Genomic DNA, 69,591 nt, shown 5'->3' with positions numbered 1-69,591 from the left:
CCCGCACACACGCTCCGGTAATGGCGCCTTAGCTCCGCCAGGGGCGCTCTGGGGGCGGCACCGGGGCCGGGCTTCTCCCCGCTCTGCCCAATCAGCGCGGCAGAACGAGGAGTGACGGCACAATCGGCCAATCGCAGCGAGGGGCAGGCTCTGCGCACGGCCCAGCCCCGGCCCGCGCTCTCAGGGCCCCCCGGGCTGTGTGAGGGGAAAAGCCGGAGATGAGGAACAGCCCTGGAACGGGCCCGGGCCTGGGCCCGAGTCGGGATTTGTCTGAAAACACCAACAAAGTTCTCCGGAGCTCCCGGCACGCCTTTCCCAGCTCTGAGTGTTGGGAGGCTCCGGCTCAGCGGGAAGCCCTGGAGCCTCACATCTGCTACCACAATTTAGGAGCATCAGTGCATGGCTTTGATTCCCCCCCAAAGGGAAAACTGCCCCAAATCCTTGTGGATGAAAGGGGAAGGGGAGAGATTTCTGGCAGCAAACTCCAAAAACTCAGGGCCGGATAATGGGAAATAAATTAAGACCCTTAAAAGCAGCTTTCCTCCACCCCTCCCTCCTTCCAGCTGCACCTCCTACCCCAGCAGTGTAGGGAGGCAGGGAATGGTGCCATGGTCAGCTCATCCCCAGTGGCTTCTCCCCCTACTCAGGGACAGGAGTCGTTTCCCTGCTGCACCCTGGAGTCTGTCCCACAGGAGACTTCTTCTAGAACTTCTCCAGCCTGAGTCCATCCCATGGGCACCAGCCCTGCTCAAACAGCTACAGCAGCGGCCACTCTGTCTATGGGGTCACAGCCTCCTCTCAGACATCCCTGTGCTCCAGCATGGCTCCTCCAGGGCCTACAGGAGCATCTCTGCATCTGGCACCTCCATCTTTGGAGGTGCCAGGAATAGGCTGAGCTCTGCCTGAATGAATCTCTTCTTACAGTGTCCACACTCCTTAGGCCAACTCCCAGTGTGGATGTTCCGATGATTTTTCAGCTTGAAGCTCCACCTGAAGCACTTCCCACATTCCAAGGACCCGTGGGGCTTCTCCCTGGCCTGAGGCTTCTCCTCCTGTTCCAAGATCTGTCCAGTTCTCTGGCCACCTTACTGGCACAGGGGGTCTTTCCTCCTCACAGCTCCCTGGGCTGGGTTCGCAGCCCCTCCTCATGTGGGATCTCTGGGACTTTTCCTCCCCGTTGGATTTCTGCGCTGTGTAGCTGCTCAAAGCGGCCTCTTCCTTGAAGTTCTGTGGCAGGAATTTGTTCTCCCTGGTCTCTGTCTGCAGCAAACCCAGCCCAGGGGGCTGCGAGGAGCAAAGACCCTCCCTGTGCTGGGAAGGCTGACGGAGATGCAGCCAGAGCTCAGAGCTGGTAGAGAAGCCTCATGGAGGGGAGAACCCCCACAAGTGCCTGGAATGTGGGAAGGGTTTCAGCTACAGCTCAAGGCTGATCCAGCATCAGGTGATTCATACTGGGGAGAAGTCCTATGAGTGTGGGAAATGTGGGTAGGGGTTCAGAGAAAGCTCTGGCCTGATCCAGCACCAGGTGATCCACACTGGAGGATGGCCCTACATGTGCTTGGAATGCGCGAGAGCTTTGGGTGGAGCTCTGACCTGAGAAAACACGGGCACATCCACACCAGGAAGAGGCCCTACGAGTGTCCTGAGTGTGGGAAGAGCTTCTCACAGAGCTGTCATATGACCCAACACAAACGGAGGCACCACTAAGGAAAGCCTTGGGAGTGGTCTGCTCCAGCTCCATCCCCCATGGGAGGATCGGCATTGGATGATCTCCTGTGCCCCGTTGGGCCCCGTTGATCCTGGTGATCCACACTGGGTGGGAGGAAGACGTTTGAGAGATTTCTCTCCTTTCTTGTGCTGCTGTGATTTGGTTGGTAATAAATTCCCTCCCTGTGCCCAGGCTGGGTCTGTTGTTCCGTGCAGGTGCTCGGGCGCGATCTCTTCTGCTCCTTCTCTCAACTCCCGGGCCTCTCCTCAGCCAATCAGAGAATGCGATGGAGAATATGCAGCCAATCAGAGAGAGCAGGTCTGATGACTCCGCGGTTGCCGGGCAGACCCGCAGCACCCAGTGTTCCCCACCTGGACCCCGCCCTTACGCCCAATCTCGATCCCCCGCGGGGTCCCCCCAAGTCCCTCCCCAGACCCCCCCCCAACAAAAAATGGGACCGGGGTGAACTGGGAAGCTTTATTGGGAACACTGGGAGCAGCCGCCGGGCGTGGGCACACTGACAGCAGGGTTGCGAGGGAAACACGACCCCCCCAAAATCATCGTGGGAATGGAGCGGGGTTTCCCGACTGGGCCTGAGGCCACGGGGAGGGGCTGCAGCCACTCAGAAGCTCTGTGGGCAGAGAAAATGGGGTGACACCAGGCTTGGGGCCCCAGGAGGAGCACACACTCTGGGACCACCCCGTCACCTTCTTGCACACGTAAAGCTGAGCCCCAGCACTAGGAAGACGGAGCCCAACACGGAGCCCCCGATCCCCATCAGCACCTTGCTGTGGGCCGTGTCTGGCAGCATCTTTGGAGGTCCACAGGAGTCGGGATCCCCCAAAACCTCTCACAGACATCCCAAGCCCCTGTAAGCACCTCCCCAATCGTCTCCTGCCCACTCAGGACCCCTTAAAACTTCCTCCCAGTCTCTTCCCTGCCTCCCCAGGACCCACCAAAGCCTCTCCTGTCCCTCTCTGGATCTCACAGAACCCTCTCCGTTTCCCCCCACAGTCCCAGGACACCCAAACCCTCTCCCATTCCCTTCTCAGCCCCACCAGGACTCACCAAGACCCTTCCAGTCTCTTCCTAGCACAAACAACCTCATTCCAACCCCTGCTTTCCAATCCCTGATGTTTTTCCAGCCCCTCCAGGCTCACTCATCCCTCCCAGTTACACCCAGCACTCCCAAACTCCCTCCCAATGCCCACCAGGACCCCTGGAACCCTATTTCATCCTCCCCAGCATCCTTCAAACCTCTTCTCAGCTCCTCCAGACCTCTGAGCCCTACTCCCAGTTTAAACCAGCCTATGTCAAACTCCCTCCCAGTTACTCCCAGCACACCCCAATCCCTCTCCTGGACCCTCCGGGGCCTCAGCACTTCCCCCGCACTGTGGGGTCCGGGCTGTGCCCCAGTGCCGGCTCGGAGTGCTCCAGGCTGACGTGCTCCACCTGTCAGCTGGAGGTGACCCCGCGCCAGGGGGCAGTTTCCAGCTGCAGCAGGAGCTGGTAGGTCTAGTCCCCACTGGGGACCAGGTCGGTGGCCACCACATGCCCTGAGCGCTCCTGCTGGCTCTGGAACCACCTCAGCTGGATCTCGCAGGGTAGAAATCCATCATGGAGCAGAGCAGGCAGCCGGGGCTGGGAGATGGAGGGCAGCAGCGAGATAGATACACGGGGAGGCACTTGGAGAGCAGGGACACTGTGGTGAACTGGGAGAGACACTGAGGGAGTCGGGGAAGGGCTGGTGTGGCATAGAGAGGGATTCAGAACAGACTGGGGGGAATGGAGGGGCACTGGAAGAGAGGGAAGTGTTTTGGGGTGAGCTGGGAGCGATGGTGGAGGTCTGGGAGTGGCGTTAAAAGGACCGGGAAGGATTGGAAATGGTGTGGCTGCGGACTGTGAGGGATTGGGAGGGACTCTGGGGACACTGAGAGTGACTGTGAGGACACTTGGAGGAACTGGGAATGAAGTACGCAGCACTGGGACACCAAATCCACCGCAGGGTACTCGGCGCTGAGGATCAGCCTGGCAACCGATGAGTCATCAGAGAGCCGCGCTCTGATTGGCTGATAGGCGGCAGCTGCACGCGCGGCCGAGACGGACAGGCGGGGGGTACTGGGAGAGACTGGGACGGACTGGGAGAGCTACGGGAGCCACAGGGACGGAGAAGTGACCCCGGAGATGGGAAAAAGCAGGGCAGAGGGCTCTGAGATTCCCAGGGAGATTTTGAGGGGATGCGGCCGGGCCCCTGCCTGTGCCCTGGGAGCAGAAAAGTCCAGAAGCAGGAGGAGGTATTTCTCAAGATTTATTTTAATCCTCATTATCCTGTTCTGATTTGCTCAGTCCTAAATTCAATTCATTTTCCCATGTTGGTGCTGTTGTGCCCGTGATGGTGACCCCAGACTGACCTCTCCCTGCCCTTCTCCCAAACCACGAGAACTTGGATTTGTTTCAGTTCAGTGGAATTCATGGTGATTTTGGGGGAGCTGGAGCAAAGGAGCTGGAGCAAAGAAGATGGAAACCACAGTAGGCTTGACAGGGACTAAACCAGGGCAGGAGTTGGGACTATCTTGAATGAGGTCTCACAACGTGAACCTTCGTGGGTTCTTTCTAAGGGAATTTTGTTGAATTTTTATATTCATTATTAAAAAGCAGAGTCACAAGTGGAGCTCTGCTTTCAGCTTCAAATGAGGGAATCCAATGTAGGCACTGAGACTTCCATAACCTCAAGGTATTACCTGGTACTCGACACTTCAGTTTTGGCAATATGAAGCCCTTCAGCAGCAATGTCTGTCCCACCCAGGGGTGGGGGTTTCTGGCTCAGACCCAGCTAGGAACTTGGACAAGGTCTGGGCTTTGTCCTGTTGAGTTTCAGGAACCTCCCAGAAGCATCACCACTACCCGGCCCACCCTTGTTAGGACTTTTTCTTTTCTCTGTACTGACAAATTTATCCTAAAAACTGCTGTGGAAACGTCGTATTCAAGCACATCCTCCAGCACTGATCTTTCCCCCTATGAAATCGTTGTGCAGGGAATGTGTCTGTGCTTTTCCCTGCTCTGTTTACTGACAAACAAACCTGACCCTATGTGACTTTCAGAGCTCATTAATGGAATGAAATACCGTTGTTTTTGTCAGGGCATGTTCCCGGGGAGGAGGACCCAGAAACTTCTGAAATTGGCTCCATGGCCAGCCCTCAGCAGAGCTGGGAGTTGGCAGCCATGGGTGCCTCCAGCCCTTGGCTCCTCCAGGTCCAGACGGGGCTCAGCCCTTTCCTCCCCTTCCTGGTGTGTTGGTTCCCCTGGGGCTTCTTTGCGGCCCCTTTTGGCTACCAAGTGAAAGGTCTTGGAGGCAAAACTGTCTCAATGCCAGATGTTTTCCAGCCTCCCCTGTCCCTTTTCTGCTCCTTTCCTGCTTGGTGCAAGCCCAGATCTCTCCTTAGAGGCTACCAAACCCATGCAATGTTCTCCAAAGCTTGGATATCTCAACAGGAGCATGGAGAAGCAAAGAGGTCCCAAAAGTAACTGCCCCAAAAGTCTGGACCACTGGCCTGGTCCTGCTCCCACTGGGAAGGACCAAGAGCCAGGTTTTCCTGCAGCCTGCTAAGGAAACAAACTGAATTTGATTTAGGTTTATTTTACTTAATTTTGACTTTCTTCCTCCTTCTCCTTCCCACTGTGTCCTTTTCCAGCCCCCACCCCCCACCAAACACACATTTTCCCCAGACGTGGGACACTTGGACCATTTCATGAAACAAACACCAATTCCCAACCTTTTCATCTCCCTGTTCTCCAATTTTTTGGGTATTACCCCCAGATTTTGACCAGTTCTGGGCCTGCACAGCAACACCTTTTTATAGAAGTGGGCTGGGGTTTTTCCTCACACTTAAAAAACAGCAAGAAAAAAAAGCAGGAATTTGCCACAACTTCTGCTGCCAGCAGGAAATGGGGTGAAAGTGTGTTATCAAGGTAAAATAAAAAACCTCCTTACACCAATGTAGCCTTAAGAAGCAGGCATTCTTTAGTCAGCTGGATGCTCAGGGGGTAGCTTCTCCCAAAGCTGTGCACACTGATTACAGGGAAGTTTCTGTTTATATACTGTATTTTATGTATATATTCATTGATTGTCCTGAATTAAACACATATATGATAGTCAGTTCCCCGAAGTCATTAACATATCTCCCCTCCCCTTGACACATGCATTCTCCTGTCCTGAGCGGGTCTGTCTGGTGGTCTCTGGTGGTCATGGACCCCACTGTTCCAGCGGGCCTGGCTGAGCTGGCAAAGCATTGGGGCTGATGAACTTCCAGTTGTCCTTCTTACACAATGTGCTTTGTGCAGTTCCATAAGCCGGTGGTTCTGTCAGGACAAGCACTGTGTGAGCTCACCAGGTGTAGACAATTTATCATCTGGTAATGGACAGGTGAGGATCAGTTCCTCGCTGTTGAGCCCTGCTCAGTTCCTGCCTGGCTGCAGCCCGGCTGCCGGGCCCCCTGGGAGCGGCTGTGCCGGGCCCTTCACCGCCGGGCCCTTCACCCCCGGCCCCGAGGTCAGAGAGTTCCCAGCCCCTCGCTGGCTCCCGACGCTCAAGGTCGGCCCTGCCCCAGCCCGGGGCCGTGTTGGAGGAGTAGGATCAGGGCAGGGCTGGGCCGGCATCGCCTCCTGGTGTCCTGCAAAGCCGAGCCCAGCTCTGGCCTCTCCTGTGCTCTGAGTTCTGCCCTGACTGGGGAGAAACTGTGCCCGAGGTGGGGCGGAAAGATGCTTCAGGGGGAGGATTTGATGCATCGGGTGCCTCCCTGCTCGGCTTAGCACGAGCAGGGACACACTCTGTATTTATGTGTCTGGCATTTTATTGACTGATTCACGATGTTCTCTGGATCTTTTAATGATATTTTATTGAGTCTCATATTTCAGAGACCAGGATAACTTTCAGGTGATCTTTTATTTTCACTGTTTTGGGGCGAGAGAGGGTTTTTTTCCCCTTGAAGTAGCTCTTGCTGCAGCTCCTTGTCCTTTCCCCCGTGGGGAGCAGCTTTGTATCTTGGTTTTCCTTCCTCTGGATACAAAGCCCCCCACTGTCAGACGTGCTCCAGGTAATTCATCAAACCCTCAGCCATGGTCGCTTCACATTCCCAGCGCCTCCTGGTGATCTCAGCAGCACTGTCGGCAGCCACGAATCTCACGGATTCCAGGTCAAAGGAGATGAAATCCCGCCCATCGTAGCCATTCCTGTAGGATCCACGCACGCCCCCGTCAGACAGGAGGTCACAGCCGGAAACTCACAACCTTGTGTGGAGACCTGGGGGGATTGTAGCCACAGAGACCCATGGAAATGTGAACCAGCCCCACAGAGCCCTTATGGAACCCCAGAGTGATGGAGACCCACAGAACCTCATCCCAGCCCTATCCCAACCCCACAGATCCCAGCCTGGTGCCACAGATCTGCCCCTCACCCTGGCTCCCCCCACTCACCCTTGCTCTGGCTGTACCGGTCTTGCATCCATGTCCTGGTTCCCCTCCATGGTCTGGGTCATCCTATCCCAATATCCCAGCTCGGCTCCATCCTTTATCCACTGTATCAGCAGCTCCAGCCGGCCCCGCTTGCTGTCGTAACGTGTGAAGGGGATCCCAGCCAGGTACCCAATCGACATGAACTGGGGGACCCCCGAGCTGGGCTCCTACAATGCCACATGCAGGTAACGCAGGGAGTGGAGAACTGGAGGGCAATGGAGATTTGAGGGTAGGGAGAAGGTAATAGATTAATGAAAGGGGAAACTGAGAGAACTGGGAATGTGTTTGGAGATCCTAGGGACAAGGAAAGGGTGTGCAGGGGTGGGAGAGGTGGGATGGGGTTTTCAGCAGGTCCCTGTGCCCAGGAAAGGGGGGTCAAGGGGTCCCCAGTGCCAAGGAAAGAGGTTTCACAAGATGAGGAGACCTGGAATAGCTGGAATGGGGGAGTTGGGGGTCCTGGATGCAGAGGAAAGGGGGGGGGCTGGGAGCTGGGAAATATAGGAATGAGGGTCCAGAGGACCTCAGAGTCAAAGAAAAGAGGGAACTAGGAAAGGTGGGATGGCCAGGACAGAGGTATCAGGTGGGGATTAGTGCCAGGTAACAGAGTGCAAGGGGGTCCCAATGCAAAGCATTGGAAGTCTGGGGGGAGGGGTCCTGGTGTACAAGAATTGCAGTTCAAGGGGTTCAGGGCTCCCAAGTTCAAAGCAAAAAGGGAATCCAAGGTTTGGGATGTCCAGGAAAGGGATTGCAGGGGTGTCCCAGTGCCCAGGAATTGGGTTTCAGTAGGGTCCAGGTGCCCAGGAATTGGAAAGCCAGGAGGTCCTGATGCTGGGGGCAGTCTCCTGTCCCCAGACAGATCCCAGTGGCGCAGGTTGGTAAATGTGAAAGGGGCCGAGGGAGCCAAGGGGAGGGGGAGGGGCTGGGGGAAATCCCGGGAATTCCCCTGGATCTGCCTGCGGCAACCCAGGGAGGCTCCCCGGGACCCCCCGCTGCAGAACATACATGGGGTGAAGAACTGGGGGGACGCAAAGATTGGAGGGTTCTGGGGCATCCAAGAGTCAGGAGGCAGAACTGGGAGAGCAGAGAAGGGTCTAAGGTTCAAGGAAGGGACTGGGAGAGAAGGGATGGGGGATGCAGGGGATCTCTGTGCCCAGGAAAGGGGGTCCAGGGGTCCCTGGTGTTGACAAAAAGGGGGTCTGGGAGCTAGGAAAGGTGGGAATGGGGGGGTCGGGGGGCCCTGGGTCACAGAAAAGTAGGGTCTGGGGCTGGAAGAGGCTGGTGGATCCCAGAGGCACCGCCTGGGAGACGGGAAAGAGACCGAGGGAGTGCAGTGGGCAAGGGGATGGGGGAAAGGGGGAATTCCAGGGAGTTAATCTGGATCCCATTGGATCCTCGCTGCGATCCCCCTGAAACCCCTGGGACCCTCTGGGACTTCATTTCGGGAAGCGGCGGGAGCAGTGGAAAACGGGGGAGACACGGAAATCTGGGAGGTCTAGGGGGTCCAAAGATCAAGGAAAAAGGTGGGTCTGGGAAAAGCGGGATGCCAGAAAAGGAAGTGCAGGGGGGTCCCAGAGCACTGACGGGGGGCAGGGGATCCAAGTCCCAGATAAGGGGGTGCAGGGGGGTCCCAGTGTCCAGAAATGGAGATTCATGGATGCACCAGTGCCCAGGAATGGGGGTTCAGGGAAGGTCTCGTGCTGGGGAATGCAGGTTCAGGGTGTTTCCTTCCCGAAATTCGGGGTTCCGGGGGGTCCCAGTGCCAGATGATGGGGCACACAGGGATCCCAGTGCTGGGGAAAGGAACGGATGGGGGTCACAGTACCACAAATGGGGGTTCAGAGGGTTCCCGTGCCCAGGAATGGAGGTTTAGGGGTATTCTGGTGCCTGGGAATTGTGGTTCGGGTGGTCCCAGTGCCCAGGGTCCCAGTCACCTTTCGTCACAGCCCCTGGGACTCCCAGGGCCCTCAGGAGACCCAAGAGCAGCCCCGGGCAGATCCCCGTCCTGCGGGTTGAGGTGGGGAAGTGAAAGGGACCAAGGGAGCACGGCGGGAGGGCGGGGGGGGGGGGGGGGGGGGGGTGGAAGACGGAATGGGTCAGGGGAATTCCAGAGAATTCTTCTGGATCCCACTGGATCCCTGCTGCAACCCCCTTGGAGCCCTCTGGGAACTACCTGGGACTCCCCTGGAACCCTCCAAGGCCCCCATTAGGAAAGCTCTGGGAATGGAGAACTGGGGGGACATGGAAATTTGGGAGGCCTGGGGCATCCAAAACCCAAGGACAAAGGTGGGTCTGGGTAGAGCGGAATCCCCGAGAGGGGGTGCAGGGGAGTTCCCATGTCCATGAATGAAAGTCCAGGGGGTTTCAGGGTCATGGAAAGGGGGATGAGGACACTGGGGGAGGAAGGATAAGGGGTCCAGGGGGTCCCTGTACCCAGGAAACTGGGGTCCAGGGATTGTCGATGTTGAGGAAAGTGGGGTCTGGGTGCTGGGAAAGGCAGGAACGGGGGTCCAGCAGGTCCCTGGGTCACTTGAAAGGGGGTGCTGAGGCTGGGAGAGGTGGGCAGATCTCAGGGGTGCAGTTTGGAAGATGAGAAAGTGACTGAGGGAGTGCAAGGGGACGGGGGGAAGGGGAATTTCCAGGGTCTTAACCTGGATCCCCTCCTCGGACCCCCCTGGATGTCCCTGGGCCACCCTGGGGTCCTCCATAGCCACAGGACTGCCCTAGGATGCTCCTGCCGGACCCCTGGGCTAGGCTGTGCTGTGCTCGGCTCCTGGGCCCTGCACTCAAACTCTGCCTGGAACCCGCTAGGTTCGTCCCAAACTGGGGGAAGCACCGGGAGCAGCAAATCCAATTTTTCCTGTGGGTGTGGGTGCCATCCCCAGCAGAGCAGGATGGGATGCTGTGGCCCCAGTCCCCAATTCCAAATCTCCTTCTTGCTCTCTCTCTGTTCTCTCCCTTTCCTTTGGGTAATCATAAATCCTAGAGGGGCTGGAGAGCCCCGTGCCCAGTTCAGGTTTCCCAGGAAAGGGAGGCCTGGGGGTGAGGTGATGCAGGATGGCCGGGAATGGGGATCCAGGGGTCTCCGGAGTCACGGAAACAGGAGATCCAGGGGCTGGCAGAGGAGGATACTTGGGAAAGGCAGTGCAGGGGGTTATTTGTGCAGGACAAGGAGGTGTGGGAGCAACCTAGAGCTGGGGATGGAAATTCGGGAGGGCCCCAGTTCCTAGGAATGGGGCAGGGGGCAGGAGCTGAGACATGGGTGGCAGAAAGGGACTGGGACAGAGAGGGATGGGCTGAGACAGACTGGGACACTGGGATACACCAGGACTGGGACAAGAACCCCCTGGAAGCAGAACTGGGGCAACAGGGATCATACTGGGATATACTGGGACCACACTGAGGGCTACTGGGAGCAAATGGGAACATCCTGGAGACAACTGAGAGCAGCTGAGTTATTGGGAGCATTCTGGGGACAACTGAGATGTACTGGGAAAGACTGGGAGTGGTTTGGATCATCCTGGAACTGACTGGAATCTTATTGGGAATGACCAGATCCATAGTGGGAGTTAATAGGAGAAACTGGAACAATGCAGGGGGCAACTGGGATCATACTGGGACCTGCTGGGGTCATGCTGGGGTCATATGTCATACTAGGACTGACACGTTCCTATTTGGTGTGATTGGAATAATACTGGGAGTGTCTGGCATCATACTGCGGGTGACAAGGATCAAACTGGACTCATACTGGGTGTGTCTGCAGGTTACTGGGATCATACTGGGAGTGACTGGACTTACACTGTGAGCAATTGGGACCACAGTGGGGGAAAATGGCATCATAGAAGGTGTGACTGGGCTCATACTGAAATCTTGCTGAGAGTGACTGAGAGTGAAAAAAAACATAGATGGGATGACTGGGAGCCACTGGGACGTTGTTGGGAGCAACTGGGATCCTACCGGGAGCGATTTGGCACAAACTGGGAATGACCAGGATCATATAGGGGGTGACTGGGAACCACCGGTGAGGCGGCGGCGGCGGAGCTCGGAGGCGGCCCCAGCGCAGGTGGGAGCCGCGCTCGGTTCTGCGGGGGCTCGGGGCTCGCTGCGGGCGGAGGGGGCGGCGGGGGGCTCTGTCGGGTTCGTTGTCCCGTGCCCGGCCCGTGTTGCCCCTGGGCTGGGGGCGCTGGGGGAGCGGCTGCCCGCGGTCTCCTTCCCGCTGGGAGCTCGGCCGGAGCCGGTGCCGGAGCAGCGCCGGCTCGTCCCGGTTCCTGTGGGCAGGACACAGGTGGCTGCCCTGTCCCCGGGACCCTGCGCTGGGGCCGCCTCACCGAGCTCCGGCCGCCGCTGAACAACAGTCCACGTCAATTAGTGCCATTTTCTGGAAGTGATCATCTCTTATCTACAAGTCCCTGACCCTGTTTCCTCGCATTGCTCGGGGCAGCTGAGTCACAGGGGGAGAAGGAAGGAACACAAGGGTGTTGAGGTTTTAAGAGACTTTTTATTCCAAAACCTGCCATAACAAACAGGCTCTCCTAACGACCCTAACTAACTAGCAGTCCTAACTACCCTACCTAACTAGACCTAACTACTGTCACAAAAAGCTGTTCTCAGATGTTTCATCTCCTCTGCTGCACCCGCCGTTGCTTTGCTGCAGTGATCAGAGGGGTCAGGCTGGAGAGAGGCTTGGCTGATGATAAAAATGGGTGCTGTCCAAAGGATAAAAAAGAAAGAAATGAGCCATTACTTTCTAGAGTCAAGTTCCTGGATGAAGGGGAATGGTTTGAAACTCAAGAGAGGGAAGCAGGCTCAGATTGGGTCGAAGGAAGAATTCTTTTACCAGGAGACTGGGGAAACACTGACAGAGGGTGCCTGGAGATGTGGGAGGTGCCTCCTTCCTGGAAGCATCCAAACTCAGGTCAGACAGGGCTCTGAGCCACCTGAGCCACTTGAAGATGTCCCTGCTCTGTGGGTTAGCAGGTGCAGATGACCTCGAAAGGACCCTGCCAGCCCAAAGCAGGCGAGGGCTCTGTTTGCTTTGCTCGTGAAAAGCAGCGAGACTGGAGATTGGCGGAGGGGGGGCCCCCCAAGAAAACCCCTCCCTCCCTGCCTCCCTCCCTCCCTCGTGCTGCTGTTTCCCCTGCAGCCGCTTCGCATTCACCTGCAGCAGCTCCTGGGCAGAGAAGCGCCGCTCCTCGTCCGGCTCCAGGCTGCACTCGAGGAAGTCCCGCAGCAGAGCCGACAGGCGCCTGGGCTCCTGCAGCTGCGGGGTCCCGTTCTGCCGGATCAGAGTGCGAGCCTGCAGGAAAAGCAAACCCAGGGCTCTGCCGGCTTCCTTCACACCCACGAGTGCTCACATCGACCCTGGCTCCTCAGCCCCAGCTCCGGGGGCAGTTTCCTCCCTGGCAGAGGCACTGCTCATGGCTCATTTTTCTATGCCAGCCAAAACCCCCAAACCCTGGTGCAGCCGCAGCCATTGCAACATCCAAATGATCTTGCCCTGAGAGCCAGTTTCGTTGGCTGACGTTATTAGTAGGAACCTGCATCAGAAATAGCACATTTTTGCTTCTCCAAATACCAGCTTTACGGGCCATTTCCAAGAGCCAGTGTGGCCCGCATGTGTTATATCAAAGGATTCTTACATCAAACACATGTCTGCAGTGCCACTGACACTGAAGTAAATGCATTCCTGATGCCCCATCCTGGAAACTGCCAGGCAAGGAACAGGAGGTTTGGGTTGCTGAAAGCTCAGGCTTGATGACAGAGAAAGCAGCTCAGACCAGGAAGGAAATATGTTGGACTAGGGGTGTGGTAAGCAATGCTCTTCATGTTTTAGACAAGTTTCCCAGTGAGAAAAATCAGGGCGGAGTTGATCTGGCTCTTTTAGAAACTCCTTCAGAAAACTTGTAGGGTTTGGGGGTGGATTTTGGGGTTGGTTTGGGGTTTTTTTGCAAGATAACATTAGAGCTGATACACTGGCTTTGCGTTTTCAGGTCATCCTCACAGACGGAAGAGCTGCAACAACTTAAAACCCAAAGCAAATTGTTGCTGGAGACTGCCGAATGTTCATCTGTGCTCAGGCTCGAGTCCTCTGGGAGTTCCCTTCCCAATGTGCAGAAACCTCCAGCTGCTCCTCCCAGTGCAGGGCGACCCTGTGCTCACAGGCCTCTGCAAACACTGGAGAATTTGCCTCTTACCATAGCCCCTGTTTGCTTGAAGTAAGGAGGTTCTCCTTCCACCATCTCGATGGTCACAATACCAAAAGACCAGATGTCCACCTTGGGGCCATAAGGAGAACTGGTCACAACTTCTGGGGCCATCCAGTGAGCAGTGCCCACCATGGAGCTGCACTGGTCCTGCTCAGGGCCGAGCTGAGCGCAGAGGCCAAAATCAGCTGAGGACAGAAACAAACACTGTCAAAGACAGCTGGAATGAGGAAACCAAGCACAAAGATTCCCCACTCTCAGTCTGAGAATGCAGTACTGAAGTCAGCTGGAAAAGTCCTCAGGGCTGTGGCCAAGGAATGATGGAACTGGACCCTTAAAGAAACCCTCAGCTTTCATGCAGTGGCTTTTACTGATTCCCTTGAAGTTTAGATTCCAACTCCCGTCCCTCTGGAAGGGCCACACCTAGAGCAAAGCCACTCCTGACACCCTGCTCCTCTCCTGAGCTCTCTGTGCGGGGCAGTTGCTCTCAGCTGGCAGCAGCAGCCGGGCAGTGCCACCAGCAGCACTTGTGGGGCTCTGGTTGTCACTGGGAAACAGCCTCAGACTCACACCCTGGGAGCACCGTGCCTGGCCAGGAGCACCCACCCAGTTTGACAGAGCCGTCCATTCCCAGAAGGATGTTGGAGCTCTTCAGATCTCTGTGGATCACCCGGTTGGAATGGAGGAAATCCAGGCCCTGCAGACACTGAGAGAGAACAAGAAACACAAGGGTAAAAATCAATGGCCAGAATACATCACACAAGAAAGGGCAGTTTGGAATTCTCCCGGCAGCAACTTTGCTGCGACAGGCCAGGAGACAGTGCAGACAAGCTCCAAGCAAATGGTTCAAGGCAAAGCTGAGAACAGCAAATCAACTAAAAAAAAAGACAGAGAGAGTACCACAACAGCAGGAAAGGGGACAAGAACAGAGTAGAAGTGTAGTGAGACTGGCAGGTCGTTCACTTCAGAGGCTCTTTCTTCTCCAGTTCATAAAAGCAACATGGAAACAAAGCCCTGAGCATGGAGCCACTCCTGTTCTCACACCCTGTTTGGAAGGACCATGGTGTCCAAGCCACGGGAAGCACAAGCAGGATCCCTCACCTCCCGACTGACAGCTGCCATCTCTCCTTCAGCCATGTGTGTCTGTGTGACAATGTCCTGCAAAGTTCCTCCATCCATGTATTCCATCACCAGCCAGAGATCTTCATCAACAAGGAAGCTGGGAGAGGAAAACAGTGGCATGGAGGTGAATGTGCACTGCACAATCCCCCATGGAAAAGCCTCAAGTGGAGTTGTGTTTCCAGGTCACTTGTCAATGAGAGTAGAATCAGACAGAGAGACATTCCTGCCAGCCTGCACAGGCCTTGGAATCTACACAGTCTGAAGGAGAAGGAGACACCTGTGAGAAAGGAGATGCCTTAGATGGCAAGCAAGTGAAAAATGCAGTTTAGCAACAGCCCAGATCAATGTGGAACCACAAGACTTGCCCCCAGCTGGTTCAGCGTCTGAACTCATCAGTTCCACCATTCCCTCCAGAACAAGGCAACACAACTTCCAGAGTTATCCAGGAAAGGAGGCTGTACAGCACTTGGGACAAAAGTTATCAACTGTTTGGAAAACCTTGCACAAAGTGCCTTCACAAACTGGCAAGGCCATTGAAAAATGGGCAAATGAGGCACTTCTGGAAACCTGGGCTTCCTGGCATCTGCAGCAATGGAAACAAGTTGGAAAGAAGAAGCCAAGGGAAATAATTTCTGCCATGGTTTATCAGCACTTGTCATAAGACACAGCAAAGGGGGTCACCTTGAAGAAAAAAACAAACAAAAGCATGGAGGGAGTGAACTGCCAGGCTATTGTTTTGGGAAGATATGGCTGGGTCAGGCTTTTTCAGAACAGGCTACAGACTACAGATGAAAGATGAACGCAGGGTCCTTGCATGGCATAAGACCTGAAGCACTCACCTGTCCAACGAGTTGACAATGTTGGGGTTCTTCTTGCCTTGCAGGACCAGGATCTCATTCACAGCTCGTTCCCTGTTCTGCTCTCCGAGACTCATTTTCTTTATGGCCACCTGAAGCGACATTGCAGACCTTTAACTGGAGGGGTCTGTGGCAGGAGACCACAGCAAACACGGAGCAAATATTTCTGGAGCAGCGGAGCCTGGCTGTGCCAAACTGCCTTGGGATGGGACACCAGAGCTCAGCAAGTGCCGTTCCCACAGCCCATTTCTCTGCTCACTGTGGGCTGCTTACAGGACACGTGGCCAGAGACATTTGGCCTTGTAAGCTCTGCAGAAATGGTCCCTCAGCTGTCAGCCTCAAAGCTCTAACAACATTTTCTGCACCTACAGTCTTCTCAAATGGCCTTAGTTTACCACCACTCTGAAGATGATGATGACGATCATCAACATCATTATTATTATTAAACACATTTTGCAAGCAGGAGGTCATTCTGGTCCTGTGAAACAGAGCAAAACAGCCCAGAACCCTTTAGCAATTCTATGGGATTTGGTCATGATTTCAAATGCCACTGCTCTGTTTGGGGTTGCACAAGAAAGCAAACACGCACATCCATTGCTCACATGAATCCTGTCACAGGCTGTCACTGACACCAGACCCAAACACAACTGCAGGGTTTAGGAGAGAGCTTTGCTCTGGGCATTCATCTTCTCATTTCCTCTCCCTCTCTCTCTGTGAGCAGCTGCAGTAGGACTAGAACCCCAAACTGAGCCCAAGCAGGATCTCTCCCTAATTAGGCCATGAGGTATCCTTTGAAGATGAAAAGCAGGATGGAAAAACTGCTAAATAGCGTTCCTGTCCAAGGCTGGGATGCAGAGAAATTGGGCCTCAGTCTCCACCAGTTGACGCATTCACGGTTTTAGACTTGAAGACCAAGCCAGCGTGTCCTGCTCTGACAGACACCACTGCCCTCCTTGCATTCCTTTGGGCACTTCAGAAGGACCAAGTCTGTCCCAGCTGTGTTCTCAAGGCTGACACTGCTCTGCCTTCAGAGGAGCAGCCTGAGCAGGAAAGCTCTGCTGGGCCCCCAAAGCTCCAGCCATAGCTCCGAGCAGATGGGAGAGCCCTTGAGAGCTGCCAGACGTGCTGGACATGTTGGCACTGACCTCTCCTCCAGTGGCCCTGTCGAGTCCTTTATAAACAGTTCCGAAAGCCCTGGAGACAAAACAGCAGAGAAGAAAGAAGCAGTGCTTTAGGCCCTGGGAGTGAAAGCCAGCCCACACAGGAGATCTCTGCTGCCTGTAGCATTCACAAAACACCTGGGTGCATCTACCCTTCAAACACCAGAGCAGCAGCTGCCATGCAAGCTGTGCAAGAGAAAACTGAGGCCAACATGAAGGAAAAGGGATGGAGCAAATCCCAAATGTCCACACTGAATTCCTTTAGTTCAAAACCTGAGGTGGGGGGTGGGTGTCTAAAAACCTGGAAAATAATGTATTACATTCTTTTGCATTTCCTGCCTAAGACTTGCAGGATCCACAGGGGCCCTGCCATCAGGCAGGTGATGCATTTTCCTCTCGAGTGCAGCAGCTCTGTGTCTGTTACTGAATGTATGGGGTTTACTACCTGTGCTGGGAAAAGCACTTCCTAGTTTTTCTTGAGAACTGTTTTCTAAGAGTCTGACTGGTGACCAGGTCACCACGTGAGCTGCTCTTTAAGGCAATCAAATTCCAGGCACTGAAGATCTTCCAGGTCCTGCTCCTTCCTTCAGGCGGGACACTGCCAGCCTCAGAGGCCTTTGACAGTGCCTTCTGACCACAGTTACCAATTTGGATTAGGACTGAGAGACAGCAGGATCATACCCCAGTGTCTGAAGGTCTCTCCTGACTTCTCACTTGATCCTGCACCAGCAAAATACCTGGCCCTGCTTGTGTATAAGTAACTGCCATGCACTTACCCTTGGCCAATCTGCCCCAGTTCCAGGTATTTCTCAGCAGGCTCCCCCACGCTCACCATGTTCCCTGAAAGAAACCACACGGAAGATGCTCCCTCCCAGATGGAGACCCTGCCCTGCAGCAGAGCCAGAATGCAGCCCCACTCCCTGGGGCCATGAGCCCCTTGGTCTCAGCTGGGGAAGGACAGTAAATGACTCCGTGACATTCAGCTGCAGAGCAGCACGAGGTGCAGCTCATGCAGAGACACACGCACAGCACCCTGCTCTGGCACACAGGAACAGAACAGACGTACTCAGCTGCATCAGGCACCACTCCCCTCTCCCCTCTGGCTGCGAGGCTGTGCTGCTGTCAGAATGTTCAGCCCAGGATCCCACAGCAGAGGGAGGTTCAGTGTCCTCTTCCCAAGCAGAGGCAGGTTCTCCGTCCTCTTCCCAAAGAGCTGCAGGTTCTCCATCCTCTTCCCAAAATGCTGCAGGTTGGCCATCATCCCACGCTGTGGGAGCTTTTCTATCCTCATCCCATTCCAGGGGACATCCACCATCCTCGTCGCACGCCGGGAGATGTCCGCTGTCCTTGTCCCACACTGCGGGAGCCTCACCGTTGTATTCCCAAACCACGGGGTGTTCACCCTCATCCCCCAGAATAGCAGGAAGCTCACTGCTGTCTTCTTCCTCTCTGGAAGCAGAGGGAGCCAGAGGAGGTGCTGGTGCAGCTTTTCCGCCCTGTGGACAGGCAGTAGTGTGAGGGACAGGAAGTTCTATCTCAGTTATCACCTTATTTATCCTCAGCTACTCATCCAGCTGCGCTATGCAGAAACAAAGTTCAGAGTTGTTTAAACTAACAATGGGCTAAAGTTGACATTGCCACTTATTGTTGGGAATTTGATATTTCACCGTGACTAAGGCCAGTCTTCTACCTGCAAAATCAGACCTGCAGCTCTTCTAAAACTCTTCAGCAGAAAAGGAGAAAACTGCCAGGGATCCCTTTGCTGTTACTGCTGCAAAGACCCTGACAGGAGCTTTCCTTCAGCCTCCCAGGATGGCACTCAGCTGCCACACACAGAGCTCACAACTTGCTGCACAATTCTGAACACCAAAGGTTTCTTCCCACTCACCGAAGGAGGAGCTGCTTGGGATCCACGCATGAGGTGCCCTGCAGTGGGAGAGGGAACATGAACCAGATGCTGGTAGGAAAAAAAACTGCCTGTGGTGGGAAGTGCCACAGAGCAAGGCAACCCCAAGAGAGCATTTTGCTTTCACAGCATCCCTCCAGGAGCCACAGTCCCTTCACAGAGCAAGCAAAAGAGCAGCACAAAATACTGGGCTGTGTCGGTTCTTGGCTGGACCAGCAAATGGAGGGAGTTCTAGGCTCCACTGCCACAGACGCCCTGCTTGAGGGAACAGAACCCGTGCGGGCCTCATTGCAAACGCCTCGCTGGCTGTAGACACCCCCTTCTTCAGCTGCAGCTGCTGGCAGGAGCTCTGCCAATCTAATGGTGTCTTCATGGCAATTTGGTTACAAAGTCAACTGGGGTCCAGAGGAAGAACAGAAAGCACACAGCAAGCCCAACGCCACAGATGCTGCAGCCAGGGAAAAAGTCAACTTACTTGCCAAGTGGGTTAAAAAATACCCTGAATAAGCCACAGAGTACAGAGTGCAAACTGCAGCAACCACTGGCTGGATCATTCTGGCTGTGCTGCACACGTCTGCAGACTGTAGCCCTGCAAGCACAGAAGGACACACGTCAGGGGCTGAGCTGAGAATGCCTCAGGCCGGAGGATCCTCCGGCAATCAGCAGGCACCCAGCGCTGCTCCGGGCACTGAGGCCTCTGTCCCACAGCAATGGGAACACCACTGGGATGTGGCAACGTTCCTGTGACATCACAGCAGCAGCTCACGCAAAAACCACTTGGAAGGTTCTCCTATGTCACAAAGGAGCACAAAGAATCCTCCCAGGGCACAGCCTACTGCCCAAAGGATCCAAGAGGAACTCTGCAAATGCAGCAAACAAGGACACCCCATAATCCAGTCTGAACGCTGAGGAGGAGCAAGGACGGGACAAAACCAAAGGAAACATGACCTTTAGTCACTGATGCTTCTGACTAAAACCAGCAAGGCTTGTTCCATCTGGGATCTTTGTTCTAGTTCTAAAAACAAGCAAGGTTCTCCACTCTAAATATACAGAATGCAGAAACTGGGGAGGAGGTGGGATTAGGAAGGAGGAGGAGCAGGAGAAGGGAGATAGGAAAAGGAGGAGCAGTAAGGAGAGGAGCAGGAGGAGACAGAGAAGGAGAAACAGGAGGTTCCAGTGCTCCCTGTGGCCGCAGCCCCCGGGACCATCAGCCCCACCGCATCCTGCAGGTCAGCAGGGAGGGAAAGCTCATCCCAATCCTATCGGGGGGTCCTTGAGAGGGTTTTTTTTAATTGGGGTGTGTTTGGAGCTCGCATATTGCGGAATTGAACCCCAAATATCATCTGGTATCCCTGGGAGGTTTTTTCCTGTGTGTGTGTGTTTGCATCTTGCAGGACCCCAAAGATGAGCCTCTTGGGGGGATATTTGGGGGTCCACGTGGCCATTGTCCAGTATTGGCAGGGGGTCCAGTATTGGTCCTGGGAACCCCTGGGAGAGCAGAGGAGAGGAACCCCTGAGACCTCTAGAGTAGGGAGAGCAGAGAGGGGTGATCCCGGAGCTGGGGGGTCCCTGGCAGCCTGGAATGGGGGGGAGGGACCTCTGGGATCCCAGGGATCTCAAAGTGAGGCATCAGTGAAGAAGGGACCCCATGGACCCCCCAAAAACCCTTGGATCATCCCTAAGCAGGACCCTGGAGAAGGGGCAACCCCTGGAGCCATTGGACTCCCATCATCCAAAGGAAGGGAAACCTCTGGGACCCCAGAGTGGAGAGATCAGAGATAGGGAACACCTTGGAGGGTTTTTTGGGTTGAATCTTGATATTTTGGAGAATTTCATGGATGCAAGACACCTCCTACATTCTAGAGATGGATTTGGGCAGGAGGAGCCCTCAGCCCAAGGAGCTCCTAACTTGTTTTTCCCCTCAAACCAGGATTTGTCATTCCCAAGCCACGGCTGGATGGAGGAAGAAGAAAAGCCCCACAAGCTCTTGGAATGTGAGAAGAGCTTCTGCTACAGCTCCCACCTGAGGGAACACCAGAACATCCACACTGGGGAATGGCTCTGTGGGTATGGGAAATGTGGGAAGAGTTTCAGTTGAAGCTCCAACCTCACCAAGGACCACAAGATCCACACTGGGGAATGGCCTGGAACGTGGGAAGACCTTCAGGTGGAATTCTGAGCTCGTCACCCATCAGCACATCCACTCCAAGGAGAGGCCCGATGGAGTGATAGAGACACGAAGGGACCTGGAGCTCTCACTTTTACTGACACCAGCAGAGGCACCACCAAGGGAAGCCCTGCGACTTCCCCGAGTGCGGGGCAAGCTTTGTGCTCTGCTGCAGCTCCATCCCCCATGGGAGGATCGGTGCTGGATGATCCCCAGCGACCCCCGTTGGGCAGAGCCCTGGTGATCCGTGGTCCTGGTGATCCCTGTTGGGTCGGGGGAAGGTGTTGGAGAGATTTCTTTCCCTTCTCCTTGTGCTGCTGTGATTTGGTTGGTAATAAATTCACTCACTGCGCCCAGGCTGGGTCTGTTGTGCCTGTGCCGGAGTTTGCTGAGGGATCTCTTCTGGTCCTTATCCGCAGCCAGGAACCCTCGGTTCCATTTTCTGTCCTGGCGGCTGCCGGGGGCAGGGACAGAGTGGCTTTGGTGGGAGCCTGGCATCGGGCTAGCCCTCGCCATGGGCACCCCTGAGATCTCGCTTACCTGGGGACACATTTCTGGGCGCACCTGAGCTCCCACCTGCCCAGCATGCCAAGGTTCCCCCTCCGGAAAGAACCTCACCGCCCCCCCCCCCCCCCCCCCGGACTGCAATCAGAAAGCAGCTGGAGCGCACTGCAGCCAATCAGAGTGCGAATAGTTGATGACTCATCAGTTGCCAGGGGCAGCCTCAGAAGAACAGGTGCCCAAAGTGCTCTCAGCCAATCAGAGCGCGCGGCGCTCATGGCCCGAGCCCGCTCCGGTCTGGTGCTCCCAGTGCAGCGCGGCTGCTTTGGGGCTGGCGGCACCTGCCCGGCGCGGGCCCTGGGGCGTGTGGCGGCAGCTGGGGCCGTGCTGGTGGTGCTGGGAGCCAGCCCCGGCTGCGGAGCTGTCGGGTGAGCGGGGGAGGTGGGACACGATGGGTTAACGGCGGGAAAAGGGGGTGATGAGACCTCTAACCTGGGTGGTGGGAGGAGCGGGACCTCCAGAGGAAGCGTGGGAGGGGATTGAGGATTGGGAGAAGATAAGGAAGGAGTCTACCGGGTGGGGAAGTGGGCAGAAGGGGAGAGTGGGTCTCTAAAACTGAGCGGTAGGGGGCTGGGAATGGGGGGCTTGTGGGAAAAAGGGGACGAAAGGGCAAAAAGAAGGAACACCAAGAGCGAACTGGGGAGCAGCTGACGATAACGGAGGGGGACGATGAGAAAGAAAGGAAGAGGGAGAAGGGTGGACACCCCCTATGGGGAGATGAATGTGAGGTGCTTGATCAGCAACCTGGAATGGCTGGAGTACATGTGGGCTCTGGGGAGCACTCGGTGCCAGCACTACGAATTGTCCGGCCCGTTCCTCATGGAGCAGAGAGGTGAGCGTGCAGCAGAGCATGTCCTGACAGGCCCTTCCCTGGGAATGACCCTGGAGCCCCTCAAAACCTCCTTGGGAATCACCCTAGAGCCCTCAGCACAAAGAGTGGCCCAGGTTTTCTGGGATGAGGTGATGGGCTTCAAACTCCAAGAAAGACATCGAGGGTCTGGAGCACGTCCAGAGTCCTATGAGTGGAGCTGGGAAAGGGTCTGGAGAACTCAGGAGGAGCAGCTAAGCGGGCTCTGTCTGGAGAAAGGGGAGCTCAGAAGGGACTTTCTCGCTTCAATTAGTGGAACGGGGCTTGGAGCCAGGTGGAGTTTGGCGCCCAACACCAGCATCCCCAAAACTCTGCCGTCTCGGAGCTGCCGAGCGGGCACCCGGCCCTTGGTCCCGAGCAGAGAGCTCTGCCCGGGGGCTCCTGGGGAACCGCGGTGGTGCTCGGCAGCGGCCCCAGCCAGCGGCAGTTCCCCCGCATCGGGATAATATCCCGATGAACGCCCGCTTGCGGTTCCTCCACGCCCCAAAGATCCCTGGAGCTGCCCCGCGGCCGCAGGAGTGGCTTTGGAGCAGAGAGGCTCTGCGGGCCCTCCCGGCCTCCTCCCAGGCCGTGCCCGCCCCGGTGCTGATATTTGACCCAGGCTCTCTTGCTATTCCCAGCTCCTTCAGAGTCCCGGCGTACCCGGGCACCGACCACTCCTGTTCAGCAAAGGGTCAGTGTCCATTGCCGGCCCCTTGCCGGGGGCTCCGGACATTCCTTACTCCTGGCACAACCTGCAGCTCCCACCGCAGCTCCCTGGAGCCGAGCACTGCGGGTTCCTGTTGGGAGTTTGTTCTTTCCCTTTTCCCTCTGTGGAATTTTCCCCATTGTCATGCTAAGATACCTGTTGACTGGGCCCTGGTGACAAGGGAGAGGAGAAAGAGGGACACCCCGCGAGATTCAAACATCCAGAAGAGGAAGTGGAAGGCTGGGCCTCGGCCCATTTTCCCCATGGAGTTCGGATGAGAAGGACGATCGCCGCCTCAGTTCCATTCCTGCCATCCCATCGCCGGGAGTCATCCTCACTGCTGTCGGACCCTGCACTGCAGCCTTCTTGCTTTAACCTGCCACCATCCAGCACTCTGCTGAGCCTCAGGACCAACACAGTAAGCCAAGGGCTCTCTCCATCTCTCTCTCCCCCTGGGACAGCGCTGCCATCACCCCCAGCCCTCCTGCAGCTCTGCGGGACCCGCCTGCCCCCAGCACCGGGAACTGCAGCTCAGGGAAGAGGTGCCTGCAGCCAAAAAACACTGGGATTGAGTTACTGTTCTGTTTGTGGGTAATTTCATAGCTGTTGTTGTTCTTGTTTGTCTTGTTAGATATGCTAGTAAAGAACTGTTATTCCTATCCCCATATCTTTGCCTGAGAGCTCCCTTAATTTCAGAATCATAATAATCTGTAGGAAGGAAGGATTATTTCCTTAGCAAACACCTGTCTTTCAAACCAGGACCGTTCCACAACAAGGCACAATATTCACTTAATGCAATCTTTGTTATCTCTGCTTAGATGTGCAAAACCAACTACTGCGGAGACAATACTAGCTCAGATTGAAGGGTTCCCACCCAAAATGCTGCAGTCAGTTCTGACACACCATTAAGAAATCCAAGAGCAAAACAGACAACTGATTACAGAATCTTGCAAAATCACATCCAAGAACATTTCATTATAAAATCACAAGTATTAGCAGAAACTGAGAGTCATCAACATTAGAAAACGAGCTTCTAACACTGGGACTAGAAGAGCTCAGGCAATACATTTGATTGGAATGAGCCCTCTCTGACATGTAAGCAATGCCATCGAATTTCCCAAAACAGGGAAATGGGGAGCACTGGCAGCAACAGCTTCACACACAGCAGTGGCACAGAACAGGGCAGGGACAGCAGCTGCCAAAATTATAAATTCTACTTGCAGTTAAGAACTTTGGTTTCAAGTTCTACTATAGCCACTGTTAATACAGAGTCAAAAGAATAACATTAGTAATAATATTAATTGCAACATTAATAGCAACAATAGTGACAATAGCAATAATAAGAATTAATAACAATAATAAAAACCCTACCATACTTATACTAGTCTTGCATAGTCAGGTTTTGGTACGGGGGTGTCTCTAGGAGCGCCTCCTGTGAGAGGCTGCTGGAAGCACCTGCTCCTCCATGTCCTGCAGAGTCAACGCCAGCCGGCTCCAGGACGGACCGGCCGCTGGCCAAGGCTGGGCCAGGTAGAAATGGTGGGAACACCTTTCAGGTAAGAGATTGAAGAAAATCAGTTATCCTGCCGTTGTAACTGTGGCCAGGGAAGAGCAGGGCGAGAACATGAGAGGAACAACTGTGCACACAGCCAGGGCAGGGCAGGAGGAGGGGCAGGAGCTGCTGCAGGTGCTGGAGCTGATTGCCCTGAGATTCTGTGGTGCAGTCCCTGGTGAGGCAGCTGGGCCCCTGCAGCCCATGGAGGGCACAGAGTGCAGAGGTGCACCTGCAGCGCCTGGAGGGGCCCGTGCCAGAGCAGGGGGACGCCTGAGTGGAGGCTGTGACCCCATGAGAAACCCGTGCTGGAGCAGGGACCTGGCAGGGACCAGCAACCCGTGGAGAGAGGCTCCCACGCTGGAGCAGGGTCCTGGTAGGACTTGAGAGCCCATGGGAGCGTGACCCACATTGCTGCAGTTTGTGAAGGACTGCTGTCCCTGAGATGAACTCACCTTGGAGAAGTTCATGGAGAAGCGTCTCAGGGAGGGACCCCATGGTGCAGCAGGGGAACGGCTCCTCTCCCCGAGCAGCAGCAGGAGAAACATGTGATGAACTGACCAGAACCCCCATTCCCCATCTCCCTGCACCCACTGGGGGAGGAGGCAGAGCTGGGAAGGAGGGAGGGATGGGAAGAAGGGGTTTTTAAAGTTTTATTTTACTTCTCACTATCCTGATCTGATTTTGATAGCAATAAATTCAATTCATATCTGTAATTTCAAACCTGTTTTTCCATGATGTCATTTGGTGAGTGATCTGTCCCACTCTTTGCCTCAACCCATGAAGCATTAATTCTATTTTCTCTCTCCTGTCCATCTCTGAAGGGGAGTGAGAGAGCAGTTTTGGTGAGTGTTGGGCATCCAGTCAGGGTCATCTGACAACACTTCCTTTCTCTCAGTCTCTCTTTCTTTCCACAGGTCACTGTGAAGAGGTTCAGTGGGGCTTTGATGGAGGGAGTGAAGGTGGCAGGGAGCAGCAGGGACAGGAGCCACAGGGATGTGGCACAGGCATCAGAAGGGCCCAGGCAGCTGGCAGGGGCTCTCCCCCTGGCCCAGCAGCAGCCCCGTGCTGTGCCCAAGGTGCTCCCACCAGGGGCTGGGCCCAGAGGCAGGGGGAGACTCCAGTCCCGGGGGCGGCGTCTCTGCCCCGATCCCCGTCCAGCCCAGCCTCCCCCGAGTGCGCAGTGACCGCTGGCATGGCTGCACTGGACAGAGTGACCTGTGGGGACATTGAGAGCTGCCCCCACTGTGACACTGCCCTTGGGATTTCACAGGCACCAAACAAATCACAGCCAGCCCTGCTCCTTGTGATGTCACAGGGACCAGAGCACATCACAGCACTACTCCTTGAGATGTCACAGGCACTACAGCACATCTCAGTCCTGCCCCTTGTGAAGCCAGAGTCACCAGAGCACATCACAGCCCCTCTACTGGTGATGTCACATGCACCAGAGCAGATCAAAGCCCCTCTCTTTGTGATGTCACAGGCACCAGAGCACATCACAGCCCTGTTCCTTGTGATGTCAAAGGCACCAGAGCATATCAAATTCCCCCTTCTTGTGATGTCACAAGCATCAGAGCATATCACAGTCTTTGTGCAGGACTATCCTTGTGATGTCACAGGTACCTGAACACATCAAAATCCTACCCCCTTGTGATGCCAGAGTCACCAGAGCATATCACAGCCCCTCTCTTTTTGACGTCTCAGGCACCAGACTACGTCACACCCCTACCCCTTGTGCTGTCACAGGCACCAGAGCACTGCACAGCCGTGCCCCTTGTGATGTCACAGGAACCAGAGCCCATCACACCCCTGCCCCTTGTGATGCCACAGGCACCAGAGCACGTTACAGCCCTGGTCGTCACAGGCACCAGACCACGTCACAGCCCCTCTCCTCTTGATGTCTCAGGCACCAGAGCGCCTAACAGCCCTGCCCCTTGTGATACCAAAGGCATCAGATAACATCAGAGTCCACCCTCTTCTGATGTCACAGGCACCAGAGATCATCAAAGCCCCTCTCCTTGTGATGTCACCTGACCAGGGAAAGACTCCCGCCCACCAATCAGTGCTCGCGATCTCTTCTGTATCTGCATAACCCCGCCCTCCAGTTAGCCCCGCCCACTATCGGCTGCTCCCGTGTCCGGGCGCCGTTTTCTCCCTGTTCCCTCCCCGTGGTCCCACTGAGAGCAGTACTGGGAGGGAAAGCACTCCCAATTCCTTCCCGGTTTTATAAATGAGAAACAAAGTCTCGATATTTAACAAAATTTAGATTACTTTATTTGAGATAGACGGAGCAAGCAGCGCTGGGGAACGTGAGGAGTCACCGCCCACTCCATGCTCCGTCGAACCTTGGTTTGCAGCTCCTTTTTATAGGATGGTTTTCCTTGTAGTCTCCGGACAGTTTGTCAAGCAGCCATGTGGTCTTGGTAGATAAGGAACAGTAGACGTGGGGGGTCTGGTCTTAACAGATAGGTTGGGATTGATTACACTAAGGCAGGAAATCTGGTATCGCAAAATCTTTCAGGTTGCAATTGATTATACAAAGGCAGGAAATCTGATTTTGCAATATTTTTCAGGCCGTGGGAAACCCCCATTTTACAAACTGGTATCAAATACAATTTACTGAAAAAAAACAATATTCATAACAGGGGATTTAAACAGAATGATTTCATCATATATGTTTTATCTAATGTCCATGCTTCATTTCAGACCTTAGTATTCTGGTTTATACAAACCCCAATACTTTTATGATTAACACGAATCTTTTATCAGTTATCACACAGGTGGTCTCAGGATGGCCCTCGGTGCTCTCAGTATCGCTCCCAGCGCTGCGCGGGGTGGGGCTGCTTTTTGGGTGTCGGCACCTGCCCGGGATGGGCTGGGAGCGGAGGAGGAGCGGGAGGAAGAGGAGAGACAGAGGGGGAAAAGGAAAAGGAAAAAAAAGGAAAAGGAAAAGGCAGGAACGTGAGGTAGAAAGGAGGGGGAGCAGCAGAATGAGGAGAAGAAAGAGCAGGATCTGGAGGGAGAGAAGGAGAGGAAGGGAGGAGGAGGAAGTGGAGGGGAACGAGAGGAAGAGGAGGAACAGGAAAAGGACAGAGGGAGGAGGGGGAGGAAGAGGAGGAGCGGAAGGAACAGGAGTAGGAGCTGCAGAAAACCACGCGGTTTCTCCGACCGCCCGCCTGCTCAGGCCGCGGCTCCCCCGGCTCCGGCAGCATCGCCTACCCGGGACCCGCAGGTGAGGGGGGAGGGGGAGCTCGCCCCAAATCCACTGGGGGTGGTGGGGGGAGGAGAGAGAGGGTCTCCGGGAGGGTCTTTTTTTTGCGGTCAGGGGATATTTGGATCTTGCAGGACCCCAAGCCGAGCCGTAAATGCCACTTTGGGGGTTCTTGGGGGATCCACGTGGCGATCGCCTGGTACCAGCGGGGGCGATATCGGTTTTGTGGCTCCCCAAAAGAGCTGGGGGTGGAACGCGGGAGCCCCGGAGTTGGGAGAATGCACAGGGGCGATCCTGGAGCCAGGGGACCCCCGGCAGCCTGGAGGGGTAGGGAAAGCTGGCGAAGAGCGGGGGCGGGGCCCCGAGGCTGAAAGGGGCAGTGACTTTTCGAGCTGGACTTGGGCACTGGGACCATCAAACCCAATGCACTTACCCCTTCTTTTGCCCCAAACCAGGATTTCCCATTTCCCAACCTTGGCCGGATGGAGGAGGAGCAGGAGGCTGCAAGGAAGAGGAGGATGCCCCTGGAGCCCCAGGCAGGTGAGGAGGAAGTCACTGTTGTTTTCCCTCTCTGTCCTGCTCCATCTCCCAGCCCAGCATCATCCCTAGCTGCAGGACAGCCCGGCTACCAACACTGTCCTGACAGGGACAGACTGGGGGGTTCTCCTTCCTTCTCACACGGAGGCAAATCTCATCCTCTTCTTGTCCTTCCTTCCCCAGCCAATGAACTGAAGACAGAGACCAGGGACGACAAATCCCTGACACACTAACTTGTGGAAGAGGCCACTTAGAGCAGCTCCACGACACAGGAATCCAACGTGGAGGAAAAACCCCAGAGATCCCGCATGAGGAGGGACTGCAAACACAGACCACAGAGATCTGAGGAGGACAGACCCATCCTGGCCCAGAAAGGTGGCTGGAGATGCAGCCAGAGCTCAGAGCTGGGTGTCCATGAGCAGCTTCACGATGGGGAGAAGCCTCACAAGTGCTCAAAATGTGGGAAGGGCTTCAGTAAGAGATCGTACCTGACCCGCCACTGGAATATCCACACTGGGGAAAGACCCTACAAGTGCGGGAAGTGTGGGAAGAGCTTCAGAGACAGTTCCGGCCTGTTTGTCCACCACAGGATCCATACAGGGGAACGGCCATATGAGTGTGGGGCATGTGGGAAGAGTTTCAGAGACAGCTCTGATCTGATCCGGCACCAGAGGAGACACAAGGGAGAACGACCCCATGAGTGTGAGGAGTGTGGGAAGAGCTTCAGCCAGAGCTCCCACCTGATCAGCCACCAAAGGATTCACAGCGGGGAACGGCCCTACAAGTGTGGGAAGTGTAGGAAGAACTTCAGAGACGACTCCAACCTAATCTACTACCAGAGGATCCACACTGAGGAAAAGCTGTACAAGTGTGGGGAATGTGGGAAGAGCTTCAGAGGGAGCTCTGACCTGATCCATCACCAGAAGATCCACATTGGAGAACGGCCCTACGAATGTGGGGAGTGTGGGCAGACCTTCATCCACAGCAGCAACCTGATCTGGCACCAGAGGAGCCACACAGGGCAGAGGCCCTATGACTGTGATGAATGCGGGAAGAGGTTTCTGACCACCTACCGTCTCCTCAGGCATCAGCGGACACACACAGAAGAGACCCCCTATGAGCATCCCAAGTGTGGGAAGTGGTTTCAGACTGGCTCCAATCTCAAGCATGAGCAGATTCACACGGATGAGAGACCCTTCCACTGCCTCGACTGCGGGAAGGGCTTCAGGTGCAACTCCAACCTCATCAGGCACCAGCTCATCCACACTGGGGAGAGTCCCTACGAGTGTCCTGAATGCAGGAAGCGGTTTCAGACCAGCTCAGATCTCCTCAAGCATGAACAGATCCACATGGATGAGAGGCTCTTCCGCTGCCTCAGCTGTGGGAAAGGCTTCAGGTACAACTCCAACCTCATCAGGCACCAGTGCATCCACACTGGGGAGACGCCCTATGAGTGTCCTGAGTGTGGGAAGTGCTTCTCCAGGAGCTCTCATTTGACCCGACACCAACAAAGGTACCACTAAGGAAATCCCTGTGGGTGCTGTGAGTGTGGGAAGAGCTTCATGCTCTGCTCCAGCTTCATCCCCCATGGGAGGATCAGTGCTGGATGATCCCCTGTGACCCTCATTGGGCAGAGCCCTGGTGATCCATGTTCTCATTGATCCATGTTGGGAAGACACCTGGCTGGGGGGCTCCACATCCTCCTGGCTTCCCGTGGGCACATACACAGACCAACATCAGGAATCTGTTGTGGAGAGTGGATTTGTCGAGTTCCAACCCCAGAAAAATCTCATCTTTTGCATCTTCTGATGGCATCAAGCAACACTGGATGGCTTTGGAGGTCTTCTCCAACATTAATCCATTGTTTTAATTCTCTCTGGCCCACAGGCATCTTCCACAGTTAAATGTGGATGGACTGGGGCAAAACCCACTTTTCCTAAAAAGGTTCTTCCCACACGCCTAAGCACATGGATGCTTTGCTGGCACAGACACGTGAATCCTTTTGTTTCAGCCTTGTTTTTTGTTTGTTTTTTTTTTTTTTGTTTTGTTTTTTGTTTTGTTCATCCCTTTGAAACCCCTGAAACTGGGGTAGAAATAAAGGCATTGAACTAGGGCATGGATGGGGACATGTGGGGGACATGGAAATGGATGGGTACATGGCCATGAGGGGGACAAGGACATGGGGTGGGGTCACGAACTGGGACAGCATCAGCACTACCACAGTGCCACCAGCACCTTTATCTTGACCATGGCAAAGCACTGCCTGATGCAGTTCCTGCCACCATGTTGCCACTGTCACCACCTTGGTGTCCCAGCTGAATGTCACCACCCACCAGGGCAGGATAGAGAACTTGTTCAGCTGGTGACAAGTGGCCTGGAAGCAGGTGACATCTACCAGGATATCCCAGAGCCACCTCACTCAGGAGACTCCAACAGCCCCCGGGAACAGGCTGGGGACAGGACAAGGATCAGTGTTCCCTGGGAGGTCACATGGCCTGGTGACAGTGTCCCCTGACATATCCTGCTTGGCTTCATGCACTGACATATCATGGTGGCAGCGTCCCCACAGGTATGGTGGCCTTGTCCTTGATGTGTGTCCTGGTGGCATTGTGTGCCCTCCTCCCTGTGTGTCCCTGTCCCTTTCCGTGTCTTCCTGTCCCCATCCCTGTGTTCCTGTCCCTCCCCCGTGTGTCCCTGTTCCCCGCCCCTGGTGGGGCCAAAGTCCCTGAGGTCCTGGGTCCGTGTCCTGCAGGGTATCCCCGTGTCCCTCAAGGTGTCGCAGTGTCCCTCAGGATGTTCCCGTGGCTGCTCCTGGCACTGAGTATCTGCTCCTGCCCTGGCACAGGTAGGGACATGCCATGACACCCCATTAAATCCCAGGACACCATTTGTCTTCTGATTTTGGGTCCTTCCCCTCTCTTTTGGGTCCATTCCCCCCTATTGTGGGTCATACCCCCCATGGTTTGGGTCCTTTCTCCCTGTTTTGTTTCCTTTCCCCCTTATTTTGGGTCTTTTCCCCCTATTTTGGTTGCTTTTCCTCTTATTTTGGGTCCTTTCCTCCTCTTTTGAGTGCCCTTCCCTTGCTTTTGGCACATTTTTGTGCCTCCTCCCACCCCCATCCCACCCCCTTAACGCTCTCTGTTCCCCCAGGCATGTCCCCAGCTGTCCCCCCACGCCGCATGGACTCGGTGCTCGACATCCTGGACGCCCTCGAGTCCCCGGCCCGAGGCGGCTCCCCCGGCACTGCCGTAGCCTTGGGGAGGGGGCTGGGGGTCTGCAGCACCCCAGGGTGCCAGGCGGTGCTGGGCGAGCCCCCCAGTACCCCCAAACGCCCCTCGGCTCTCACCCCGGGCCAGTGGCAGCTCCTGACCGAGCTCCTCCGCCGCGACCCAGCGACACCAGAGCTGGGGGCGGTGCTTGCCCCCGACGGCTCCACGGTAGCTCTCGGTCCCCTCCTGGCCGGCATCGAGGTAGGGCTGAGATCCGGTGGCTTTGGGCCACCCCTCCCCACCCTCGACCCGCCGGCCGACCCCCTCTTGGCTGTCACCATTGCCGAAGCTTTGGGGACATCGTTCCTGCTGGCTCGGGGGGGTGACAACAACGCCACCACGCTGGGACCCAGCGGCTGCTGGGACAACGTGGAGAACCCCCAAAATTACACCTTGAGGGGTCCCCCGTCTCCTGTCCCTGACCATGTGGCCATCGGGGCCATGGATGGGGTAGTCCTGGGGGTGCAGCTGGCGCAGGGACCTCTCCCGGTGGCTGAACTGCTCCGGGGCTACTACGGGGTTGGGAATGGCTCAGAAGTGGGGAGACCCCCCAGCAGTTACCGGCGCCGGGATTTTGGGATGCTGGTGGAACAGGGACGGCTGGAGAAGGAGGTGGCAGCGGTTTTGGGGATGCTGAAGACACTGTCGCCCAGCCTGGAGCTCCTGAGGGACATGGGGACACAAGAGGTGGTGGCCGTGGCTCGTCAGGCAGCGCAGGAATTCAGCGAGCGCTACGTGGGTACGGGCAGGGTGACACCTCCCAAACTGGGGTTGTCACCTCCCAGATAGTGGTTGTCACCCCCTAAACAAGGATTTCCTCTGCAGAAATGGGCGTTGTCACCCCCTAGGTGGAATTGTGACCACCTAAATACAGATTGTCACAGGTCAAATGGGTGTTGTCAACCCCAAATGGAGTTGTCACCCCCTAAACAGTAGTTGTCACCTTCCAGACAGGGATTGTCACCCCCTAAATGTGCTTTTCACCTCTAGACAGGGATTATCACCCCTTATGTCTCCACATGGCTTCTGCCTTGTTCCCAAATGGCTCAGGGGATGTATCCAGCCCCTTGTCCCCACATGGATACCACCACATCCCCAAGGAGCCCTTTGTACCCTGGTGGACTCTACTGTGTCCGCATCAAGCCCCATGTCTCCACAAGGCCTTTACCGTGTCCCCAAGATCTCAGGGGACACCTCCACCCTGTTGTCCCCACAGAGTGCCCAGCCATCGTGCCTCGCTGCCTGTGGGGTGCCCGTCCCTACCGGGGTACCCCAGCCCTGCTGCGGCCCCCGCTGGGCTCAGTGTTCCTGCACCACACCCTGGAGCCGGCACAGCCCTGCTGGACCTTCAGTGCCTGCACCCGTGCCATGAGGGACATGCAGCGCTTCCACCAGGACACTCGTGGCTGGGATGACATTGGCTACAGGTCACTGTCACCTCCCCGGGGTGATGGCACCCACCACAGGCCCTGGCATCCCTTGTGGGGATGGTCATTGTACCCTGTGGGCACTGTCACCCCCACCGGTTCTTGTCACCCCCCCATGGGCCCTCCCATTGTACCCCTGTGAGTACTGTTGCCCCCACTGGTTCCTGTCACCCCCCCCATGGGGCCAGTCATTGTCTCCCATGGTCCCTGTCAAGCCCCATGATCACTGTCATCCCCTGTGGTCCCTATCACTGTCCCACTGTGGTCCCTGTTCAATGTCCCCTTGCAGTCCGTGTCATTATCCCCTCACAGACCCTGCCACTGTCCTCTCACAGTCCCTGTCACTGTTCCCCCATGGCCCCCATCACTGTCCCCCTGCAGTCCTATCACTGTCTCTTCGTGGCCCGCATAACTGCCCCTCCATGGTCCTCACTACTGTCCCCCTCCAGTCTTAATCACTGTCCTCTCACAGTCCCTATCACTGTCTCCCTACAGTCCCCACCACTGTCCCTTCATGGTCCCTTCACAGTCCCCATCCCTGTCCCCACACTGTCCTCCTAAGCACCCACAGTCCCTCTCCATGTCCCTTTCCAGTCCCCACCACTGTCCCTTTACGGGACAAATCCAAAACCTCACATCCACCCCTGTCCCACCAGTCCCCATCCCCATTTCTCCTTTTGTTCCCATAAGCCCCCATAATATCCACCACTGTCCCTGCATTGTCCCCACCACTCTCCCTGCATTATCCCCATCCCTGTCCCTTTGCAGTCCCCACCACTGTCCCCTCACTGTCCCCATCATGTCCCCGCAGCTTCGTGGTGGGCTCAGATGGGTACCTGTATGAGGGCCGGGGCTGGCAGTGGGTCGGTGCCCACACCAAGGGCTACAACACCCAAGGCTTTGGTGTTGGCATTGTCGGTGACTTCACGGCCACCCTGCCGGACCCTGACACGCTGGCCCTGGTGCGGGATGAGCTCCTGCCCTGTGCCATCCGCTCTGGCCACATCCGGCCGGACTTCACCCTGCGAGGCCACCGCCAGCTTGGGCGCACCAACTGCCCTGGCAACGCCCTCTTCCAGGAGATCCAGAGCTGGCCCGGCTTCCAGGGGACACCAGTGCCACCAGGGCTTGGGGTGAGTAGCCTGGTGGAGTTGGTGGGAGGGGGTTTGGGGTCATTGGGAAAGACCATGGGTCTTGTCCACTCTGCAGTGAGGAGCAGCCCTGGCCAGGGAGCCTGGGATGGATGGGGACAGGAGAGGTTGGACACTGGTCTGGATGGACATCGGTCTGGATGGGCACCAAAGCCATGAATCCCACTCTGGATGGACACCAGACCCATGGATGCCAGCTGCACTCTGGTCTGCGGCCCTCCAGCCTGGCCAGCCCCCAGCCCTGATGACCACCAGCCCAGCCACACCCTGTCCCACTCCATTGGCCCACCAGCCCATCCCAGTAGCCCCAACCCCAAAACGCCCCACAATAAATCCAACTCTAAGACATTAGCTACGGGTAGTCCCTGCAGAGCAAGGGGGATACTGAGGCACGGGCTGGGGGCATGACTTTGCAATGATGGGAGGGGACTTTTGGACCCACCCTGGACACCCCAACCTACCCCTCAAAGGAGCACCCACCCCCTAAATTGACACCGGCAGCATCCCGAGCCCCCCAGCTGTCTTTTCGGAGGGATTCCAGGAGCCACCCTTAGAGGGGTGACCCGCTGTGTTCCCCTCGGTGTCGCCGGCGCGTCCCCAGCGGAAGCAGTGTCATCACCTCCCGCGGCAGAGGCGAAGAAGAAGGAGAAGGAGGCGGTGAGCGTGTGACTGAAACTCCTGCCCGGTCACACGGGGAAGCCGCGACAGGAACCGGGCGCATCAGCAGAAGCACCGCGGGGACGAGGGGGGGACACGGAGACAGTCCCCATAGTCCCCTCGGGGGGATTCTGCGGCCGGGGCAGTGCGGGGTCGCGCAGCATCCTCGGGGTGGGGGGGTGTGGAGGAGGTGGAAGTGGTGGGGGACCCCAAAAATGCTGACATCAGCCCTTGTAGGATGTGGGGCCCCCCCAGCTTTGGGGCGCTGGTGGCAAATTGGCGGGTGGTGGTGACAAAAAGCATAGGTGCCACCTCGGGGATGTCACAGGTCCTGCGGTGCCACCGTGCTCCCCGTGCTGAGGGTCACCCCAGGGTGACAAAGAGGGGATCAGGGGGTCCCCAGGGTGTGTGTGTGTGTGGGGGGGGGGGGGGGGGAGGGCGGTGGGACGGGACAGGGAAAGCGGGGCCGGGGCGCGACGGTCCCGCCTGCGCCCGGGGGCACGGGCGTGGCAGTGCACCTAGCATCCTGTCCCCGGCAGGGGTGGGGGCTGCGAGGGGCTAGGGTGGGCACACACTGAGTGGTCATCTCCTGGGTGGGCAGGGGTATCCCAGGGACGTGGGACTCCACAAATTGGGGACCCCTCGTTGAGCAGGAGAACCCAAAAAATTTGGACCCTTGGGTGGGCAGGGACGTCTCAGGGATGTGGAACCCCACAAAACTGGGACCTTTGGGATGCGCACCAAGAAAATTGGGACCCTAGGATGGGCAAGGGCACCCCGGGGATTTGGGACCCCGAGAATTGGGGACCCCCTCAAGGTGGGGATGCCAGGTTGGGGATGCCTTCCCCACCACGCCCAAGTCCAGCCCCTGGACTCCCCAGACTGCCTCCCACCCAGGGATTCCTAAAATGCCTCCCCCCCACCCCACAACCCCAAATCTAGCCCCAAAAATTATTCTCCCCATCCCACCAACCCCAAATTCATCTCATGCATCCCCCTAAGTGACTCCCCCCATCTCACCACACCCACATCTACCCCGTGGACCCCCAAAAATGCCTCTCCCTGTTCCACCACCCATAAATCCACCCCTGAACCCCCCAAACTCTACTTCCACCAACAGATGGAAGTGGAAGCCCTCCTGGCCACCCCCCAACCTCCCACCCTAATGAAGACCTACACATGGCTCACCATGACTACTGTCACCCTCAGGGGGGGACCCAGAAAGGGTCGGGGGGTCCTCGGGGAGCCAGTGCTGGGTGTGGCTGCAGGGCTGGAAACGGTCCTACAGTCACACCGACGGTGACAGGGGTGTCCCCAAGCCCAGCGCGTCCCAGTCGCTGTTCCAGAGGGTGTTCTCCACTCCCTCCAAGGCACCCAAGAATCCACGGGGACTTGAGGGGACTCGAGGGGACAAAGCCACCCCTGCAGCTGTACCTGCGCTCCGTGGGCAGGAGGAGGGGACACAGCGGCACCAGGGCAGAGCTGAGGGAGCAGGATGGGGCAAGTGAGGGGGGTACAGGGGGTGGGCGAATGGGAGAGAGAAGTGGGGGGAATTTTGGGGTGGTAGGTGGGGGGTGATAACTTCTCGGGTGATTGTGATGGGTGGGAGATGATGGGAATGGTTTGGGTGTCTTGGTTTAGGGGAGGTGATGACTTTTGGGGTGTGAGGTGGGAGGTGCTGGCTTGGCACAACCCCCTGGGGTGCCCTGTCTCCCCTGTCCCCAGGGGTTGTTCCGGCCCCACGTGCCCCTGTCCCCACATGTCCCTGTGCCAGGGCTGGAACTGTCGGTGACACCAGGTACTGGCACCAGGACCCAGCCAAACCGGTTCAGCTCCAGAGAGGCCACCCACAGGGCGGGCACAGAGTCACCCTGGCCTGGCCTCACACCTGGCCTGTCACTGTCACACTGCCACACCCACTGGCATTGCCACCCCATGGCCACATGTCCCCTGGTGGCATCTCCATGAGCATCCCGGGGCCTTTGGTGGCACCTCCAAGGCCACATATCCCTCGATGTCATCATATCCACGGTGGCATCTCCATGGCAGCCTGTGCCCTGGTATCACTACCTCCATGGCCATGTGTCCTCTGGTGTTACCACACCTGTGGTGGCATCTCCATGGTCACCTGTCTCTCATCCTGGCAACTGTGGTGGCATGGCCAGGCCACATGTCCCCCATCATTCCCATACTCCTCATGGGTGACAGGGGCACTGGGGGCACCCACACCCTGTTCTGTTCCCTCCCATGGCAGAGGCACACCAAGGCCCCTGGCAAGCTGCCCTGTAAATGGCCTTCTTTACAAGCAGCCAGTAAGGAAGGGCAGGGAATTGTTGCCATGACACTTAATTATTTCTTTCGTTCATCCAAAGAAGTTGAGGAATATTGTAGGTGCCGTACTTAGGAGGAGTAGAATGTCTGAGTTCACCAGGTTGGAACAGCTTTATTTTGGAGTGAAAGCTGAGTGCTGGATGCTGAAGTAATTTCAGAGAAGTTCAGAATGTGCTGATTTGGAAGGGACCCATCAGGATCATTGAGTCCAACTCCTGCCCTGCACAGGATGCCACAACAATTCCACCATGGGCCTGAGAGCACTGTCCAAATGCTTCTGCATAGGTCCAGTGTGTATGTGTGTGTGAGTGCGTGTGTGTGAAGTTTGCAGGATGCAAAGCAAAGCAAACTGTCACTTGATTGAAGGGTGAATGGATGTTTTTGAACATAAGCGGCCGTTTCCTAGCTGGCACATCTGTCTGTGCAAGATGTAGCCAGAAACTTCTTGGTTTAGATTCAGACTGCAAGTAGGACACAGAACATGACGGTGTGAATAGCTGAGCAGGAAAGCACCTAGCATCGGCATGTTTAGACAGAAGCAGTTTGTCTGTGTAAGATGGAGATGGACATGTGGGACTCTGGCAATATGACACTACACTCAGCTGAGAAACAAAGTGCATAGGTTAAGTGTGTGCTCTGAAAATGAAAGGCTGCAAGGAAAAGGCAAGGGGGCAGGTCAGCGAAAGCTTTCTGTCCTGGCCCATTGAGCTGTTTGAAGTGGAACCACTGCGCGGTTTCGCTAAGGACTCTGTGACACTGAGAGGATGTGGTCTTCTGTGTAGCTGAGAAGGAAAGTAAGAATCACCTGTCTGTCTGGCAGAGTCTGTAGGCTGCAAGGGGCAGGTGAAGGCCAGGCCTGGCTTTTAGCTGTGGGACTTGTTACAAGAAAGCAGCTGCTGGATGTTCTAAGCTTTTTGGGATCTGGAAGTGTGAAACTAGTAGACCCTGGATTTTCTTAGAATTGACTGCCCATCTACCATGCCACAGTAATTCAATAATCGAGTTCTTGTTGCACCTGTTCCATATACAGTCCCTGTATGAGAACATCATTAATATTTTGCACAGTCTGTACTTCAGCTGGTGCAGTATGTTGTGCTGAAGTGCAGAGTTTTGCTTGGTTACAAAAAGTAGTATTTTTATAGCCCAGGGGAAGACATGTAAAGGTGTATTTGTTTCTTCCCCAAGTAAATGCAAACTGATCTTGAGCAATACAGGGAGGAGGAATCATGAAAAACACATTAGCTACATCAACTACAGCATACCATGCTCCTGGCTGTGCCTGAATTTGGTGTACTAGTGTAGCATTCAGGAGCAGCAGCACTTATGGGGGATGTTTTTCTTGTTCACTGCCCTATAATTGCAGTTATTTGCCAGCTGCCATCTGGCTTTTTTACAGGCCAAACAGGACTATTAAAAGGAAAATGTATGCAACAAAAAACACCTGCTTGTAGCAAATCATTAGCAGTTGCTTGAATTTCTGCATCTCCTTGTGGAAATTTATAGTGCTTTATATTTACAATTTCTGTGGCTCTGGGGATTTCTGCTTCTTGTTGTACAAGTCCCACAGTGATAACTCTGGCATGTAGCCACTGCATGGTGCCAAAAACCCAATATGTACTGTTAATTTCTAATGTAGCACCCTGCAAAATATCCATTCCTAAAATGTATTGACCAACTGAAGCAACCATAACAGGATGTATATGAGGGTCCCAATCTCCAATTTGCAATTTCAACTTAGTAACCTTCCCTGCTACAGGTTGCTCATCTAATCCCCACATGGGAGCAGTAGTTTCCTGTATTCTTTCTGGGTTGCCATGAATGATAGTGACCTATGCCACTATATCAACTAAAACACATACTCCTTGTTTATTTGTTTTTGACCACCAAATAATACTTTGGGTAAAGTGACAAGTGTCTTGTTGCAACACATGGCAGTCCAGTATGAGGGTTTGGTATATTCCCTATTCATTAGTCACTTGTCCCACTGCCTAAGCTCCAGCTTCCTTCATGTCTGTACACAGATAAACCAGTGCAGACAGATCAAATGATGACCTTCTGTCTTCCCCAACTCCGGGTACTCCACCTTCCATCCTTTCTTGCTCTGGGAATTCTATGCCATACAACATAAGACTTGTACTGGTCGTCCATCTTTTTTGTCTGTGCTTGGTTGAGGAGTAAACGAAGGGGATCCATTCACTCAGGTCCCTTTGTCATAATTCCCCTGTTGATTCTCCTTTTCTGCTTTCCCCTGATCTTGGGCTGATTTTCTCTGACTCTAAACCTGGTAAATCCCCTAACTTACTTAATTTTTCCATCATGTGTTCAGTCCGGTTCCCTTGCTCTGATAAAATTAAGGGTGTTGATGATTGAGAGAGAGATGGGGACTACTGACTCGTGATCAGAATCTGAATTTACTGTGAGCTACGTATGCTTATATACCATTTTTAGGAAGGCTAGTAATTGTTTACTACATTCATTGGGTTAAACATCACACTGGCAAATTACATTTCTACTTAGTTAAATCTTCTTTCCCATTGTCAATCTTGATCCAATCTTCTTATAATCTTCAAAGCTGTATTTGGTCTTGCCAAGGCATCTTGGTTATCAAACTGCATATGCTAATTTAATCCACGGTACAATCTGTCTCATCTTCCACAAAGGACATAAGGTAGGCTTTCCATCTCTTTAAGTAGCCCTCTAGGAGAGTGTTATATATCCTGGGGTTAAGGGCTGGGCCATTTAAAGCTCAGGAAGCCCCATCATGACAATTTGCATTCCTTCTGCTTTAAGCAGATTGCAAACTTGTCTTAAAGTTGTCCATTCTATGGTCACAGATGGCCAAGCAGCATCACTGGTACACTGATCTGAAAAGCCACCTGCAACAACTGCAACCATTATTTGCCCAAACACCGCATAGCACTGACTGCACATATGTATCAGATGTAAGTCCCATAAACTTTTTAGCATCTGCATCATCTAGTAATACAAGTGTCAGCACCTTCCTTGATAAGACACAGTAGCCATTTTTGAGGTTTCTCCCCTTTTATTTGTCCAGTATTCCTTAGACTCCTTTAACTTCCTTAGAGCTATAATCAGTCAATTAATTTGTCTGGGCAGCTGGTCCTTTCCCCCATTCTCCAGCTTCCATTTGAAGACAGAACCTACACAATAGAACCTTCCTTTTCTCTTTCTTATTCACCCTCAACAGAGGAATCAGATTGATTAGCACTCCAAATGTTTCCATCCAAGGTCTCTGCATTCTATTCTGGATTTGTGACGATTGCATGGACTCATGGGCCAGCTGCCTTTTCTGTCTTTTTACCTCCCTGCCTAGCAACCCAAATGGCACATTTTTCTGCTAAAACAGCAATTTTTTTCCCAAGTTACTCACCCCGTTCTACAGCAATTACAAAAGCTTGACATTGTAACATTGTATCAGCTGACAACTGTTCTATTTTTTCATCTGGCTGGAACTTTTCACAAACTCTGCATTTTCTTCAACAGCAACTTCGTACACAAACAATAGGCAAACATATCTCCAACCAGCATGAGTCGGCCATCATTTAGCACGTGTCTGAGGAGCTTGCACAAATTCTCCCTAGTATTTCAACACCTTCAGGGTGTCCCCTGGACAGCAATGGCATGCATCATGTCCTCCTCACCCCCTCCACCCCAGAACCATGCCTTATATCTCCTCCCCTGGAGTGGAATTTTTCCATTTATGGCATCATCTCAGGTGTGGGCAGCTCATGACATGGGGCCACAACGGCTTCTGATACCACCTCCATGCTAGTAACAGCTCCACTACACATTGTTCCTCCTTCACAGGTTGAATTCCTATCGGCTGACCAATACATTGTTTCTCTTAAGGGTTCTTCACTGTCTGTTCTTCATTATCTTGTCAATGTACACAACAGTGGCCCAAATATGGCAGGGCCTTGGAGAAGCCTTTGGTTCCTGACACATTAGTGAAGGCCAAGGGTGGCAGCAGCTTTCTGTCCCAGCATATTTGGTTTGGAAGCACTGCCTCAATTTCTAATATTATGGAGGTGGTATCCATCTTTGCAAGGTGGTCTCCTGAAAGATTCAGTTTGGCATGTGCTTTCAACTTCTCAGAGGTGGTCTTCTTGAAATTTTGGCAGTACACATCTTTTGGAGAAGGAAAGTAGCTATGCTGACTCTTAGTGTGCAGTTGATCTAGTGCCCCAGGCAGGTAATGCCCAGGAACAGTGTTCTGGCAACTCTGCCTGGGATCAGTCCCTGGACATTTTGTATTTTGGAGGAGGGGATGTAATTTCTTTTGAGACGGGTTTCTAGTTCGTCTCTTTGGCAAAGCAAACAAGTTTGGATGCACACTTTGGGTGTTGTCAGTAAATTCCAAGACTTTTCCCAAAAGGCAGTTCTCTGAGTTAAAGCTGTTGATCTGTCAGTGGGAATGCAGACACAAGCTGTTGAGCTTTTTGCCCTTTAGTGTGCGAGCAGTCCCTGGTGCTGTTCCATTTGGATTGTGACTCTGTGAGACTGAAAGCTTAGGATGGTACCTAGAGCTGAAAAGGACAGCTCTGATTCATGCTGGTCGGAGAGATGTTTGCCTATTATTTGTGTACAAAGTTGCTGTTGAAGAAAATGCAGGGTTTGTGAAATGGTCAGCAGGACATTATAGGCCTCTATCCTGGACCAATATTCACCTTCATCCCCTTTCTCTACTATCCCACCTCTCCCCTCTCCTATTCTTCCTTTTCCTTGACTCTGGGACTCCTCAGACCCCTCAAAGCTCCCCAGTTTCCCATTCCTTGTATTTCCTGTTTGTGGCACTGTCAGAACCTGGCCTGTGGTTCCCCCATTTCATGGTTCAGAGTATCTGGACAGGACCCCATTTATGCAGGGCCAGAGTCGAGCCAGAACTTTGGGATTCCTACACCCAGATGGATGAGTGCCCCCAGCATAGCCACCCCTGTAACCTGGAGACACAGCAGATCTAACACATCCAGAGCAGGGACAGTGGGGTGAGCCAGTGGCTGGGGAGATCCATAGGAATGGGGGGGAGTTACCATCCAGTTTAAACCCAGAAGAGCAAAGAAAATTAAGTCTCTGTGTATAAAACAATGAGAACTTTGAATATTCAAAATATATCCAAAAAAGTTATTAAACCCAGGCAAGGTTAGATGTTGGTGAAAGAAAAAAGCAAAGAAAGGGAGAGGGAGAGGGAGAGGGAGAGGGAGAGGGAGAGGGAGAGGGAGAGGGAGAGGGAGAGGGAGAGGGAGAGGGAGAGGGAGAGGGAGAGGGAGAGGGAGAGGAGACGGCCTGGGGTGTGGGCGGACAGGTAGAGAGTGACAGGGATTAGATGGAGCACATCACCCATCCAAGGGTCCCAACGACGTTTCCTTGCTGCTGTCCATATGGTCTCGATGGTGAGGGTCCCCTGCAGCTGCTGCCATGCCACTACATGCCAAAGAGTGTAAATCCAGGGAATTAATAATGTACACTTTGGACAGGTGGAAATGCCCACTTGCCTCTCTTGCAGGCCAGTTTGTCCCTTGCAACACTGAGTGTCTGCTGCATCATGCTGCAGTGTTCTGGTGCTGAGTCTGGGGAGGGCTCTAATGGGCCATGACACCCCCTCTGCTGTCCTTCATGCGGATGTTGCTTCTTTCCTGAGGGCAAATACCCAAAACCTTCAGACCTCCATTCCACCCCCCCCTCCCCCTTCCCCCCCCCCCCCCCCCCCCGCCTGCTCCCCCAAACCTATGGTGCGAGGGTCTGCTCGATCCTGGCAGCTGATAGCCCTGGGGCTGAGATCTCCACCCTGAAGGTGTTAAGCTTGTGCTCTGTGAATGCCTCCAGCCCTGAGTTGTTAGTTTATCTTATCTTCATCAGTGAGCAGGGTAGGGCCCAAGTCTGGAGGCCTCTTCAGGGTGTGGTGGTGTTCTCTGCCGCTTTTGTAACACAGTTTTGCTATAATAGGCAAAAATCCTTAATGAAAATGTTAAGTCATAAATTATATTTCAGTCTCTGACAGGGGTCTGTGGGAATGGGATGAGATCTAGGGGATTGTGATGAGGATCCATGGGGCTGGGGATAGGATGTGTGGAGCTAGGATGGAAATTCGTGGGGATTGAACAAGGATAGAAAACATTAAGTGGGACCAGCACCTACGGTGAAGGATCCTTAGAATGCTGCCAGGTGGATCCGTGCTGCCTTCCCGACCTGGCTGGGGTGTTCCTAGGACACCAAATCCGATGAGGATGATGATGCTGGCAGCGATGACAGACACAGTAACTCAACACCACCTTGAGACTCCACCTGGATTCTGGCTCTGGGAAGCACAGGATGGTGAGGAGGGAGAGGAGAAACCCCATTCTGGTGCTCTGAAGTTCTGAATCCCTCTCCCAAATTCCCACTTCCCACATTCCACATCCCCAGCCTCACACCAGGAAATGCAGGGAGTGGGGAAACTGGGGAAACACCGGGACTTAGGAGGTCTGGGGGTCCCAGAGCCAAGAAAAGGGGAGGCTGGGGGTGAGGAGAGGTTGAATGGCCGGGAAAGAGGGTGCAGGGGGGGATTGGTGCAGGATAAAGGGGGTGCACAGTGTACAAGTTGCTGGGGAAGATGGTTTCAGGGAGTGCAGGGTCTTGCAGAGGGAATTCCAGGGTATTCCTATGCCCAGGAAAGGCTGTCCAGTGCTCCCCAGTTTCAAGGAAAGGGGAGTAATGGGGCAGGGTGACCTGGTATAGCCAGGAATGGATGACCTGGGTGTCTGGAGGGTGGGAAAGTAGGGAACAAGCATCCAGGTCCCAGAGTCAAGGAAAAGGGGAAGGCTGGGGACTGGTGATGATGGGATGGCCAAGAAAGGGAGTACACGGGGGTATTAGTGGAGGATAGGGGGTGCAGGATAAGGGGTCCTGGTGCCATATAAGGGGTTCAGGGGGTCCCAATGTGGAGAAGTTGGTGCGGGGGGCTGTCAGTACTGGGGTTGGGAGTGCAGGGGGGTGGGTCCCAGTGCACAGAACTGAAGATTCAGAGCAGTCCCAAGGTCAAGGAAACAGGGTGTACAGGGCTTGGGAGAAGCAGGGTGGGAGGTTCAAGGGATCCCCAGTGTCAAGCAAAGGTGAGTCATGGGTTAGGGAGAGCCAGAACAGATGGGGAGGGGGGACTTAGGGGGTTCCCCAGTGTTAAGGAAAGGAGAAAGGCAGGAATGGGGGTGCAGGGTGTCCCAGGACAAAAGAAAAGGAGGATCTGGAGGCTGGAGAGGCGGTGTGGCCAGGAAAGGGGGTTCTCGGTCGTTCTGTGCCAGGAACGGTGCATCAGGCAGTCCTGGTGCTCTTGAATTGCCGTTCAGAGCTCCTGGAGCTGGGAACTGCAGTTCGGGGGGAGTCTCAGGGTAAGGTAAGTCTGGGATAAGGGTGGGGAGAGACTTAGGGTTCAGGGTGTCGCTGGTGTTGAGGAAAGAGGGCTTGGGGACTGCGAGAAGCAGGAATGGATTTGGGGACTTGGGAAAGGCCAGAATGGGCACGGGGTGCCAGGTTCAAGGGAAAGGGAGAGGCTGGGGGGCTGGGAGAGGTGGCATGGCCAGGAAAGAGGATGGAGGGTGGTACGAGGGCCAGGGAATGGAGTGCAGGGGGATCTCGGCGCAGAGGAATGTACTGTTCAAGGGGGTCACGGTTTCAGGCAATGGCGATCCCGAGGTTCCGGTTCCCGGTAATGGCGGTTCAGGAGGTTCCCGCTGCTGGCGGTCCCACTCTCCCCTCGCCGCACCTCGGGATCGCCCCCAGCCCCAGCGTTCGAGCCATCGACGGCGCTGCTCTGCTGAGGCCCCGCCCACAACTCTGGTCCCGCCCCAGCACCGCCTCCCGGCCCGCCATTGGCGCCGCTCTTTGCTGCCCGCCAATGGCAGCCGGGAAAGCTCGTGACGAAGGAGACCTGGGCGGGGCCACGAGAACCTCCTGACCCGACAGGAATGCCTCTGCTTTGCCTCCGGCCACTCTCAGGGGTAGCGCTTCGGTCCTGTCCTCACAGCCACCCCCAGGGCCACCGCTTGGGTTCTGTCCTCACAGCCACCCCCAGGGCCACTGCTAGGGTCGTATCCTCACAGCCACCCTCAGGGCCATCACCTGGGTAATGTCCTCATAGCCACCTTCAGGGTCATCACTTGGGTCCTGTCCTCACAGCCACCCCCAGGGCCATCACTTGGGTACTGTCCTCACAGCCACCCCCAGGGCCATCACTTGGGTACTGTCCTCACAGCCACCCCCAGGGCCACCGCTTGGGTCATGTCCTCACAGGCACCCCCAGGGCCACCACTTGGGTCGTGTCCTCACAGCCACCCCCAGGGCCACTGCTAGGGTCGTATCCTCACAGCCACCCTCAGGGCCATCACCTGGGTAATGTCCTCACAGCCACCTTCAGGGTCATCACTTGGGTACTGTCCCCACAGCCACCTTCAGGGTCATCACTTGGGTCCTGTCCTCACAGCCACCCCCAGGGCCACCGCTTGGGTCGTGTCCTCACAGGCACCCCCAGGGCCACTGCTAGGGTCGTATCCTCACAGCCACCCTCAGGGCCATCACCTGGGTAATGTCCTCACAGCCACCTTCAGGGTCATCACTTGGGTACTGTCCCCACAGCCACCTTCAGGGTCATCACTTGGGTACTGTCCTCACAGCCACCCTCAGGGCCACCACTTGGGTCATGTCCTCACAGCCACCCTCAGGGCCATCACTTGGGTAATGTCCCCACAGCCACCCTCAGGGCCATCACTTGGGTAATGTCCCAACAGCCACTCTCAGGCCCATCGCTTGGGTAATGAGCCTACCACCACCCCTGGGGCCATCACTTGGGTAATGTCCTCATGGCCACATCAACTGAGATCAGATGTACTGAACGCTAGTCAGTAGCGGTGATCTGATAACACTTCCCTGCGGTGAAGGACCCGTCACCCACTCACACAACGGCCATGGGGATTGCAACACCCGAATGACCCAAAACAGCAGGTTTGCACCCCACAGCTTCTCACTCCTCTCTGAAGTCATCACCAGGACATCACTGCAGCTCGTCATGGCCATCTACAAGGTGACAGTGGCAACAGGTGACATGGTGGAAGCTGGGACCAACAACTCCATCTCCATCACATTGGTGGGCAGCTATGGCGAGAGCCGCCAGACCACCGTCTCCTTCTTGTTCCTGCCAGGGAAGGTAGAGATGGGGATAGGGACACAAGGGGTGGTAGAGCTGTCCTTGGGACATGAGGGGTGGCACAGGCTGCCCCAGGGATGTGAGGGGCTGCATGGACTGTACTGGGGATACAAGGGAATGGTGGGAAAGGATTTGAGGGAGATGGAGGAAAGGGGTTCCAGGGTCTGGAGGAAAAAATTTGAAGAGGATGCTGGGTAGTGGTCCTGGGGGGTTTGGAGGAATGGTGTTCTGGAAGGATGAAGGAAAATGGTTTTGAGGGGATGGTGAAGAATAAGGATCCTGGAGGCAATGGAGTCAAGTGGGGATACTTTGAGCCCCTTCTCGGCTGGTGTCCCTGGTACCACTGCAGGGCATCTGCCCATCCTCCCAGAAGCTATTTTCTCCTCTCCAGGAGAAGAGCCTGTCTGTGCACTGTGGGCAGGACTTGGGCCCCATTGTCCTCATCCGCTTGCATAAGTGGCGGCTCTTCCTGGAGGATGCCTGGTTCTGCAAGGATGTCCGGGTGACAGCGCCCAATGGCACCCTGTATCGCTTCCCCTGCTACCAGTGGCTGGAGGGGGTCACCACGGTGGAGGTGCGGGAGGGCTCAGGTAGGACCCGCCCTGGCCCCATCCTCCTCTGATGGCCAGAAGTCTGAGTTTTGACACCCTCCTTCTTTCTAGGGAAGAAGCTGGTGGATGACAAGCTGCAGATCCTCAAGGAACATCGTCGTCAGGAGCTGGCAGCACGGCAGGATGCTTACCGGTGACAGGAGGGACATGGGGACAAGGCCTGCTTTGGCCAGGTGGGCTGGTCAATAGTGATGCTGATATCTGCTCCCATTTTGTCCCCCACTCAGGTGGAAGGACTTTGCCCAGGGATGGCCTCGTTGCCTCAACGTGGACTCCATCTTTGAGCTGGACTCCAACATCCAATTCTCCCGCATCAGGGCCAACAACTTCACTGGTTTCCTCATCTTCCAGTAAGCAGTGCCCCAAGGCCATGGAGGACCTGGGTGATGGCAGGGAAAGGGGCCAGAGAAGGCAAAGGGTGTGCTGAGGTCCCCTCTCTGCCCTGTAGAGGGGCCTCCCACTTTCTGTCAGGGTTCCTACTGAGACGCACCTCCTGGAACAGCCTGGATGAGATGCGCACCATCTTCTCCCGGACGCAAGGCAGGGACATTGGTGGGTGCCTTGTGTGTTGCCCCCTGCCCTTCCGCCTGAATCACTCAGGGCTTCCAAGATGTGCCTGGAGAGTGGGTAAGTGAGTGCTGATGTCTGACCATCCCCTTAGTCCCTGAGTATGTGGCCAAGCACTGGCAAGAAGATGACTTCTTCGGTTACCAGTTCCTCAATGGCAACAACCCCATCATCATCCATCGCTGCACCACGCTGCCGCTCAAGTTCCCAGTGACACCAGAAATGGTCTCTGGCTTACTGGGAGGTGGCACTGACCTGGACAAAGAGCTGCAAGAAGGTCGGATTTTCATTGTGGACTACAAGGTGCTGGAGGACATCCCAAATGACACCATTTATGGGCGCCAGCAGTACGTAGCGGCCCCACTCTGCCTGCTTCATCAGGGCATCGATGGGATCCTGCGCCCCATCGCCATCCAGGTAGGGATGTCCCACCCTAAACCCTGATATCAGGAAGGTGACAATGGTCCTAGACCATGAGGTGGTGTCCACAGCTCAGCCAAACACCAGGACCCTGCAGCCCCATCTTCCTGCCGAGCGACGATGAGTGGGACTGGCTGTTGGCCAAGACCTGGGTGCGCAATGCCGACTTCTACAGCCACCAGCTCCTCACCCACCTGCTGAGGACCCACCTGTTTGGGGAGGTCTTTGCCATTGCCACCCTGCGCCACCTGCCCACCTGTCACCCCCTCTTTAAGGTAAGGTCCCCCCTTAGGGCCACCCGCTGCTCCCTGTCCCCAGATCTGAGGGCAGTTATGCCCCACCTGACAGCCCCCCCAGCTCCATGAAGGGGTTCCTGGTCACCTACCAGGTGTTTGTTCTGCCCTCAGCTCCTTATGCCCCACTTTCACTTCACACTGCATATCAACACCTTGGCTCGAAGTGTCCTCATCAACCCAGGTGGCCTCATTGACAAGGTGAGCCCTGGGGCCTGAAAGCACTGGACTCTGCTCAGGCACTGGGGCCTGTTGGAAACACTGAGGGGCACTGAATGCTCTGAGGTATTGAGAGGCATGGGGCTGTAGTGGGGATACTGGGGGTCTACTGGAGTCCACTGGAACACTGGAGAGCACTGGAGTCTTGGTGATGCTGGGTTCTACTGGGAACACTAGAGGTACTGGATTCTACTGGGGGCACTAGGGTCTCATGGAAGCCTTGGGGTCTACTGGAAGCACTGGGGGGTACTGGGTTGCTACTGGGACTAATGTGGAGTACTGGTGTATACTGGGAATACTGAGTGTACTGGTGTTGCTGGGGAGCACTGTAGTGTATTGGAGGAACTAGGGGCACTGGGAAGCATGAGAGACCTGGGAGGCACTAGAGAACATTGGGTGGAGGACACTGGAGAGCACTGGGGTGGTATATGGGAGTACAGGGGGCACTGGGTGTGTATTTGGAGGACTCGTACCCTGGGAGCAATGCAGGATATTGGGGAGCACTGGGGGACACTGAAGCCTGGCACATCCTGCCCTCTCCATCTGTGGGTGGCCCTCCTCCTAGGGATCAGGGGTGACTTATGAGGGGCTGCTGCTGGTGGTACAGCGAGGCCTGGAGCAGGTCACCTACACGTCCCTGTGTCTCCCTGATGACATCCGCCACCGTGGCATGTCCCATGTCCCCAACTACCACTACCGAGATGATGGGATGAGCCTCTGGGAAGCCATTGAGAGGTGAGACTGGTTTTGGGGGGTGGAGGGTGGTCTTGGTGTGCCCCAGCATCTCACAATCACCTCGTCCCTATGGCAGCTTTGTTACCAGCATTGTGACATTCTACTATGGTGGGGATGCAGCGGTGAGTGGGGACACTGAGCTGCAGGCCTGGGTGATGGACATCTTTACCAATGGCTTCCTGGGCAGGATCTCCTCAGGTAGCACACCTGCAGCTGCCACAGTATGTCTCCAGGGGAGGCAGGGGACAGGCAGGTCCCTGAGGCTCTTGGCTGTCCCCACTCCCACCCAGGTGTTCCTTCCTCACTGCAGACAGTAGCAGAGCTCATCAAGTTCCTCACCATGGTGATGTTCACCTGCTCGGCACAGCACGCGGCCGTCAACAATGGGCAGGTGAGACATGAGCCAGGGATCCTAAGGATCTCCCCAGCTGTCCTCGAGCCATGCTGGGGACATGTCCCCACTCCTCTGTGTGCAGGAAGGATGTCCCCATCCTTAACCAATGTCTGTGTCACACCTCTCTACATGCCAGAAGGATGTCCCCATCCATCCCCTCTTCATACTGGAGGAGATATCCCTATCCATCTCCCTTGCTGTGCTGAGATGTTCCTATCTGCCCCCTCTCTGTGCCAAAGAGTGTCCCCACCTGTCTCCTTGCTGTTTCAGGGGGATGTCCCCACCTGTCCCATGACTGTTCTGGGGGGATGTTCTCTACACTGACCTATCCCCCTGCAGTATGATCTGGGGGCCTTCGTCCCCAATGCCCCGTCCTCCATGCGCCACCCACCACCCTGCGAAAAGGGCCGGGCCTTCCTCCAGCACTTCCTTGATACCATCCCTGACGTGGCCACCACTGCCAACATCTTGGTGGCCCTCATTCTCCTCAGCTCCCAGCTCAAGGACAGGGTGAGTCTGCCCAGACAGTCCCTATATACCCCCCCAAACAGCTCTGTGGGCCTGGGGAGCTGCAAGAGGAGTGGATGTCACCACCTCTGGTGTCACCAAGCTTGGGGGATGGCCACCATTGGGTAGGAACCACACTTACCAAGGTGCCAAGAGAACCCCTAAATGGTACCAAGGGATTGAAGCTGAAGGGTCCATGTCACTATCCTCCCCCCCTCCCCAGAGGCTTCTGGGACAGTACCCTGAGGAGTGGTTCACGGAGGCAGAACCCCGGCGTCTCATCCGGGCCTTCCAAGGGCGGCTGGAGGAGATCCGGGACCGGATTGAGGAGAGGAACCACCTGGCTGAGCTGAGATACAACTATCTGAACCCACTGGAGATGGAGAACAGCATCTCCATCTGAGCACAGGAGCTGCACCTGCTCAGCACACTCAACACCCCCAGCACTCCCAGCACCCTGCACACTCAGAACCCCACATCTGGCCACCCCCAGCACCCATCAACCCCAGTATTTGGACACCCGGTGCACCCAGCACCTCCAGAACACCAAGCATCTGGCACCTGAGCACTCCCATCAGACAGAGCCATCAGCATCTGAATATCCAGTACACCCAGCACTCTCAGCACCCCTTACATGGCCATCCCAAACACCTTTGTCACCCAGCATCCCACACTTGGACAACTCCACAACCTCACACATGGAGATCCTCAGTGTCTACTCCCCAGTGGCCTCAGCAACCCACACTTCATTTTCCTCTCCCCAATAAAAGCCAGCTGTCAATCAAACCCTTGCTGCTTGTACACATACCCTAAAACCACAGGGATTCACACAGCTCCCACTCAAAGTAGGAAGCTGGACTGAGGTAACTGGGACAAACGACAGAGTTCCCAGTGCACCCAGTACTTCCTCCCAGTGTTCACAGTGTTCATCACTGGTGCCCAGTGAGCTGGTACCTCCCTGCAGTGATTCCCTTGTTGTGGGCAGAATGGGAGCTTCAGACTAAAGCTTATTAGAAAAGCTCCTTTTGAGATAAAAGGTACAGAAACTACTCCCAGCACCCCCAGAAACCTACCCAGGATGCCCTGGCCTTCTAAACTTCTTCACAGAAGGGAATGTGGGAGCGGCTGGATCTAATCCAAGTCCAGCTTCCTCGGTCTCCTCACAGACAAGGTGCTCCAGCCCCACCTTGGAGGGCCGTCACTAAACCTGCTCAGGCTTCCAGACATCTTTCCTGTGTTGAGGAACCAAAATTATGGCACAATAACCTGGATAATCCACATCCTCAGTTTCCTGGTCACAGAGCCCAGGGTATTCCTGGCCTTCCTTGCTGCCAGGGCACATGGCTACTTCCTGCCCAGCTCCCTGTCCACCAAGACCTTTCCCACAGGGATACTCCCAGCCAGGCAGCTCCAGTCAGTGATGCTGCAGAGACCAACACCAGCATTTGTCCTTCTGGGATTTCATGAGTGTGTGAACTGAATATATGCAGGTAACAAAGACAGCCAAAATCCACAGCTGAAGTGGAAAGAGTAGATTTATTCTACCACCATGCTAGGAAAATGGGGACACATACAATCCTAAGATTATTCCATTTTAACAGGGACAAAAAGCACTCATGCCAAGCATTTCCTGCCACAACATACCACAGGGCCTATCACAGGCACATTCCTTCACAAGGCTGTACTTCTACAATCTCCGAGCTTCTTATTTCTCTTCCTTCTCACCAGGAGGCCTGGGCCTGTGAGAAATGCTTTCTATGACTTTTTTACAACATCCTGTTATCTTCTCCAGAAATTCCATTCCTCAAAGCAGACAGAAAACAACCCAAAACAACCACAATATGTGAAATTTCCCCCAGAGAATATCAGTATCTTTCAGCTGCAAGGTCAAATTTGAGTGAAAATGCTACTGTTGGGGGTTGGTTCTCTCCCTTTTCCCTCTGTGGAATTTTCCCCATTGTCATGCTAAGATACCTGTTGACTGGGCCCTGGTGACAAGGGGGAGGAGAAAGAAGAGGGACACCCCGCGAGATTCAAACAGCCAGAAGAGGAAGCGGAAGGCTGGGTCTCGGCCCATTTCCCCCGCGGAGTTTGGACGAGAAGGACGATCGCCGCCTCTCCGCTATCTCCACCATCCCAGCGTCGGGAAACCACTATCGGACCCTGCCTGGCTGCCTTCTCGTTGTGAGCTACCACCATCCAGCACTCTGCTGATCACCGGGACCGACACCGTGAGCGGAGGGCTCTCTCCATCTCTCTCTCCCCCTGGGACAGCTCTGCCATCACCCCCAGCCCTCCTGCAGCTCTGCGGGACCCGCCCGCCCTCAGCACCGGGAACTGCAGCTCAGGGAAAAGGTGCCTGCAGCCAAAAAACACTGGGACTGAGTTACTGTTCTGTTTGTGGGTAATTTCATAGCTGTTGTTGTTCTTGTTTGTCTTGTTAGATATACTAGTAAAGAACTGTTATTCCTACCCCCCATATCTTTTCCTGAGAGCTCTCTTAATTCCAAAATTATAATAATCAGAAGAATCACATTTTTTTTCAGTCCAAAGGCAAGCTTCTGCTTTCCTTAGCAAACACCTGTCTTTCAAACCAGGACAGCTACTTTTTCTTATTTTTTCTTTCTTGCCCAATCTTGTATTTTTAACCTCTTCCTCCCCTCAGTGAGGTTCCTGCCAGTACATGCATTCCTCTTCCTTGAAACCCTTCACTGAATGCAGAGATCTGAGAGACCTTTCCAGTAAACTCAGGCAAAGAAGCCGTTGCATCCATCAACATCAGTATCAGTGTCTGCTGGTATTAAATCCCCCTCCCTGTTCTGAAATAGTCCTGTACAGCAGAAACAATTCACAGAAACTCCTTGTCTGTTGCTGGATTTGTTGTCACCTTCTGTCAGCATCTTCATGGTACCTGTTTGAAACCAGTTCTGTGGCATCGCAACCCTGTTCCCTTCACATGTCCCCACAGCCCCTGTTGCGGCCCAGCCCAGGACAGGAGCATTGCGGGTGGGAACGGCCCCTCTGCTGTGGTGCCCACAGCAGCCCTGGGGCTCTGTGCCCCATGGCCTCCCTGCTGGGCAGCCTCTGCCAGCTCCTGCAGAGCCCGTGGCACCTGTGGGCCTGCACTGACAGCCCTGCCCCGGGCTCTGGGCCAGCAGAGAGGCCGCGCAGGACTGGCCATGGCCGGGAACAGGCCTTGAGCCCCGCAGGAGGATGGAGCTGGGCCACGGCCCAACTCAGCCCAGGGCAAACCTGGGCTCAGCAACCAGGGCTGGCAAGGGCTGGGCACAGAGGCTGGCGCTGACAAATGTCCTGGGCCCCCTCCCTGCTGTGTGCGTGCCACCAAGGGCCCGGAGCAGCCTCCTGTCTGGGCACTTGCCTGTTTTCAATGCCTTCCCCAGGCGCTGGCCCTGCCCCACGAGGCCTGGGCTGAGTCCTGCCCCTGCACGCTCAGCCAGGCTGACATGGACACTGCTGCTTTCTCGGGCAGGCTCTCTCAGGCCAGCCCACCTCCCTGCAAGCTGTGCCCTGAGCTCTGTGCAGCACCAAGGGCCTCTCCCCAGCACAGCCCAGCCGGCTCTGGCCCCACAGCTCTGCTCAGGCCAGGGGGCTCTGGGCAGTGGCCCCACGGCCTCAGCCCCTGCCAAGGGCACAGCAGCAGCTGGAGCTCTGAGAGGGCTCAGCCCCAGCCATGGGGGAAGGTGCTTGGCCATGGGAAAAGGAGGCTCCCTGTGTGCCCTGCTCCCCTCTCCCTGAGCTGAGAGCTCTGCAGCCCCTCCTGCCATCCCACCTCCCCAGGCCTGCACAAAAGTCACAGCCCTTCTGGTCCTAGAGCTGCTCCTGCTCCAGGAACAGGGCCTGTTCCAAGGCTGGAGCAGCCAGAAAATTGTTGTAATTTCCCATTCTTTCCTGCCCTGCTGAGGATGGGTCTCAAGAAAAAAAAAAAAAAAAAGAAAAAAAAAACCCAACCAAACAAAAAACCCCACCCTGCTGCAGGTTAATTTATTACATTTAAATACAAACTGGGTCTCTCTATTTACACAAAGTCTTCGGGTCACACAAGCTTGATGGATGCTGAAGGAGGAGTGGATGAGTAATGACATTTCTTCTTAAGGATAGCAACATCACAAGTGGAGAAGAAAATATATGTAAATAAGAAAAGACAGACTTGATCTGTCATGATATGAACTGGGAGCCACTGACAGAGGACAACAAGCAGGCTGTGGCTGTTCAAATGCATCCAGTCCTAAGTTTCTTCAGGGCATCCTTGAGATCCTGGTTCCTCAGGCTGTAGAGGAGGGGGTTCAGTGCTGGAGGCACCGCTGAGTACAGAACAGACACCTCCAGATGTAACAGTGAGGAGGGGGTGAAGGGGGGCCTCAGGTAAACAAACATGGAAGTGCTAATAAACAGGGAGACCAGACAGGTGAGGGAAGCACATGGCTTTATGCTGTCCCTGCTGAGAGGGGGTCCTCAGCATGGCACTGAAGATCTGCACAGCATAGGAAACAGACACTAAATTCAAGAATGCCAACTTTGACCAATTATTTTTAGAGATGCTCCAGTCTCCAGATTCTCAGATTTGTACCTTTGTTGTCGTGGAGACTCAGAACCCTGCAAGGTCAAGGGTCAGTTGAAGATGAAGTCTGGAAGAGACTCACAGCATGTATCAGAAGGGAGGTTCCTCCCCCTTCTGAAAACCTGACAAGTAGGACAGGTACCTTCTACTACAAGTAAGAGGCCCTGAAACTAAGCAGCCAGATTACTGATGAGGTGGGTGAAGGTGTTTCCAGGATAGAGGAGATTCTTAAAACAACACCACCTGTACCCTGCATCACAATCTCCTCTGTTAAAAGAAGGGCAGTTCAATAGGAGACTCCCTTCTGAGAAGAATGAAGGGCCAAATTTACAGACAGGACTCAACTCACAGAGAAGTTTGCAGTCTCCCAGGGGCTTGGGTAAGGGACATTACTGGAAAATTCTCCAGTCTACTAAGGCGCTCTGATGACTATCTGCCATTGGTTTTTCAGGCTGGCAGTGACAAAATAATAAAGACATGTCTGAGGGCAATTGAAAGAGATTTCAAAGCCTTGAGACAATTGGTTATGGATCACAGGTAGTGATTTCCTCAATCCTTTTGCTAACAAGGAATAATGTTGACAGGAATAGCAAGATCTGTCACGTCAATGTGTGGGTCCAAGGCTGATGCAATTGGAAAAAATCGGGTTGACCATGGGATGATCTATTCAACACCTGGTCTACTGACCCCTGATGGGATTCCCCTTTCTCAGAAGGAAAAAAGAGCTCTAGCACCAGAGCCAGCTGGTGAGCCTGCCATCCAGCCAATGAGCCCAGCTCATTGGCAGAGCTCTGAATGAACTTAGAAGAGAGAAAGGAACAAAACCAGGCTCATCCCTGATGAGCAAGGGGATGGAGTACCAAATCTTGAGGAAAGGAACAGTAACAGGATCTCTTAATCCTGCTACAAAGTACCACTCCTGAAATGTTTCTACACTAATGCATGCAGCACAAGTAACAAACAAAATGAGCTGGTAGCTTTGGCCCACTGCCAGAGATTTGACATCAGGCGTAAGTGAAACTTGGTGGGATGAGACAACTCTTTAATGGGCGTGCCTTGTTGGATGGTTAAAAGCTCTTTCAGAAGGGTAAGTAGGGCAGGAGAGGTCTGGGGTGGCACTGGATGTAATGGAAGAGCTGGAATGTCTGGAGCTCACAGCTGACAACAGAACAGTTGAGAGTGTCTAGGTGAGAATCAAGGGGCAAACAAATGCAGATGTCACTGTGGGAGTCTACCATAGACCACCCACTGTTGGGAAGGATAAGGATTTGACAGGAATGTCTCACAGATATGTATGTATAACAGAAAGATCTTTGAATGTGGACTCTGAAGAAGGAATAGAAATAATAGCAAGTTTTGATATAGAGGGAAAGAATTGCTGAGCCAGTCTTACTGGGTAGCTAGAAGGCAAAGAGCAAATGAGTTGAAAGGGGTTCTATGACTCAGAGCATAGGATAAATCCACCTCAAACAAAAGATGTTTTTACCAAGCAAAAAGATTTTCACAAGTAAATAAAAATGCCATGCTGCAAGTAGAAAGGTCTCAAAATTTTCCACTGCAAGAAAACTGAAATATAACTTCTAAACTTCTTCTTAAACTGTACCATACTAACTTTTTGTGATTGGAAAATAGTAACATGAATATGGTAATGTTAGTAGTTATGATAGGCTATAGGTGATAGTGAAAGTTTTAATTGGTTGTCATGTATTAGAATGGTCAGCAAAGAAAAGTATATAATGCATTGTAACCAGAACCAGAGCTGGCTTCAGACAAACACACAGCTGATGCTGGCTTCTGTGGGCTTGGCTCTTGTCACCCATGACCCATGAATTGCTGTATCATCTGGATACAATAAGCAGCATTTTAAAGAGCCAGTCTGGAGTCTCCCATCCCTCCTTACAGCACTTACAACCCAGTCAGGCCCAGGATAGTGAAGAGTTACTCTTTGAGGAGCTAAGGGACACTTCCAAAGAAAGGTGCTCTCCTGGATCTGCTGCATGTCAACAGAGAGGATCATATGAGCAAAATGGAGACCGGTGGCTATCTTAGCCACAGAGACCACAGAACAATCAAGTATAAATTCTCTCCCCTCCTTTTGTTATTTCTCTGCACAGCTCTTGCCAATCCACACAGCAGCACCAACACAGGATTGAAGCACTGGAAGTATTCTTTGTTTCCTTCTCTGGCTGTGCCTGGGCAAAGCACGCCTCTCCTGTTCTATCCCATTCTCCACACGAACTGTGTGGTGGGACTGGGGACATTGTGGAGCTGCACTGCACCTTGTAAGCCAATGCCTAGGAGGAATTTGTGGTGGGAGCAGAGAACTCATCAAAGTGTTGGGTACAACAAAACATAAAAGTTCCTCAGATGTGTCCGGGTATTTTTTCAGTTTGATGGGAATTTAAAACAAACATCACTCCCCTACCAGTTGGTAATGACAGGGGTCCTGGGGCTCCCCCCTTTCCATGCCTTTCCTTTCCCCCTCCAGGCTGCTGGAGATTCCCCCCCTCTATAGGCCCACCATTTCAGAATCCCAGGGTTCCCTGCTCTCAGGGCTGCTGGGGGTCCCAGGGTTCCCCCTCTCCGAGGTTCCACCTCTCTGAGCTGTTAGTGGTTCTGAGGGTCTCCCCATGAGAGACTGGAATGTTCTGGGTTAATGGCTCAAACAATCAGCCATTTGTAAAAGCAGGGGGGACTGCTGGTTCTGTGCAAGGGACCAGCCCAGGTGCAGAGGGTATGAGTCCCAGAGGATGACCACAACAAATCTACCTCTGTTTAGCAAGAAGCTGGGTTTTGAGCAGAATTAGGGAAGAAACCTATAAGCAGCTGATCCAGAGAGGTTGCAACAGTGCTTTTGATCAGGGCAATTTTTCATCCTTTGCACAACTGGCTCAGTTGTAAAAACTCCCCTCTCCCTGAGGGACATACTGGGACATTCAGACAGAGGGCTGAAGGTTTTCATCCCTTCTGATGGGGCATAAGTAGCTCATCTGCAAGGACTGAGAGACAGCTGCCATGTCTTAACAGATGTCATAAACCATCAAAGATCCTTGAAGTGCCCCTGACCGATTTCTGGGGCCTTCCACCAGGAGACTGCACATGATCCACGGTGTTGCAACAAATCCACAGTGTTGTCACACACAGGGCAAACTCTCCCTTCCAGGGGAAGTACATGGACCTTCCTACATTAACCCAAGTGTATACTAACCCATTGAAGTTTGTTTCATGGTCTTCACCACTCCCAACAAATCAAGACTGTGACCATCACTTTGACCAACTGACATCAAAATTGCAACAATCAAGTCCCATGTCTGGATCCACAGATGGTACTACCTTTCTACTCTTATCCTTTCTTTCTTTATACATTTTCTTACATTTTATTTTTATGCTTTTATATTGCTGCATTTCTATAGATAATCATAACCAAAACTAACAAACAGAAAGGAGGTTGCCTACCTCCTTTCCATTGCATCCAAATTCGGGGGTTCTAAAAAACCCCCCATATAAAGATAGGTAGGTGGGTAGATAGATAGATAGATAGACAGACAGACAGACACCAGTATAATCTTCAGAGGCAGATCATAACCACCCCTGTCCAGGGCCCCCACTCTCTAGGCTCCTGGGGGTCCCCTGTCTTCAGGGTTGCTTTTCCAGTATCCCGGGGATCTAAGGACTCCCCACCTCTCCAGGCTCCTTCCTTCTCCGGGGTCCCCTCTCTCAGGGCTACAAGGCAATTCCCCTCTCCAGACTCCTGGGGGTCCCCCATCTCCATGCTTCCCCCTGTCAGACTCCTCCCTCCCCTCCAAGCTTCCAGAGATTTCCCTTCTATGGGTTCCCCTATTTCAGGGTCCCGGGGGGGTCCCGAGACTTCCCCCTTTTCATGATCCCTCCTCTCCGGGCCGCCTTCTCTCCAGTCTTCCTCTGCCTCCAGGCTGCTAGGGATCCTCAAGTTTCCGTATGGCTTCTCTCCACTGTCCCCATTCTGGGGGTCCCAGAGCTCCCACACCCCATCCGGCTTTCCCGGGAGCGTCCCCAAAATCGGTGTCATAGCTCCCCCCCATCCCGCCATCGGCAGCGGCGACCGCCACACAGCTCTGGGCTGGCAGTGGAGGCGGCGGTGCCTGACCCGGGACGGCCCAGCCCCACCAGGCGGGATGATCCTCGCCTAGCGCCCGCATGCGCCGCATCCTCCCAAAAAGCACCTCCTGGGGACCCCGCAATATCGTCCAAGGGGGCATTTGCGGTTCAGCTTTGGAATCCTGCAAGGACGAAATATTCCCCCACGCTCCAAAAAAGGCAAAACAGAAACCCACCCCAAGATACTTGGGATGAACTTGAAATATCTCCCCCCCACACCAAACTGAGTCCCAGGGACTGTGAAAAACGGAATAAAGCTACAGGATTTTTTTTTTTTTTGAAAGCTTAATAGAAAATAGAATAAGAGACAAAAGTCCAGCGCTGGGGTGCTCCTGGCAAACAGCCAAAGAACACACACTTTAGTCCCCCACAGTGATATATTCATACTGTTAAGTTACTGAGGTACATGCATATTCGTACAGTCCATACATTATTCAAACATTCTTGTGAACTGTTTGATGTTACTGGAATTCTTCTGTTTGGTTTCTTCATGCTCTGGTTTATCTGCATGACATCCTGTGTGTCAGGTTAATATATTTTATTCCTCTTTGTGTCTCCATCCTGTTGTTTTTCATCCTCTGATAAGGTTATAGTATGTCTTCTTTAAATTTAACGTTGTATTTTCTAATTGTCCTCTACTCTGGTTTTTGCCATGGTTATCTTATCACTTGGACAATTCAGTCAGTGGAGAAGGGGGGGAACATGATTGCCTTACACCATTTGTTTTGGTTACATAGAGGTATTTTAACACCCAGTGTTTAGTTAAGGCTTATGATATTGTATATTCACCACACTATTATTTCTATAAGCTATGCAGTGCACACTTAAACTGGTAGATTACATTATACTAACAAACAGCTAAATACAAGTATATATGATACTATATCAAAATATTTATGGTCAATGCAGAAATTAACATAAAAATGCACAATATATCATATTGCAGTCCTTTTTTAACAGGGACACCCCCCCTCCCTCTCCCCAGTCACCTGTGGGATGTAGGGGTGGAAGCGATGCTCCCGGGGGGAGGGGCGGTGGGGCTGTGGATACACTGAGCAATGGCCCCATGAGCTTCCTCCTTTTCCTGCTCTTCCTTCTACCCCCGCTTCTCCTCCTCCTCCTCGTCCTTTGTAATCCCACCTCCTTCTCCTCTTACCTCCATCCTTGCTCCCGCTCCATCTTCCTCCTTCCTCCTCCATTCCTTCTCCTCCTCCCCCCTCAACCGGCACCCACCCTTCCCCCCAAAACCCCTTCAATCCCGCAGGAGGAGCAGGGATGGAGCTGGGGCAGGCCAGGATGGGCAGAGCTGGGCTCTTGGCTGCTCCCACCCACTGTGGGGGAACCTGAGAAGGGAAAAAGTAGAGGAAATGAGAAAATTGGTGAATGGCGATATAATTTGGGGGTTTGTGGCCTCCCTAGATGGGGACTTCCACTCTTTGGGGCTCATCTCAGGAGCCTGGAGATCTTGGAGGTGGGAATGCAGAGATGGATGGGCATCCCAAGGGATTTTGGAGGCAGGATGAGGCCCCTTCCTAGGGCTTCAGCAGAATCTAGTTGGAAACGCCCAGGTGCTCCTGGGGCCCTGAGCTTAAGACTTGTCACCACCTTCTACTTCAGGTGGTGGTCCTGGCAGGACCTAGACTCTTTGTGGCATTTCCTGCAGCCAGAGAATTTGTAGGGACCTCCTCCAGATGGGTCCTAGAGGGGTTCCAGGAGCTCTGGGCTCACAGTGAAACCCTTCCCATAGTTCTGGCATCCAGAGAATTTCCCCGGTATGGATCAACAAGTGCTCGATGAGGTTGGAGCTTCTTCCAAAGCTTTTCCTGCAGTCCTGGACTATGTAGGATCTGGTGGTGGGTTGAGCCTGGCTGTATGCTGAGTGCCACCAAAACCACTCTGTCCTTGCTCTCCGCATCTGGACGCAGGAGAGAAAATATAAGGAAAGGCCTAGGAGTTGAGATAAGAACCAGGAGAGATCCCTCACTGACCATAGCCATGATCAAAACAGACTCAGCCTGGAACTAGGAACTGAATTTATTACCAACCAAATCAGAGGAGGATAGAGGATAGAGCAGGATGAGAAATAAAATAAATCTTAAAATCACCTTCTCCCTATCCCACCTTCCTTCCTGGGCTCTCCCTCCTCCTTCCAGCAGTGCAGGGAGATGGGAAAGGGGGTCATGGTCAGTTCCTCACACCTTGTTCCTGCTGTTGTTTAGGGAAAGGAGTCAGTCCTTCCCCTGCCCCAGCATGAGTCCCCCATAAGGCCTCAAGTCCTTCCAGCAAAGCTGCTGCAGCATGGCCTCTTCTCTCTGCAGGTTTGCAGGTCTGTTTGCAGAGTGTCTACTCCAGCACAGTCTTCCCAAGCCATTGCATCCTTTTTAAGCATCCACCTGCTCCAGTCTGGACTTCCCACAGGTTCACAGCTCTCTTTTGGGCATTCAGTCTCAAGGGAATCTCTGTTCCAGCACCTGGAGCACCTCTTGACCCTCCTTCTCCACTTTGGTGGAGACCTTGATGTCTGCAGAGCTGTTCCTCTCACATACTCTCATTCTGCTCTTCTCTGTACCCAATTCCATCTGTACAAGAAGTTTCTTTTCCTTTTTAAATATATTATCACTACCACCTCTGATGGGCTCAGCCTTGGCCAGCAGCAGGTCCAACCTGGAGCTGGCTGGTATTGGCTCTACTGGACATGGGAGAAGATTCTGGCAGCTTCTCACATTAGCCACTCCTGCAGCCCCCTGCCCCCACTACCAAAAGCTGGCCATGAAAACCCTTGTTTCCATGAGGCCCTGCAGTGTCACAATGTCGGCTGGGCACCAGGAGACCCTGCAGGGTTGTGAACACACCTGGTGCAGGTGGCTCGGGGGCAGCTGCAGTGGAGCTGCGGGTTGAACTCTGGGAGGAGTCTAGAGAGACAAGAGACCCTGAAGTGTGAACCCTTTGCACAATAAAGGGCCCAGGGGCCTGTGGTGCAGTCCAGGGAGGGACACTGAGAGACACTGCAGGAGCAGAGGACTCTGGAGCAAGAGCGGAGGCTTTATACTGGGGCATGTTTAGACTGTGAGGGGATAAAGCCAAGGGGTTTGTTGGTTGGGAGTCCCTCCTGGGAGGCACCAGCTGGGGCTGTTTCTGTGTTACTGCACTGTGAATCAACTGCTTTATGGAATGAGACATCTGAGACTGCCAAGGGAAACCTGGAGTGGAACCAGCGAGGAAACCTGCTCTGACTGAGAGAATGGGGGTTATGGGGGTGTCCTGGCAGGGCCTGGCAGGGCACTTCAGCCACCATTGTGAGGGGGCTCTGGTCCCAGCAGTGAAAGTCTCTGGAAGGGGGAATATGATGGCCAGAGAGTCTCAGAATTAGGAAAACCCATTTCCCAGACCTTGACATTGCCTTAATACATAGATGATGAAGAGGAAGCTGTAAAGTCATCCAGTGTTAAGCCTACACCACCTGACACCATCACTGTCCTTTCTCATGTACCTTTTGTGAAGACAAAAGGGTTTGTTTTCTAAATCAGTAACACTTTAAATGACCTGTTTATTCACTGATAGCAAAATCACAGTAGAAGCAACTTTCGGTTGGTGTGGTACTACAGAAACCTGAATCCCATCCTTACATGTGAACTGGCTGATGAATGGCCTGGCTGGAGAATGGCCAAGCCAGTTTAATACAAGTTTTAAAAAGGAAAAAGAAAAACCTCTAAGCACCAAACTGAAGCCGAGCTCACTCCTCTAGTGAGTGAGCTTTCCCCCATTAAGATATGATAATGTCTCCTCCTGCCACTTGTTGTAATTGGGTTCTCTCTTACCAGACAGCCACTTCTAGAGAAATTTAATCTTCAGTGTGTGTTGTAGATGTGCCTTCGTTAGATGTCACACTGTACAAATCTCGTCCCTTGTTTTTTCCAGCTGGAAATGGTGGAGCTGTTCATTGGGAAGAGGTTTTTTGATGCTGACCAAGGCACAGTGGGAGGTTTCACCTCCCTTGGGCTACTCAAATTCTTCTCAGATGATCATTAAAATACTGGTTATCACCTGAGCATTGTTGGAGCACTTAACTTCTGAGTAATCACCTTTTTCTTCTCCAGCCTGATATGCTGGCTGCATTATCAGTTTATGTGATCCATTGTATACATTAATAAATACCTTATAAATTCTCCAGTCTGGATTAAATCCCTATTTAACAGTTCTGTGTCCCAGTTACTCTACAGAATGGAGGGAAACAAAGGAATACAGGATCACCATGTCTACTGATTAGTCATCCACAGGCACTGGCATGAACAAACAGGAGAGATTCATGAATTTCACAGGCCACTGTGTTTCAGACATCCATGTCAGCCTGTTATTTTTAAATCTTTTCTGATGACAAGCTCCCAGCTATATCATGGTGATCACTGGTGGGACACAAGTGAATGAGATGCAGATTATGAAGGAAAATTACTTCTCATCTCTAGCTATAGGAGTTTGATCTCAGGAAGGAAAAATAATACATTTATGCAAGTGCTCAAAAGCATTCTCACTGCTTAGAGTCCTGCAAATCATGGGCCTTTGCCCAAGGGTGTCACTTGCTGAAATATGTAGACTGGATTCTCCACATGCCTGGAAGGTGATGGCTGACACTGCTTTCCACTTCCCATTTCTTTCTTATTCGGGAAGAATGATCTCTGAAGTCCATCCCAAGCAGACATTTGCCATCTATTGCTTAACCCTTGTAGTATTTCTCAGTAAAAAACACCTTGGACAGTGTTGTGATTTAACCCTGTCCAGCTCTCAGACCGCTCATAGTTGCCTGCTCACTCTTCCCCCAGCAGGACGGGGGAGAGAATTGGAAAGGTAAAGGCTGGAAAACTGATTGGTTGAGATAAAGACAGTTTAATGCAGAAAGCAAAAAACACCACACAAGCAAAGCAAAACAAGGAATTCATTCCCTACTTCCCATGGCCAGGAGTTGCTCAGCACCTCCAGGACAGCAGGGCCCTATCCCAAGGAACGGTCACTTGGGAAGACAAACGGCACCACTGCAAATGTCCACCCCTTCCTCCCACTTCCCCCCTGCCCCCCCCCTTTCTATCCTGAGCATGACGCCATAAGGTCTGGAATATCCCTGGGGTCAGCTGGGGTCACCTGTCCCGGTCGTCCTCCCCGGCACCCCCAGCCCTTCCCCATTGTGGCTGCAACAGGGGCAGGAAAGGCCTCAGCCATGGCTGAGCTCAGCATGAACAAACCCATGTCTGTGTTCTCAGCCCTTTGCTCAGCACAGCCCCAAACACAGCTCCACCACCACCCTTGCAAAGGAAAGTAATGCCACCCCAGCCAGAACTAGCACAGGTGCTCTGAGGTCTCCATATGACCTTGCCTTCTCCAGGCTGCACAGCCCCAGCTCTCTCAGCCTGTCTCTGTAGAGAAGGTGCTTCTGTCCTCTTACCACCTTCATGACCTTCTCTACACTTTCTCTGACAGTTCTAAGTCCTTCTCATGTTGGGGACACCAGACCTGTGCTCAGGTGGGTGCCTCTCACAAGGGCAGAGTAGAGGGGCAGAGTCACCTCTCTTGATCTGCTGGCCACAGTCCTTTGGATGCAGCCCAAGTCTCCATTGGTTTCTGGGCTGGGAGTGCCCACTGCCAGCACCTGGAGAGTTTTGCATCTTCCAGAGTCTTTCTCCACAGGGCCACTCTTGATAATTTCTCCACCCAACCTGTTAGTGTGTTTGGGATTGCCATGACTCTGGTGTAGGGCTTTGCACTCCTCTTTGTTGAACTTCATGAGGCTTTCATCAGCCCCACCTCTCAAGCCTGTCAAGGTCCATCTGGATAGGATCAGCAGAGGATGCACCACACAGCTTGGTGTCATCAGAAACATGCTGCAGGTGCCACAATCCCTCTGTCCATGTCCCTGACATAGATGCTGAACAGTATTGGCCCCAGTATGGACTCCACTCATCCATGGTCTCCACAAGGACAATGAGCCATTGACCACAACTCTTTGCATGCAACCATCCAGACAGTTCTCTATCGATCAAGTGCTCCATTCATCAAATCCATGCCTCTCACTTGGGAGACAATGATGTTGTGAGGGACAGGGTCAAATGCTTTGCATAAGTTTAGACAGACAACATCAGTTGCTCTGCCTCATCCACCAAAGCAGTAGGCCTGCCATAGAAGGTCACCAAATTTGTCAGGCATGATTTGCCCTTTGTAAAGCCATGTTGGCTGTCACCAATCACCTATTTGTTTTCCATTTTCTGGGAGTTGGGGCTGTATGTGGTACTGGTGGTACCGAGAGCACATCCGGGTGTGGGTGAGGAGCCCTTAGGTGAGCTCAGACCCACAGTGTGGGGAATGGGAGGGGTCTGGGACCTCAAATGGAGTTCAGGGGGCACTGGGGATTGCAGGTACTATGGAAAGGCACAGGAGAAGGGTGGAAAAGAGTGAATGAGATTGTGTGAAGGGGGGTCCCATTACATCCTCTCTTACCTCTACTAACAGTTTCCTGGGGTGCTCAGGGTGCAGCTGCTGTCAGATGGCAACAGGGGTGGGGGGATTAATGCTTGGGCTCATCATCCTCCCTCTGCCTGCACAAGGTGAGCAGGAGGTGGGGGGGTGGGGGGGGGTGAGGAATGAGGGGCTTTCCTGGAGTGTCTCCTGTGCATTGGGACTGCCCCAGCTCTGAGGTCGACCAGGGAGCTGGGCTCCAAATTTTGATGGTGGGTTATTGAGATTGCTCTTACCTCCTCCAGAGCCCACCTTCCAAAACTGAGTAAGCCCAGGGATTGGTCCCACACAAAATGTGCCAGGAGAGAAAGCTGTTGCTGGCCTTTCCTTCTCCTGGGCAGCCATCACCTGCACAGAAACAATGGGCCCAGTTGCTGCATTTGCCAAGGAAAGGCACTGACATCCACTTCAGGAGCCCACCAGCAGAATTTGGTGCCACCAGGCTCCCATCTATGCAAACACATGTTTGCATGTTCCCATCTGTGCAGTAACTACAGATACTCCTCTCCACTTTTCTGTCCCTCTCGCCATCCTGGTGCATCTCCCCATCACTCTCTTGCTCCCAGGATCCCATATTCTGGCTCTTTCTCTACCTCCTTCTCTCCTGCCTCCTGCTTTTCCCTTCTCTTCTCTTCTCTTCTCTTCTCTTCTCTTCTCTTCTCTTCTCTTCTCTTCTCTTCTCTTCTCTTCTCTTCTCTTCTCTTCTCTTCTCTTCTCTTCTCTTCTCTTCTCTTCTCTTCTCTTCTCTTCCTCTTCTCTTCCTCTTCTCTTCCTCTTCTCTTCCTCTTCTCTTCCTCTTCTCTTCCTCTTCTCTTCTCTTCCTCTTCTCTTCCTCTTCTCTTCCTCTTCTCTTCCTCTTCTCTTCCTCTTCTCTTCCTCTTCTCTTCCTCTTCTCTTCTCTTCTCTTCTCTTCTCTTCTCTTCTCTTCTCTTCTCTTCTCTTCTCTTCTCTTCTCTTCTCTTCCTCTTCTCTTCCTCTTCTCTTCCTCTTCTCTTCCTCTTCTCTTCCTCTTCTCTTCCTCTTCTCTTTCTCTTCTCTTCTCTTCTCTTCTCTTCTCTTCTCTTCTCTTCTCTTCTCTTCTCTTCTCTTCTCTTCTCTTCTCTTCTCTTCTCTTCTCTTCTCTTCTCTCTTTTCTTTCTGTCCTGCTGGACAGAAATGGGGCAGGCCAGGTGGGACCTGTGATGTAATGGGTGGCCTGACCAATAGTTCCCAAAGAGAAAGCGAGGGGCTTCCAGTTTCTTTCATTAGTGCCTGTGTTGGATTTGTGTGGCCAGGTTTTGTGGGAGGGTGGGACTACAGGGGTGGATTCTGCGAGAAGTTGCCAGAAGCTTCCCCGTGTCCAGCAGAGCCAACACCAGCTGGCTCTAGGATGGACACTCCACTGCCAAGGGTGGGTCAAAGAGTTGGTAGTGACACCTCAGGGATAATGGACTCAAGAAGGGAAAAATTCTTGGGCAGATGGAATTGGGTCCAGAGAAGAGCAGAGTGAGAACATATGAGAGAAACAGCTCTGCAGACACCCAGGGCAGTGCAGAGGAGGGGCAGGAGCTGCTCCAGGTCCCAGAGCTGCGATTCCCCTGCAGCCCCTGGAGGAGCCCACGCTGGAGCAGGGGGATGCCCAAAAAGAAGGATGGGAGCCCGTGGGAAGCCCGTGCTGGGATCCCTGGGGATACCTGAGCAGAGGAGCCCACACTGGGGCAGCTTTGCTGGAAAGACTTGAGGCCCTATGGAGGACCCACACTGGGGCAGGGGAAGGACTCTGGCTCCTCTCCCTGAGCAGCAGCAGGAGCAAGGTGCAGTGACCCCCATCCCACCTCCCTGTGCCACTGGAAGGAGGAGGGAGAGCCCAGGAAGGAGGGAGGAGGTCGGGGAAGGTGTTTATAGAATCTACTTTACTTTTCATTATCCTGTTATTATTTTGATAGCTGACTAATTCAATTCGCATCCCCGACAGTATGTTTTGTCTGTGAGTGCCATCCCTGGCCCGGCCGGCGATGCTGGGCCTGATGCACCCAGCAAACGGATGGCCCTGCTGGTTGTGAGGGCACTGCTCACAGATCCACATGGGCACAGGAGCTGCAGGTCCCTTCCCACAGCTGCTCTCCAGCCTCTTCCTTCCCAGTCTGTACACACAGCCAGGGTGCCTGGAACAGGAGGAGGAAGAGGAGAAGAAAGGATGAAGAAGGAGGGGAGGGGGAGGATGGATAAAGGACGACGACGAGAAGGAGGGAGGAGGAGTAAGGATCCAGCAGAAAAAGAAGTAGCTGGAGGAGAGGGAGAGGGAGAGGGAGAGGGAGAGGGAGAGGGAGAGGGAGAGGGAGAGGGACAGAGGAGGAGCCACAAGTCCACAGCTCTTTGTAACTGCAGCAGCCCCGCCGTGGGAGCATAGGTCCTCCCCTCTGCATCCCGCAGGTGACCGGGGATGGGGAGCTCGCGGCAAAAATCATGGGGGGTGCCAGGTAGAGGTTTCCTGGGAAGGGGCTCTTTGGATCTTGCGGGGCTCCAACGCTGAAATGGCTGGAAATGGCCCTTGGGGTGATATTGGAGGGACCCCGGGAGGCGGGGTTTTTTGGGGTATTCCTTGTCATCCACCAGCGTGTCCACACTGGGGAATGGCCTTATGAGTGTCCCCAGTGTGGGAAGAGGTTCCAGAGCAGCTCTGATCTCCTCATGCATCAGCGGATGCTCATGGAGGAGAGGCCCTTCGACTGCACTGATTGTGGGAAAGGCTTCCTCTGTAGCTCTGACCTGGTCAAGCACTGGCGCGTCCACACTGGGGAGAGGCCCTACAGGTGCTTAAAGTGTGGGAAGAGCTTCACCCAGAGTTCTGCCTTGACCTCACACCAACGGACCCACTGGTAAGAGAAGCCCTACGAGTGCCCCAACTGCGGGAAGAGCATTGGAGGATCCATGTTGGGCAGAGGCCTGGTGACCCATGTTCCTGGTGATCCGCACTGGAAGACATCTGGCTTGTGGTCTCCACATCCTCCTGGTTCCCCGTAGGCACCTGGGGAACACAGGGGCGGGAACATCCATTGGGACACAGACTGATGTTGGAAATTCATTGGGAAGAGTGAATTTGTTGACTTTATACCCCAAAAAATCTCACCTGCTCCATCCAGTCATTTCTTGCTCTGGCATCAAGCAACACTCGATGATCTTTAGGGTCTTTTCCAACCTAAATAATTCCACTGTTCTACTTCTCTCTGGGCCACGGGTGTCTTGCACAGCCAAATGGTGATGGACTGGGGCAAAGATCCAAAATTTTGGACACAATAGGCTGGAAACCCCTCTAAAAAAGGCTCTTCCACCCACACAGTCCAACCCCATGGACACTCACAGGATGCTGACATGTAAATCCTTTTATTTTGGCCTTGATTTTCTTTTGATTCCTGTTTATCCCTTAAAAACACCCAAGGTTGGGGTAAAGAAATTGAATAAAATCTCTAAATCCCCACCATTTTACTGGGATTATGGGGTTCAGGGGAATATTTGGATAAATGTGGGAGAGTTTTCTCCATTACTTTGCAGCCCAAATCCAAGAGGGATCAATCCGTTACGTCAAAATAATTCAATCCCACTGAAAGTGGCTCAATCCTAAAATAAAATAGCTCAATCCCACCCCATAAGGGCATGATTCCACCTCAAAATGGCTCAATCCCTCACCAAAGATTCCATGATCCCACAGTACCCTCAAAAACCCCAGGAGGGGTGGGATGGGGTGTGATGGGGATTAGGAGAGGTGGGATGTGAATTGGAAAGGTTGGGATGAGGTTTGGGGTGGGGTGTAATGATTGGATGGAGTGGGATGGAGTTTGGAAGAGAGGAATGGGCTTTGGGAGGGGAGGGAAGGGGTGGGATGGGATGGAGGAAATCTGGCTTGGAAAAGGGATCTTCATATCCAGGAGGGGTGAGATTGGGATTGGGAGTGGTAGAATGCGGGTTAGGGGATGGAATGAATTTTGGGAGGGGTGGGAAGGGATCTGGAATAAGATACCAAAAGACAGGTGGTGGTAAGGATGGGGAGGACCATGTCCTTGAGGGCGTTTCATGGTATCCCCCAAATCTGTGGAGGTTTTGGGGTATCTGCCATTCCTGAAGAGATTTTGGGATATTTCCTGTTCCTGAGGGCATTTCTGGGCACCTCCATCTTGAGCGAGTTTTTGGGGTACCTGGAATCCTGAATGGGGGTTAGTGGGAGATGGGGGAGGCATGTGGCTCTGGCACTGGGAAAGGAGGCTCCACAGGGAGCGATACAGGGAGCCCATTTTGAGGAGGACCCTGCTGCTTTCTGCTAGTTTTGGGGCGTTATAAACAGCTTTTGGGAATATACTGCTCATTTGGGGGACTGAGGTGACTCCTGCCTATTTTTGGGGGCTGCAGTGATGCCCCCTCATTATGGGGCGATGAGGTGACCCCATTTTGGAGAGGATGCTGCTATTTTCCGCCGATTTTCAGGGTTATAAATAGCTTGTGGTGGCCCCCTGCCTCGTTTTGGGGGTTTGGGGTGATCCCATGGCTCCTCCTGGGGCTGAGGGGTTATAACCAG

The 69,591-nt window shown here is 54.0% G+C and overlaps 3 protein-coding genes across 3 annotated transcripts; all 3 read left to right on the top strand.

Moving 5' to 3' along the window:
- The first annotated feature begins 22,513 nt into the window (after nt 1-22,513).
- LOC134055781 (zinc finger protein 345-like) lies at nt 22,514-67,904 on the top strand. Its single transcript, XM_062512243.1, has 8 exons — nt 22,514-22,733; nt 24,225-24,304; nt 25,218-25,236; nt 27,488-27,535; nt 27,629-27,783; nt 28,306-28,835; nt 28,893-29,552; nt 67,631-67,904. Exons 1-8 carry the CDS (start codon nt 22,514-22,516, stop codon nt 67,902-67,904), a joined length of 1,986 nt encoding a protein of 661 aa, XP_062368227.1.
- Nucleotides 30,845-40,453, top strand: LOC134055845 (N-acetylmuramoyl-L-alanine amidase-like). Its single transcript, XM_062512314.1, has 9 exons — nt 30,845-30,896; nt 31,202-32,059; nt 32,537-32,747; nt 33,559-33,880; nt 34,400-34,555; nt 35,676-35,854; nt 35,926-36,059; nt 38,908-38,960; nt 40,391-40,453. Exons 1-9 carry the CDS (start codon nt 30,845-30,847, stop codon nt 40,451-40,453), a joined length of 2,028 nt encoding a protein of 675 aa, XP_062368298.1.
- On the top strand, nt 45,942-50,228 carry LOC134055815 (hydroperoxide isomerase ALOXE3-like). Its single transcript, XM_062512277.1, has 13 exons — nt 45,942-46,079; nt 46,471-46,669; nt 46,742-46,823; nt 46,918-47,040; nt 47,139-47,242; nt 47,352-47,674; nt 47,749-47,952; nt 48,085-48,171; nt 48,755-48,924; nt 49,001-49,122; nt 49,215-49,315; nt 49,658-49,828; nt 50,049-50,228. The coding sequence occupies exons 1-13, from the start codon at nt 45,942-45,944 to the stop codon at nt 50,226-50,228; spliced, it is 2,004 nt and encodes a 667-aa protein (XP_062368261.1).
- Nucleotides 67,905-69,591: the final 1,687 nt, after the last annotated feature.

This window comes from Cinclus cinclus, chromosome 35 (genome assembly GCF_963662255.1).
Source record: "Cinclus cinclus chromosome 35, bCinCin1.1, whole genome shotgun sequence".
NCBI lineage: Eukaryota > Metazoa > Chordata > Aves > Passeriformes > Cinclidae > Cinclus > Cinclus cinclus.
The sequence above is the reverse complement of the archived record's forward strand: the minus strand, read 5'-3'. Positions and strand labels throughout refer to the sequence as shown.

Bases quoted from the DNA above. Each gene is read 5' to 3' on its own strand.
- LOC134055781 (XM_062512243.1), top strand. From the start codon at position 22,514: ATGAACGCCCGCTTGCGGTTCCTCCACGCCCCAAAGATCCCTGGAGCT. The intron at 22,734-24,224 runs GTCAGTGTCCAT...CATGTCCTGCAG, and splicing joins CCACTCCTGTTCAGCAAAGG to AGTCAACGCCAGCCGGCTCC. The intron at 29,553-67,630 runs ACACCAACAAAG...ATTCCTTGTCAT, and splicing joins AGGAGCTCTCATTTGACCCG to CCACCAGCGTGTCCACACTG.
- LOC134055845 (XM_062512314.1), top strand. From the start codon at position 30,845: ATGTTCCCGTGGCTGCTCCTGGCACTGAGTATCTGCTCCTGCCCTGGC. The intron at 33,881-34,399 runs GTGAGTAGCCTG...TGACACCGGCAG, and splicing joins CAGTGCCACCAGGGCTTGGG to CATCCCGAGCCCCCCAGCTG. The intron at 38,961-40,390 runs GTACTCCACCTT...TTTCTTCAACAG, and splicing joins TCTGTCTTCCCCAACTCCGG to CAACTTCGTACACAAACAAT.
- LOC134055815 (XM_062512277.1), top strand. From the start codon at position 45,942: ATGGCCATCTACAAGGTGACAGTGGCAACAGGTGACATGGTGGAAGCT. The intron at 47,243-47,351 runs GTGGGTGCCTTG...CCATCCCCTTAG, and splicing joins GACGCAAGGCAGGGACATTG to TCCCTGAGTATGTGGCCAAG. The intron at 48,172-48,754 runs GTGAGCCCTGGG...CCCTCCTCCTAG, and splicing joins CAGGTGGCCTCATTGACAAG to GGATCAGGGGTGACTTATGA.